The sequence below is a fragment of the Pelophylax lessonae genome (assembly GCF_965119305.1).
Source record: "Pelophylax lessonae genome assembly, chromosome: 13".
Taxonomy (NCBI): Eukaryota; Metazoa; Chordata; class Amphibia; order Anura; family Ranidae; genus Pelophylax; species Pelophylax lessonae.
Genome location: NC_138780.1, coordinates 53,470,936 through 53,543,024, shown reverse-complemented (window position 1 = coordinate 53,543,024; position 72,089 = coordinate 53,470,936). Strand labels below are relative to the sequence as shown.

Below are 72,089 nucleotides of genomic sequence, written 5' to 3'. Positions count from 1 at the left end.
TTATTACCCTGGCCTTACCTTTGCATCTTCAGTTTTAGCTGCCTGATTTTAGGAATGGCCAAACAGCTCCCTGCTGGGACCTTTTTGTCCTAGCTCTGTTTTAAGTTTGTCCTTTCCCCACCCCTCAGTGGTTACTGCTTTTGGACATCCCATCCGTCTATGATTTAAAGCAGCAGCTACTACGTCCTTCGGTGGACGAAAGAGAAAATGGGATTTTTTACTTACCGTAAAAATCCATTTCTCTGAGTCCACCGATGGATGTAGCTCCCACCCCTCTTTTCTCTGAAGAGTTGGGTTTTGGTTATTATTCACTGCTTGCGGCCAGGGGTAATAACCCAGGGACCCCGCCCCTCTGGGCGTGTCAAAACCTTTGGCTCTACCTGGTCACTCCTAGTGGGAAGGGCTTATTACACATCTGTCTATGATTTAAAGCAGCAGCTACATCCGTCGGTGGACTCAGAGAAATGGATTTTATGGTACGTAAAAAATCTAATTTTTAATCCCAGCCCCTATATCCTTTATAAATATATATATATATACATATATCTATATATATAGATATATATATATATATATTAAAAAAATAAGGGTCCCAACACTGAACCTTGTGGGTACACCACTAATAACCTTAGACCATTCAGAGTAAGAATCATTAACCACTACTCTCTGAATTATATCTTTAAGCCAGTTTTCTATCCATTTATAAACGGGTTTTTCCAAGCCTGTAGACTTTTTAAATTTTTTTTTTTTTTTGGTAATGTCATATAGCAGAATGTGAAAAATATTGTTTTTTTATTTTTTTCAAAATTGATGCTATTCTTTTGTTTATAGCGCAAAAAATAAAAATCGCAGAGGTGATCAAATACCACAAAAATAAAGCTCTATTAGTGAGGAAAAAAAAGGATGTACATTTCGTTTGGCTACAGCGTCGCAGGACCGTGCAATTGCCCCTTAAAATAACGCAGTGCTGAATCGCAAAATAGGGCCTGGTCAGGAAGGGGGCAAAATCCTTCCGGTCTTAAAGTGGTTAAAAAAATGAATGCACATCTTTTTGCAGGTAAAAAAATGTGCATTTATGTGCACATGTGCAGGACTTCTCAGTGTATCTGTGCAGACGGGCAGACAGATACACACTGACAAGAAGAATGAATGAACAACCAGAGCGCTCAACAGCTACAAGCTGACAGCCGCAAAGGCTGTCGGGACTTGTAGTTTCCCACTCAGGACTGAGAATAAATTACGTGGGCAGGCGGACCCTTGCACGGTCAAGTTTTTTTTTAAACAGTGATAGCGGACACCCAGAAAAGATACCTGCCTGCTGTCACTGGGGGGAGGGGGCATGGCTGCAGCTGCTGGGACATGTTACATGTTCCCCCCTATATACAGTTGTAACATATAACTTATTCCAAAAGGTGAACTTATCCTTTAAGCTTAATAACTATGTTAAATGGGTAGTATACAACCTTGTGTCCTGTTGGTTGTGTTATTTTATTATTTCATACTATTATTATAACTAACAGGCCCCTGTAGTGTTACATAAAAACAGTACATAGTTGGTAAAGTTAAATAAAGATACTGGTCCATCCAGTTTGATTGTGAGTGTGTGTGTCTTTGTCACTGCCATTTTCAATGTCCTTGTGCTTGTTAAGAATCCCATCTAATAGATTTTTGGAATTGATCTACACTCTGGACTGAAATCACCAACTCTGGAAGGGAGTTTCACATTCTTACCATTCTAACAGTAAAGAACTCCTAACACAGTTTAAAGTGGAACTAAACTCTAAGATTTAATGGTTTCCCATATCAATTGCATTCAAGGCATGTCATGAATAATAACTTTTAAATTTTCTTGTACTCTCAACCAAACTGTCAAACCATTAAATGGCTGAGGTCATAACTGATCACGTGCAGCACCATGGCAACTGCAGATCAACAGAGGCCAAGATGGCAGTTTCCTTGGCTGTAAAGGAGAGGAGGGTTTAGTTCCACTTTATGATTGAACCGCTTCTCTCATCCAACTTCATTGTGTGGCCAAGTATCCCCATTTGTGATGCAGGCCCCACTTAAACATTGATATGCTGTGATTGTATTTCCTCTTAAATTTGATTTTTGTAGTAGTTCCTCATAACTGAGGTCCTGCTGTGCCCTTATTTGTTTTGTTGCCCTTCTCTTGACTCACTCCATTTCAAGGACATCCTTACTAAGGATTGGTGACCAAAACTAGACAATATATTCAAGATGTGGCCGAACCAGTGTTTTGTAAATTTATAGAATTATAGTTTTACTACATCTCTTGAGAAAACACCATTTTGGATGAAAGATAATATTCCGCTGGCCTTGCTGCTGCATGACGTTGCCTATTCTGTCATTTATTAGGACCCCAGATCCTTTTTCATCCTTGATTCCCCCATAATTTCTCCCCCTAGAGAGTAATTTGCATGCAAATTTTTAGCCCCCAAGTGCATTTCAATACACTTTTCAATTTTAAACCTCATCTGCCATATAGCTGCCTTCTCCTCTATTTTAACTAAGTTTCCTTGTAGTTGCTCTATCCTGTTGTGAAGTTATTGCCCTGCTTATCTTTGTATCATCAGCAAACACTGAAATTGAACTATTTATCTCCACCTCCATATAATTTATGAACAAGTTAAACAGAATTAGGGCCCAGGACAGAGACCTAGGGCACACGGCTTACAAATCTAGACCGATTCTGCAAGGAATAAAGTATTTGATCCCCTGCTGATTTTGTACGTTTGCCCACTGACAAAGAAATTATCAATCTATATATATATATATATATATATATACACATGCTCAGTGCAGTGCTCCTTGCCTGAGCAACTTCACAGTTCTCTGAGCTCCCATTTGCATACCCCTTGGCTACTGTGTCTGATTAACTGTGTACCGACCCCGGCTTCATTTACTATCTGTGTTTGTTCGCTACCTGCCCTGACCTCGACTTGTCTCCTGGATATCCTTTTGTCTGCTGCTTGTACTCTACACACGCCAGTGGTCCCTGCATCCTCAGCTGGGCCTACCCGGGGGCCGCGACCTGGTTCCAGCTTGCTGCAAGTCCATCACCATCATCAGGGGCTCTGGTGAAGAAGCAGGCTGGGGCTTAGACTCCACGCCCTGGGGAATCCTGAGCTGGCAATCTACAAGGGTTCACTACCACAGACTCTTGACAGTTTGCTCAGGCCATGAGCTCCTCTGAGACACCGCAGCCCCTTCTGTATCAACTTCAGTGTTTGGCACAGAGAGTTTACGTCCAGCAGGCTTATTAAGAACAGATTATGCAGTGTCTGCAGGCACTTTCCTCCCGTCTGGATCAGCTGCAGCTTGTGCCTACTCGCTCACCTTCTGTTCAGACTCCTGTGTCGGCCCCTGTGTAACGCTCCTGCATTTTTATTGTAAGCTGGATTTGCAGCTGCAGAATCTCCACTCAGTAGTCATGTAGAGATGTGTTGGAATACCAGATCCAACTCTCCAGACTCATCACTGTGGGCCTGTCTGCTTCAGCATACAGATATACACACACTCAATAAGATGTTCCTGGAGTGATAGGATGTATATGATAGTATGGAGGTGATGTGCTGAAGGGACAGGTGTGAGCAGTGACAGTAATGGTAAGCACTTGATAGTAATGTTCAGGAGAGTAGTAGATGGTAATAGGTAGAATGCAGATAGGTTAGTAATCATGTATAGTAACAGGTGGTAAGGACAGCAGATGACATAGACAGGATAGACTAACCCAGTGCAAGGATAGATGGTAGTAGACTCAAGAGCTAGCAATCTATGTAACAGTGCAGATGGTAGAATTAGTATGCATAGATAGTAATAGTCCTTAATGTGCAGAAGATGATAGTGTAAGTTAGTTATGGAGGATTCCCCTGTGGGGTACTTATCACTAGTAAGGTTTAGTAAGTAGAGGGGTCCAGTAGTGAGGGAGTGTTCCGTTGCGAGATACGGGATCAGATGCGAGGTTCCGGTCTGTTCCAGGTAAAGGCGAATAGCTGGAGGTTCCGACAGCAAGACAAGGCTTGTGAGCATGTAGACACACATTGAACGAACAACGTGAGAGAGAATGCTGGCGATTGGGATAGCCGCTCAGCGGCGCTCAGCGATGACGTCATCTGTCTTAAAGGTGTATGCGTTCCACCTAGCTAGAAAGGTGGGACGCAATGTTTTGAAAGGAAAATGGTAAATAAGGGTACCAAAGGTACCAGAATCTTACACCCTGCCGCTTCAGCTCCTGCAGTCCCTCCAGCAGAGGGCAGTCCTTCAAAACTCCAGCTGCCTCCGCCACCTCGCTTCTCTGATGAAGCCCTGAAAGGCTTTGGGATCACCAATCAGTGCTCAATCCACTTTAAGCTAGCGGGCCATTATTTTCCTACTGATCGTTCCATGGTGGCGTACATGATTTCACTCCTTTCAGGACTAGCTCTGGTTTTGGCCTCGCTGCTGTTGGAGCGTCAAAAACCTATTGTTTCCAGTATCTTAGCTTTCCGTAACACCTTTGATGTGCCTGGCAGGGCCTCATCTGCTTCTGGAGATCTTCTTCCTCTTTGTCAAACAAACATGACTGTTGGTCAGTATGCAGTTCAGTTTCGCACCCTTGCTTCGGAACTGGCATGGAATAATGAGGCTCTTACTGCAACCTTTTGGCATTCGGTCTTGCAGATCATATAAAGAATGAACTAGAGAGATCTTTACTGCAGCGCTAATGGTCACATAATAAGTCCTGTCCTGTCCATCCAGGAAAACTCTCAGGTCTAGGTCCCTTGGAGGGTGGTAATTTAGACCAAAACCTGAATTCCGTCCCTTTCTCATAATCTGTCTTACCTGTCTCCATTCATTGGGCCCTGAACTCATATACGCCTGTGTTCTCTCTGCCAGCCACCTCACCAGACTCTTCATCTTGGTTACTAGTGTCTGCTCCAGCCCGAGCACCTGACTTAAACCTTTCCCATTCTTGCTCCTTCAGAGGTAGATGTTTCCAAGAACTTACATCTGACAGCTCCAAGTACAAAGCAGCTACAGATTGTCTGCACCGTGTAAGTTCCAAATTTCAACCACATGATGACAAAGTCTGCCTTTCTGCTAAGAATATCCATCTCCAAATACTCTCTGCGAAATGTATTACTCATGCTCCTGAGGGAAGATGTTGGACTCCTTCTACAGATGTTTCTGCCCCCTTTTTGGTGAAACTCTTTCTTTAAAAGTCTCCCCTCAAGCTTGGATTTAAACAGATGGGGAGGCCTTGTAAGAGGGAGGAGGGGGGGGGGGGTACTGTCACTGTCTACCTGCAGATTGTTTGTGAAATTCTTACCACCTTGCTGCAGGGTTCTGCTAGATCTGTGACTCCATTTCACGTGTGGTGTTTAGCTTCTCTGTTCACCTCTGGGCCTCGCCTGCTCCACTGTGGGTTTATATCAGCAGCCCAAGAACTACACGGGAGAATCTTGTCAATAATCTCAGGGCAGCTGAGACCATAGCTAACAAGAAAACAACTGGTAACACTAGGCCGTGAATAACTGAAATCCTGCAATCCTCTAGCGCCCGCAAGGTCCCCCTGCTTAAGCGTTGTGGTCAGATGAGACCAAAATCCAGCTGTTTGTCATCAACTCAATTTGCCGTGTTCAGAGGAGGAGGAATGCTGCCTATAACCCCAAGAACACCATCCCCACCATCAAACATGGTGGAAACATTATGCTTTGGGGGGGGGGGTTTCTGCTAAGGGTACGGGACAACTTTACTGCATCAAAGGGACAGTGGACGGGGCCATGTACTGTGAAAACTTGGGTGAGAACCTCCTTTCCTCAGCCAGGGCATTGAAAATGGGCCGTGGATGGGTATTCCAGCATGTCAATGAGTGTGTCAGTGAGTGTCCGTGTCAGTGAGTGCCTGTGAGTGTCAATGAGTGCCTGTGTGTGTCAGTGAGTGCCTGTGAGTGTCAGTGAATGTCGCGGAGTACCAGAGGGTAAGAAAGTAGAGTAGAGGAAGCTAAAAAACAGCCACACAGGACAGATTTAAATTACCAAATCCCCATCAGATTAGATTAGGGGGTACAATACCCGGCGGGTGTGTAGATGCGATTTGGTGTACATCTTGTGGCATGTATACATTCCTCGATCATGCAATCGAGGGCGAATACAGCTGCACAAAATGTAAGCATGTTGCTTCCCTGGAAGCTCAGGTCCTAAATCTAGGGAAGCAATTGGCAACACTGAGAAGAATGTCCATACTAAAGGAGAGCTGGGAACGTACCCGTCAGGTGCGGGCAGGGGCCTGCACAGAGGAGGGCGGAGATACAAGGGTGCAGGCATCAGAGCAGAGTAGATGGGTGACAGGAGGGGTAGAAGGGAACAAGGCAAGGAGGCTGGTCCTTGGCTGGAGCACCCCAATACATTTTCCCTGTTGCGTGATGTTGGGGAAACCAGTCAGGGACCAGCATTGCTGGAGCAGAGCTACGCCCCTAGTTGCCAGGGGAAGAACTCCTCCAGTGAGGGTGGGAGAAAGGGAAAGGATAGACAGGTTTTGGTGGTAGGGGACTCAATTATTAGAAGGACAGACAGGGCAATCTGTCACAAGGACCGTGAGCGCCGAACTGTCTGTTGTTTACCGGGCGCTCGGGTTCCGCACATCACGGATCAGGTGGAAAGATTACTGGGTGGATACAAATACCTATAAAAGTGCTACGCCAGAAATACTTAATATATAAGTGATATTGATGGTGTAATAAATATCAAAAGAGTCTAAAATAAAGTCCATAAGTGTCCAAGTGTCCCCTACTGAAGAAGTCAAAGGCTATTGGTTAGCTCTGATGTAACGCGTATAGGGGGCGGAGTCTGCGTACCTGACGTTGTACTTTCCCTTTGTCCCAGCTGCATGTGTATCTGTCTGCATTGCGTGCGGTTTAATGTTGAAAAATGTAAAGTAATGCACTCAGAAACACGAAAGCAAGCTACTATCTAGGGGGGAACCTCTGGGTAAATCTAAGATGGAAAACGACCTGGGGGTCCTAGTGGAGAACAGGCTTGGCAGTGGCATTCATTGCCAAGCCGCTGCAAGCAAAGCCCAAATATTTCGGCATGTATAAAAAAGGAGATTCACTCCAGAAATAAACAGATTATTCTCCCACTCTACAAGACTCTGGTCCAGCCACATCTGGAATATTCCGTCCAGTTCTGGGCACCGGGCCTCAGGAAGGATGTGCTGGAGCTAGAGAGAGTCCAGAGAAGGGCAACAAAAATAATTAGGGGAAAGGAGGACATCAGCTATGAGGAAAGTCTACAAGCATTGAATTTATTCTCTCTGGAGAAGAGACGCTTGAGGGGGGATATGATATCAATTAGAGCTGCACGATTAATCGTATGAAAATCGCGATCTCGATTCACCCCCCCTGACGATCTAAACCTGACATATTCTCGATTCTTTGCATAGCTGAGGGAGCAGAGAAAACAGCTGTGGAAAACTCCCAGTAACTATAAACAAAATGATTATTGTATCTTTCCTCCCACAAACGCCTATCAGCAGTCTCCCAGTAACTATAAACAAAAATGATTACATTTGTATCTTTTCCTTCCCTCTGCCAGGGAGAAAGGAAGTTTAACCTCTTAAAGACTGGATCTTTTTATGACACTTGTTGCTTGCAAGTTTAAAATCCTTTTTTTTTTTTTGCTAGAAAAGTACTTAGAACCCCCAAACATTTTATATATTTTTTTAGCAGAGACCCTACAGAATAAAATGGCGATTGTTGTAATATTTTATGTCACACTGTATTTGCGCAGCAGTCTTTCAAACGCAATTAATAAACTTTAATGAATAAAAAAAAAAAAACGTAACAGTAAAGTTATCCCAATTTTTTTTGTTACACAGAGAATCGTGAGAGAATCGTGATCTTTATTCCAAGCTAAAAAATCGTGATTCTCATTTTGGCCAGAATCGTGCAGCTCTAATATCAATGTACAAATACTGTACTGGTGATGACCCTAGCATAAGGAACAAACTTTTCAAAGGGAATACAATAAGACACGTGGCCACTCACTAAAACTAGAGGAAAAACGGTTTAACCTTAAAATACGTAAGGGGTTCTTTACTGTCAGAGCAGTAAGGATGTGGAATTCTCTTCCACAAGCAGTAGTATCAGCAGGGAGCATCGATAGCTTCAAAAAACTATTAGATGGGCACCTTAAAGACCACAACATAAAGGGGTATACAATGTACGGTTAACATCAAACACACACACACATCATGGGTTGAAGTGGATGGACTGATGTCTTTTTTCAAACTCACAAACTATGTAATAACCCAAAACACACAGCCAAGGCAACAAAGGAGTGGCTCAAGAAAAAGCACATTAAGGTCCTCGAGTGGCCCAGCCAGTCTCCAGACCTTAATCCCATAGAAAATATGGGGAGGGAGCTGAAGGTTCGAGTTACCAAATGTCAACCTTGAATCCTTAATGACTTGGAGACGATCTGCAAAGAAGAGTGAGACAAAATCTATCCAGAGATGTGTGCAGACCTGGTGGCCATCTACAAGAAACTTCTGACCTCTGTGATTACCAACAAGGGTTTTTGCAACCAAGTACTAAGTCCATGTTTTGTGAAGGGGTCAAATACTTATTTCAATTATTAAAGTGCAAATCAATTTACAACTTTTTTGAAATGCTCAAGGTTTCAATGTTCTATTTACTACATTGGCATCATTCATGATTATTATTGCTGCCATCATTATTCATCATCGGTGGGTTCATATAGCGCATATATGTGGTTAACCCTTGTGTGATTGATTAGGGAGCACGCATGCCCCGAATTTATATATATACATTGTAAAATCTCAGTTCATGTCAGTTGGCCTAAATCAGTTATAAATATATTTGGACACAACATGTATACTTGGTGTTATGTTCTTGTTGATATTTTTTTAACTTAAAAGTTGATAAACTTTATAACCAATAATATGGTATGTACTTTACAATGTTCCTGACATATATTTCAGCTTCCTGGATTTTATTTTTTCATCTGGCCTTCAGATATGAAAGGCAGAGTGATTTAACACCTGTTTCGATTTGTCATCTATGTGACGAAATTAAAAGTATGCCGTAATAAACTTTGGATAAAATAGTTCATTTGCATTTAATTTTAATGGTCCAAAGAATGTCAGGCAAAATGTTCAGCCCTCATGCATGTTCACTTTATCAAATCTGGCCCCCTTTGAAAAAAGTTTGGACACCCTTGCTATAATAGGAAAGGCAGTTTTGTTGAGTATAATAACTGGTGGAATATTAACATTGATTTTCTTCTTTTCTTTTTAACTCAGAAAAGTCCGAAAGATGCTCTCATCCTCTGAAACCAAGCGAGCTGCCCGTCGGCCTTACAGACATATAGCTATCTGTCAGTCTCAGGTGGGACTACCTATGCGTCACCCTGTCAATGATGAGCCAATTGTTATTGAGGACTAAGAGTCATCTGAAGAGATAATCTGCAAGAATCTCCATAGAAGATTCTTCTCATGATGATACTTGACTTTGAAAGTGTTCAGTTCATGAAAACTTTTTGCAGCTGTTTGCATCTTTTAAAAGATTCCATGCTTTGTAAAAGCATCAAAATCTTAAGACGTGTTAATGTTTTGGTTAATTTTTGTTAACCCAGTCATTTCCTCATAAACATGTACATTTTTTTTTTCTATTAGTACATTTCCTTTATTTTGGGATATTTTTGACTGGTGTTGGCTAACCGCAAAGAAAACGTAACTTGTTAAAAGGGACATTTTGACAGTTATGGTTTAGTGTTCATTTCATTGCAATTACAAAAAAGATTCTTAAACTCTGTACACTTGAAAATGTATTATTGCTGATGCCTTTCTTTTTACAAGGTGTATTGATTTTAATTTTTGGAAGTGCCATTTAATGTTTTTTTCCCATTTATAGACTGAATAAAAACAAATCTAACTTATGGAATATAATTTTGAGGAAAATGTCTGATAAAATATAATTGTGCTTCTTGTGCTATGGGATTAAAAATGAACATTAAAATGTTTCCATACATAATCGTTAATTTTGGGATAAAAATGAATGCATTCACATACAAACCATTATGCCAAGATTTTTTTACAATAAATTTTTCATATTTTAGTTTATATTTAAAAATAAATCTCCGTTTTCACCAACCACCTATTTATTCACCAGTATTTGGTCTGTTCTCTCCTTGTAACTCTCAGTGCCATTAATTCCTTTTTTTTTACTAATTACATCTAAAACATTTTTCTATGTACACCTAATATCTAGAGGTTTTAAATAGAGAAGTAAACAATATGCAGTAACAGGTACAGAAATGGTCACCATGAAGGACATGTAATATATGTAATATGGGTATGATGAGCATTTCAGTGCTAGATGAAAGATGGCTCAGGGCAGATATCAAAATTACGGTATGAGCCCAGCACTGCAGCACAAATCAGAGCAATGTCAACAGATACAGAATAGTGTGGAATGACTACAATGTCATATGCTACAGATGGTGTCAGGAGGATGTCACATTATCAGAGTGCTACGAGAATAATCTGCCTCTGGCAATATGACATCATCCAATAGAGTGATGCCAGAATGTCATTGCCTGGATTGCTCTGGAAATGCAAAAAAACTGTATCGCAGGTAGCAGATATATCATGATAAACAGCCCCCATTTTCTTGGAAATATTCATCCACCCATCACTTTTACCGTTTGCAGATAAGAGCTGTATGTCTCATCATCCCTTTCTTTAGCAGTGTAGCTTTATTGTCAGATTGCTTACTGTTACATCTGTCCCAGTTTGTGATTATCAGTAACGTGCAGTTATGCTTGAATTCATTCCTCACATGTTACATTTTACATCATTTGTAATCATTTCAAAAACTTTACCTTTTATTATTAAAAAGCAGTCCTTGATCTCCAAACATTAACTGTTCCTCAGTTGAAAGGATCAATATGGCAGAATTTTGTCATTGTTGGCCTTCTTGGTAGTAAGGAAGATGAGGGCACTGTCAGGGTCACAACATTACCACCATAAACCCAGTGAAGCAGGGCTTCTGTATAGGTATCAAATGGACATGCTGTGCTTGATAGGTAATGATTCCTAATTCCTTTGCATTTTTTAAATAAAGTACACTTATTCTTCTGGGTATTTTTGTGGACAATAAAAGCGCTTGTTAATTATACACATTTCTGATGCACCTTTTTTCCCCTCATTTAATGTATATTTACATATTTGATAGTTACGTTGATACTGGGAACACTTGGCAAAGCATAGTAATTAATATACTGTAAACCTCTATTAAACATGGCCCTGAGGGTTGACTTTATTTAGAACTATGTTGAATAGATTAGCTCCTGGGTATGATCTTTCATTGTGCCAAGGATCGATCACTCACTTTGCCAGTCAATGTATCTCAGTCTCTTCACGTGCCTCCAGTGATGGCTCTGATGCCATGGGGACTCCTCACAGAGCTTCTCCCTCTTACCTCTATTGGATGTCAGGTAGTCAGCTGACTTTGCCCTTCAGTTTCCTCCTCCCTACAGGCTACATGTCTTCTTTCTGGAGAGAATGGACAGTAATAGTTCTCAGCCTCCCCAGCGGCGAACAAGCATTCGGCGGCAGCCGCTCCTACATCCCACAGTGGCAAAACAGACAGCAGGCGCCCCCCCCCCCTCGACAGTGGCAGAACCAGAGGCACCCCTGACTGGTGTGCGCACTAGGCCGGCGCTGGCCCTGGGTGTCATCCCCCCATGGTGCCCCTGCACCCATCCCACCCCACCACCGCTGCCACCCATCCTCCCACCACTGCTGCCACTAATCTGGGGGAGGGGGGCTAAATTAGGTTTTGTCTAGGGTGTCAAAAATCCTTGCACCAGCCCTGGTGACACAAGGGGCGGACTTGGCCAGGGGACAGAATGACAATCGCCCCCCTGGGCCGATCTGATGCCCCCAGAAAAGGACATCGCAGCAGCAGCTCCGCTTTACTCACAGTACGTCAGTTATAATGTCCTGGCCGGCCAGGACCCGTTTGTTCCACCACTGCCCTTTACAGCTCGCACTGGTTGCTAGGATCGCCTGGCGTCTAGCAATCAGTGACATCACTTCACCTACAAAGCAAGGCCGAGGCCCCAGCATTCAGAGCGGAGGAGTATTTTACTTCCTCCTCCTTCGTGCTTAGTGCTCTTTTAACTCCACCCACCTCCTCTCTTTATCTTCTCCAGCGTGGCGCAGCAGTGGCATGTACAGAGGGAAGGGAACTGCAGGTTTAGATCTTTAAAGAGTCAACCTGAGGTGAGGCCGGGCACCGTGGATGAATAGTGTGTTATGAGGGAGCATTAGCTGGCAGCAGAGGACAGGATGGGAGCAGGAGGTCACATCCTTAGATTTCATGGCTTCACGCTGGGACTTGTAGTCCTTCACTTTTGGGGGATGTGACCCCCAAATTTAAAGGACTACAGGTGCCAGCAAGAACCGCTCAGAACTGAGGATGTGTCCGACCTACCTAGCCCCCCCAACCAGTGAAGGACTACATGAACCCATGACATCTAAGGAGTCACATGCATAGCTCTCCGAGGTTCATGAGGGACTTATAATCCTTCAATTTTGGGGGGGAGTGACACTTCCTTCGATCTAAGGGGTTAATGCTGGGACTTTTGGTCCTTTAATTGTTATGGGGCAGGGGTCACATCCTTAGATCTTAGGGGTTCATGCTGGGACTTCTAGTCCATCACTTTTGGGGGATGTGAACCTCCCAAAAGTTAAGGACTACAAGTCCAAGCATGAACCCCTCAGAGCTGAGGACATGACACCCCCCCCCCCCAAACAGCTAGTGGAGGACTACAAGTCCAAGTATTACCTCCTAAAATCTAAGAATGTGATCCCCATCCTTAGATCTCAGGAGGAAATGCTTGGACTTGTATTCCTCCACTAGCTGGGGGGGGTGTCATGTCCTCAGCTCTGAGGGGTTCATGCTGGGACTTGTAATCCCCCTGAGAGCTGAGGACATGACACCCTCCCCAACTAGTGATGGAACAAGTCCAAGCATTACCTCCTGAGATCTAAGGATATGACTCCCCCCCCCCCCAAAAAAAAAGTGAAGGACAACATTTTTTAGCATGAACCCCTGAGATCTAAGGATGTGACCCCTTAGATTTCAGGGATTCATGCTGGTACTTGTAGTCCTTCGCTAGTTGGGGAGGGGGTCAGGTAATCAGCTCTGAGGGGTTCATACAGGAACTTGCCTGCACAGCTTACACTTTATTTCCTGGAGGCCATGGTGGTACAAGTTCCCCAGGGGCCCTGGAGGGTCACATTGTCTTCCCCCCACCCTTGTGTTCATGAACCTCAGACTGTTTCCCCCGATTCATCACTCTGCCACCACCGGCTCTACACCCTTACCCCACCATCACTGCCCTGGTCCTGGCTAGTACAACAATTATGCAGTATTCCTGACCGCCCCACACAGATATACTGCTGTAGGGTGGCCACTCTGTGCTGGATCACGTATTTGTTACGTGATCAGTGCTTCTGGACAGTGCGTTAACATTATTAATGGGGTTGGGGTGACACCAACCCTAGTGACGCCACTGTGGGGAGTGGCTCATGGAAGGAGTTGTTGGCAGTTGTATTTGCACCTTACCCTGATAAGGGGCGCAGTCTGGCAATCTCCAGGGTGACAAAGTGCAGAGGTAGCTTAGTGACTGCACTCTGGTGGTATCTGTGTACCCTGCAGTTAGCAGGATTAAATCCTGGCTATATTCCTTGGTTAAAAAAAAAAAACATGCCCACAACAGGCTCCCTTAGTGGTCGGAGGGAGGATCTGCCACCCTTTGCATGCCAGGTCTACTGTTTGTGTCCTGCATATGACCTAAAGTACATACTGGCTCCTACATGCTATCCTGGTGCTGTTTTGGCCTCCTGCTGGCTGGGTTGCAGCTCTACCTTGTTCCAGGGCAGCATACATGGAGCAGCAAACGCATATCTGTATATTTGCATAGGTCTTCTGGCAGTTGTCCTTGTGGCAGAGGGTGCTTCCACTGGTGCCGTTCCCATGCAGCAATCAGCATTGGTGACCACTCCATTTAAGGCGGTGCTGGACCCATTACTGGTTGTTCCCTTTGGTATGCATCAACTGGCTGGGTTCCTTGAGTTTTTTTTTCTTTCCTTTTATCCTGCATATTTTCCTAATTTGTCTACAACCCTGGCAGCCCTTTGTGGCCCCGAAGAGCTTGGTGGTCCATTTCCCTTGTGACGGCACTTCTGAAGAAGTGGACCCCATCTCTAGTGGTGAATCCCACCATTCTAGCTTCAATACTGCAACCGTGATACTGGGTGAGGAATTTCTTTCCTTTTGGAAATCTGGGGACTACAAGGCAGGTTCACTTGCCGCTCTGCATTTACCATTGCGTGGTCGACGTTTTGCCCAGTGCTGACTCGGTCCTGGTGTCGCAGAAGCTTATCGAAGGGGCCTAGCTCCTTCAGCAAGTTTTGAACACCACGCATGGATCGGTTGTATGCAGACCTGGCAAACCAGTTGGTCTGGGGCCTGAAGTATGGATGTGATGCATCAGGCTCCCCATCTCAGCAGTGTTGTTCGGTGGATGCTTTAGCTCAAATGCTGGCCTGCTGACCAGACATCTGAAGCTGCCCTGTGAGGGGCCTACACGCAGACGTCATTGCTGCTATGTTCTCTTTGTAGAAATGGCGGCCATCTATGTAAGCCTTGTTTGACTTATGCTTGATTTTATGCTGCAGCACTTTTTTGTACCTTTTTAATATAATAAATACTACACTCTTGGACTTCCGGCGGTGAGCGTTATTTTTGAACAGTTTTCCCTTACTGGAGTCCACCTAGGTACCTTACAGATCTAAACAGGATGTTACCATGCTTATATTAACAGTTAAAAGCTTTTCTACTTTTGCCACCTGGTGAGTGTACAGATTGGTGGAGGTTCTTCACAAAAAAAGGCACCTGGTAACACTGTTGGTCCACTTGTGTATTTTTATAGGCTGGATATTATCTACTTTCTAGTGAGTGGTTTAGGCACACTGCACCAATATAGAGTTTTTTAGGAAGATTTCTTTGGTCACATCACTTACCTATCAATGGGACTTTATATGTTTGCATAATTTATGGACACTTTTTGTTTCACTATTTTTTTTATTGGAGAGCGCTGCACTATATTTGATTTTATATGATTTGGAAGTTGTATGTGCCAGCTGCTACATATTTGATTTAGCGCTCACTTCTACTTTTTTTATATTTCCTATTGACATTCAAATACGAGGTGTGTCTATTAAATAAGGAGACTGATTAAATAACTCACCTTTATTTATATGTATTACAAATTGAATGCTTGTCCCCTTCAATATATTCCACATTTGCACTAATCCATTGCTGCAGTCTTGTTTTCCACTTGTCAAAAGCATGGAGAAAATCAATTTCTGTCAGCTGTTTCAAGACATGCGCTGTTTTCTTCTTTACAGCATCAACTGACTCAAAACATGTCCATTTAAGCACTGATTTAACTTTTGGGAAAAGATAAAAGTCGTATGGTGCTAAATCAGGCTGTTCAAGTGTAGTAATGTGCTTGTCGGTCAAAAACTGCTTCACAAAAAGTGCTGTGAGAGCAGGCACGTTGTCCTGGTGAAGAATGAAACCATTTTCCCACAGTTGCGGCTGTTTTTTTTCTTACTCTTTCTCTCAGCTTTATCAAAACTTCTGTGTAATAATGCTGGTTAACTGTTGTGCCTTCTGGAACCCATTCTTTCAAAAGGAAACGCTTGATATCGAAACACACAATGAGCATGGCTTTGAATTTTGACTTGGTTTGACAAGCTTTTTTTCATTCTTGGTAATGACAGTGTTTTCCAACCAAACTTAGCATTTTTTCGGCACACTACAGAAAGCACAACCAAGCTAAATGGTGACTCACAATCAACTGAACGTCATAGAGTGTTGCTGCTTGTCATGCAGGTTCTAACATGTTCAAGGTCACCACGCATGCAATTATAACAGGTTCTGACTGCTTTGTTTAATAGGTGGAATCGCAGACTCGTTATTTACTATACCTCGTAGAATGTGATTTTTAGGAAAGGTTCTGAATTAAGGTAAGTGGTTGGCTCCTAACATCATTGATCCTCAACAGAGGGTTTTTGGATAGAGTGGTTTTTTTTTTGGTTTTTGTTTTTTTTTGTTTTTTTTACTGTAGGAGGTGTCCGATGAGTAGGAATTGTTTGGATCAAAGCAGCAAACCATATATTTTCAAGTCTGTTTATAAAGAACAGGAATATCAAAGTGATACATTTATTTTGTGAAATATGACCCACACTACTCAATTACTAAAATACCTTAATGGGTATCAATGGGTGGGCTGCACCACCTGGAAATTAGGGATTCACTTAGCAGAGCACCTCAATAATATAAGAAAAGTGCAAATAATGGGTATTAGTGTTGCGCTGCACTTAAAGTGCTATATAGCATATGATATCTTAATTAGTGCAAAATCACATAAAAATAAACATCATAATAACTAAAGTGCAAAAAACATCTACAAAGTGCATCGTGCAGTTGTGCAATCCCAGGTATAACAAACTCATATGAAAAATATAATCAAAGTGTAAATCATAATAATAGGCAAAATCAAGTGTTGCAAACAAGTCCTCAATGAACATTCAGGTGTATCTCTTCACCCATGTTGGTTTTCTTATATGGTGCACTTCTTCATCTACATACCACCACTGTGCTCTCTAGCCTCTTACCTCAATGATACTTGGAGTAGGCCTGTAGTATCAAATCTCCCTTGGAGTAGCCATGTAGCTTGTTCGCCACTATTTGTCCTCTGTCCTTTTATCTCCAATGCTATATTAGCCCTGTCGCTGGCTGGTACTCTCAGGGGTCGATCAAGTCACTTCCCACCATATGTTGCAGGATAGAAGTACAAAGGGATACTCTCATAGTGCAGTATATATAAAAATGTATTGAACAATTGCAGCAAAAACTCACATTTTAAGTTCAAAGCATCTGGCGGCTGCTCCCGAGCGTCCTGCTCGTAACAGTATCAACCTTACTTCCGGTAACCTCCGCTTACGCCCTGTCATGATCACTTGACTTATTCAGGGGATAACGGAGGAAATGTTTGGTTGCCTTATATAGTCAGTTCTAGTAATAAGTAGCAGCGGCCATTTTCTAGAAGCCTAATGCATGGATGGTAAAAAGAATAGAGACGCCATGCTCTAGCCCAGAGATAATGAGTTGGGAACATCGGTAATGCTCAATCAGCTGAATATCCGAGAGGCATAGGGATTCCGGTGTACATACAGCTGCAAGAAAAAGTATGTGAACCCTTTGATATATGATTTCAGCACAAATTGGTCATAAAATGTGATCTGATCATCATCTAAGTTACAACAATAGACAATCACAGTCTGCTTAAACTAATAACACACAAAGAATGAAATGTTGCCATGTTTTTATTGAATACACCATGTAAACATTCACAGTGCCAGTGGAAAAAGTATGTGAACCCCTAGACTAATGACATCTCCAATAGCTAATTGGAGTGAGGTGTCAGCCAACTGGAGTCCAATCAATTAGATGAGATTGGAGGTGTTAGTTACAGCTGCCCTGCCCTATAAAAAACACACCAATTCTGGGTTTGCTTTTCACAAGAAGCATTTGTCTGATGTGAATGATGCCTCGCACAAAAGAGCTCTCAGAAGACCTACGATTAAGAATTGTTGACTTGCATAAAGCTGAAGGGTTATAAAAGTATCTCCAAAAGCCTTGCTGTTCATCAGTCCACGGTAAGACAAATTGTCTATAAATGGAGAAAATTCAGCACTGCTGCTACTCTTCCTAGGAGTGGCTGTCCTGTAAAGATGACTGCAAGAGCACAGCGCAGACTGCTCAATGAGGTGAAGAAGAATCCTAGAGTGTCAGCTAAAGACTTACAAAAGTCACTGGCAAATGCTAACATCCCCGTTAGCGAATCTACAATACGTAAAACACTAAACAAGAATGGATTTCATGGGAGCATACCACAGAGGAAGCCACTGCTGGCCAAACAAAACATTGCTGCACGTTTACAGTTTGCACAAGAGCACCTGGATGTTCCACAGCAGTACTGGCAAAATATTCCGTGGACAGATGAAACCAAAGTTGAGTTGTTTGGAAGAAACACACAACACTATGTGTGGCAAAAAAGAGGCACAGCACACCAACATTAAAACCTCATGCCAACTGTGAAGTATGGTGGTGGGGCATCATAATTTGGGGCTGCTTTGCTGCGTCAGGGCCTGGACGAATTGCTATCATTGAAGGAAAAATGAATTCCCAAGTTTATCAAGACATTTTGCAGGAGAACTTAAGGCCATCGGTCTACCACCTGAAGCTCAACAGAAGATGGGTGTTGCAAAAGGACAATGACCCAAAGAATGGCTTAAACAGAAGAAAATACGCCTTCTGAAGTGGCCCAGTCAGAGTCCTGACCTCAACCCGATTGAGATGCTGTGGCATGACCTCAAGAAATTGATTCACACCAGACATCCCAAGAATATTGCTGAACTGAAACAGTTCTGTAAAGAGGAATGGTCAAGAATTACTCCTGACCGTTGTGCACGTCTGATCTGCAACTATAGGAAATGTTTGGTTGAAGTTATTGCTGCCAAAGGAGGTTCAACAAGTTATTAAATCCAAGGGTTCACATACTTTTTCCACCTGCACTGTGAATGTTTACATGGTGTATTCAATAAAAAACATGGCAACATTTAATTCTGTGTGTTATTAGTTTAAGCAGACTGTGATTGTCTATTGTTGTGACTTAGATGATGATCAGATCACATTTTATGACCAATTTGTGCAGAAATCCATATCATTCCAAAGGGTTCACATATTTTTTTCTTGCAGCTGTAGATAAAAGAGGAGTCATAGCGTAATCCAATACATAAAAATTGTTTTAATAAAAAATTAAGAGTGCACTCACAAACATCCTGGTAGTAACAGTATGTAACGATTCCAAAGAAATAAACGAGCTACAGCATACACAGTGTGAAAGACCGACCAGAGGAGCATGGTGACGTCACGTCTGGTCCCACCCAACGTGTTTCATCACAGGATTGACATTTTTTAGGGGTGTGGCTAACAGACGTGCACCACGCTACTTATGCATAGAAGTCAGGGTGGAAGGAAGCCAATCAGCTCTCTGTCCTGAACGGACGGAAGTGCCACATTCCGCAATGCAATCGTCCAAATTCAGATCAAGAAAATAGAAGAAGGGAAAACACCTAAAAATCGATAATTCCCGATAAAAAAACAAATGAGGTCTGAAGCATTCCACTAAGGCTCCATCTAGTGGCAAAAAAAGGATAAATACACTTGTTAATGTCCAAAGGAATAAAAACAATTGCTACATATGCGGAAAGATGAGACCTCCCCCACAATGTAGAAAACAATAAATACACATGACCATTGTAACCAGGAATAAAAAATATTAAAATTACAAATGTGATAAATGTATTAAAATAAAAGTAAACAACACTAATCTCAGCTGTTATTTATAAAATAATGTCCCACTCTATATTCAATCCATGTGTGACGTAAGATTTTAAACTGTGGATCCATCGCGTTTCCATATGGGGAATCTCTTTTTTAATATTAGACCCTCTCCAATGTGGAGTTAATTTGTCAATGGCAACAAATAAAGTGTCCTTAGGATTTCTCAGATGGCATTGGTCATAGTGTTTAGAAACACTGCGACCAGGAAAACCCTTTTTAATGTTTCCAATATGTTCCCCCAGTCTAACCTGTAGGGCTCTGATGGTACGGCCCACATATTATTTCCTGCATTTACATTGTAACAGGTAAACAACATTTTTGGTAGAACAGGTGATGAAGGAATTAATAGAATATTCGTGACCCTATTTGTTAAAACCTGAACCTTTATATCCTTCTCCCTTTAAGAGAATTCAATGTGCAGATGTTGCATCTGTGACACTGAAAAAATCCTTTTAGATCTTGAAAAAAGGTAGGTTTAATGGGGCGATCGATTACATTATTGGCAATTTTCTGTCTTAATGAGGGAACCCCTCTGAAAATCACACAAGGTTGTTCCGGAAGTGTTGGCCTAATATATTATAATTTTTCAGAATTGACCAATGCTTTTGAAATATTCTCTTGATTCCGTAGTGCTTTGTGGAATATGAGGTGATGAAAGAATTCCCGTACGATTCATTACTACATACATTCTGCCTCTTCGGTCTAAGTAAGTCTGCCCTTTTAGTAAGGGCCACTTCCTTAATAGTGGAATTGAGTACATTTTCATCATAACCTACTTGTGTAAAAAAATCTTCAAGTTGGGAGGAATTTCTTCTCAAACACATGAATTGACCTTTTGGCACTGCTTTTAGCCATGATGTATGGTGGCAACTATCAGATGGAATGAAGCCTTTTCGATTTTTTTTTTAAATGAGTCGTAGTCAAGATTCACTCATCTTGAATGATCACATTCAAATCAAGGAAGGCCAATTCAGTAGTACTCATAGCATAATCCAACTTAACCCCTGTATAAATGAATCAAGGGAAATCTGATCCCCATCACTGGGGCAGAGGTACATTGATGACATCCTCCTCCCATAGGGCCATAAATAAGTTTGCCAAACTGGGGGCAAATTTGGCCCCCATAGCAACACCACACCAACACCAGAGAATTATCGATATACAAATAGTGTTTAACTACTTCTAAGCCACGCTGATGTGATATAATTGTATACAAAGATGCCACATCAGCAGTGGCCATAATGTAGCTTCCCTTCCATGGGATGCCTTGAATAATATTCAAAACATGGGTGGTATCTTTCAAATAAGAAGGCATTTTGGATGCCAGTCGTTGAAGAAATAGATCTATATATTTTCCTACCCGAGAGCACAAGGAATCAATGCCACTAATTATAACGCGTCCTGGCGGTTTGAAAGGATCCTTATGCACTTTAGGGAGGAAATAGATGACAGGTATCCTAGGGGCTGATGAAATAAGAAATGCTTTCTCTTTTTTGTTTACAATACCTTCACTATAAGCTTTATCAATCAAACATTGAAGTGTTTTCTTATATTTAGTGGTAGGATTGAAATTCAGGATATGGTAAGTATCTCTGTCTGACAAAATGTTTATCATTTCAGTTATGTAATCCCCTTTATCCAATACTGCAATGTCTCCCCCCCCCCCTTATCGGCGGGGCGGATAACAATATCTTTCCTGTCGCATATTTGTTGTAGGCCTGTTTGCAGAGTTCCATTGCTGGGACGCTTGTTAATTCTGATTGATTCTAGGTCTTTGAGCACCAGGTCCTTGAAAACCTGTACTGAAGGGGATGGCTTAACAGGAGATGACTAGATGAATAGATAAATAGAGAGGCATTAGAAAGAGTAGTATGTGAATATCTACTATTTCCCAAGATGGTATTACGAACTGGGTTAGAAATCAAATATCTTTTCACATTTAGTTTCCTAATGTATTTTTGTATGTCCATAAAATTTATTTAATGCTTTTGGAGGGGCAAATTTCCGCCCTCGATTTAGAACTGACTCTTCTTCTGCGGAAAAAGAAGCGTTGGAGAGATTCAAGATATCTGTATCCTTTATACCAGCCTTCTTATTTGACCTTGTACGCCTTCGCCCTCGGGTTCCTCTCTTTGTTCTATACCTTTTTTTTGGCCTAGGTTGTCCCTGTGAAAACCCCCTGGATAATAATCTCTCTCCCGTTTGGATTCCTGATGCTGGATTTGAGGTCTAGAATGATCATAAGACTCATGTGAAGAGCGATGGGGTGCCTGATAAAAGTCTCTGCTATGATTCTATGATGTATTCATCAGATGGTGGGTAATAATTCTGTTATACTAGGGAGAATCCATATAATCCTCTTCTGAAGGGGCATACCTATTATGAGTGGGAATTCCCATGTTGCGATTTGGTGTTCGAAGGTAGCCCCTATATATAGTGCTTAATTATCAAATATCATCCTTTTTGTTGATAGAATACTTCATCTCTTAGACGATGAGGAATGAATATACATCAATTTTGAGTAAACTAAAGCAGGAGGAAGTCGTTTATTTCTTGCAGATTGGGTCCCTTGCCTGACACCGGAAAGTTAATTTACTCTCAGCTGTATAAGGAGTGTCTGTGATGGTTGGGGTTGTACTCCATTTCCAGCTGATGCCTGCTTAGGGGAAACGCGTTGGAGGGAGATAGCCCAACCATCACTCCACGTGGTCCGTTCTGCAGGCGGACGTTTTTTAATTTTTGTCTACATTCACTATGATCCTTTTTGTCCAATATAAGTTTTATCCTAAGGATAACGCACCATCCAGTACCTCCCCCCCCCCCACTACATGGATAACATCCAACCCTCTAGGATGTTAATATTCGAGAGGAAGTAGGAGACACAACCGTTCATCAATAAGATTGCAGCAGTCAGGGAGTGTTGAATTTGTGTTCAGCCGTACAGTCCGGAGTTCTGACAGCTGGTTCCAGGAGACACAAAGGAGCAATCAGCAGGTTTTTAGCTGACCATGTGAGACCAGCGTGGATTGTTACAAGCTATCCCGATGATACTATCTGGTAAGCGGCTAATTTACATTCTTCTTGCTGGGTGGGATTGTCATGAAGCTCCTCAGTGAATTGCTATAGCAGGTGTCACTATTAAGTTGGATAGGAAGAATTTTTTTCCCTTGGATTCAAAATCAGACTTTGGGTTATTTACCAGTCTGAGGAACATTTTTTATTCACCATTATTTTTCAGATTCATTTTTTTTAATTTTTTTTATGAACAGCTGTGGGGGTTTTCTTCACCCCTACAACATTAGCGTACTTGTTTTTTTAATTAGATGTCATTTTGTTTTTTCAACTTTCATTCACTGCTTGAAGAGTTCGTTTTTTTACATATATATCCATCTGAAGAGAATATATTAGCACATTACCTTGTGTTACTTGTTTTTGAATGTTTTGGGTTATGTAGCCACTTACATAGTTTGTGAGGTTGAAAAAAGACATCAGTCCATCCAGTTCAACCTATGGTGTGTGTGTGTGTGTGTGTGTGTGTGTGTGTGTGTGTGTTTGCTGTTAACCGTACATTGTATACCCCTGTATGTTGTGGTCTTTAAAAGGTGCCCATCTAATAGTTTTTTGAAACTATCAATGCTCCCTGCTGATACGACTGCTTGTGGAAGAGAATTCCACATCCTTACTGCTCTTACAGTGAAGAACCCCTTACACACTTTAAGGTTAAACCGCCTTTCCTCTAGTTTTAGTGAGTGGCCACTTGTCTTCTTGTATTCCCTTTCTCTGAATAGTTTGTTCCTTATGCTAGGGTCGCCAGTACAGTATTTGTACATTGATATATCCCCCCTCAATCGTCTCTTCTCCAGAGAGAATAAGTTCAGTGCTTGTAGTCTTTCCTCATAGCTGATGTCCTCCATTCCCCTAATTATTTTTGTTACCCTTCTCTGGACACACTCCAGTTCCAGCACATCCTTCCTGAGGACCGGTGCCCAGAACTGGACAGCATACTCCAGATGTGGCCGGACCAGAGTCTTGTAGAGTGGGAAAATAATCTCTATTTCTGGAGTGAATCCCCTTTTTTATACATGCCAGTATTCTGTTGGCTTTGCTTGCAGCGGCTTGGCATTGCATGCCACTGCCAAGCCGGTTGTCTACCAGTACCCCCAGGTCCTTTTCCATCCTAGACTCACCCAGAGGGTTCCGCCCCTAGTGAGTAGCTTGCTTTCTGGTTTTTGTTCACACAGGTGAAGACTTTATGTTCATTTTTTTGACAGCACACTTATTTATTTCATACACACATTGATCAGAATGGGACAAATGTGTTGTGTTATAGAGTCCCCACTGGAATGCTCATAATTTGGGCTTTAGCCTAGGGTGGCGTTGACAGCCAGCAAAAACAAAAAAAATTAATTTTACAGCACAATATGGCCACCAATTAGAACAGAACCAAGTGCTCCATTGTGGGATTTCATTTAAAAAGATATGTATTAAATAATGTTTCAGTCCTCAAACTTATAAATATATTTAAAATCCCCTTAGTTTTAAAAACATACAATTAATATGCAAATAATAAATACTAAACAAACGTAATATGCTATGAAAAAAAGTCTAGGTGGAATTAAGAAATCAGGAAACATAGCCATATGTTCGTGCATATTTATAGCAAAACAGAGTCTATTGCATACTCCAAACAGATGGAGAAAATATACAAAACACATTTTATACTTTTTCAGCACATTAGATATTGTTTTGAAACTAATTTAAAATCAGAAGCAGATAATCAAAACATGGTTGATGAAAACAGAAAAGTGAGAACCATTCTGAAATAAACCATTGCTACTGTTTCTAAGACAACTTTCAAAATAGAAATATAAGAATTGCAATAGGGAAAGGAACCCCCCACCCTTACTCTCAGAGGGGGGGGCAAGGGTAGGAGAAAAAAGGGGATTTTTTTGGGCCAGGCATAAACACACAGGTATAAAATTTAGAACAAAATTGTATTATTAGTGTACCAAATGTTAGTAACACCACTACATTTAACAATATATTAATCCAAGCGGTGTATCGGATATAGCACAATGAGACAGTGTGGGTAATCCTGGATCTACGCCTTTCGCCAAACGCAAGGGCTTCTTCAGGATCCAAGTAATCGAATTAGCACCACTTCAGTAGTCAGCATGAGTAACTTGGGCTTGCTGATCACGGCTGCAGATGTGGATGGTGGGATTCATTGAGCGGATATACGAGCGCCTTGATGGTGCTCTGATCTAGGCTTATCCTTCATGTAGGGATCACCTATTTTTAGTGTTGCCTGTATGGGAGCAGCTTACTTGGGTACTTATTTGGACCTTTTCTATATTAGCCGATTGATCACTTTGGAAGTTATATCACTTTGGAAGTTATAACATTTGTCTTCACTGTTTTTTCTATATCTTCCTCTCTTGGAAACATATCACTAGTCCTTCATGATTGTTTGCTGTATTGTTTTTAAACTATCCCTGGTGGTTCTGATTTTGGACAATTACATCTGATGGTGACCCCACCCTCCAGATTGTGTTTTCTCATGCCGATTACTGAAGTGGTGCTAATTCGATTACTTGGATCCTGAAGAAGCCCTTGCGTTTGGGCGAAACACGTAGATCCGGAATTACCCACACTTTCTATACCCGATTGTGCTATATCAGATACACCATTTGGATTAATGTATTGTTAAATGTGGTGTTTTTAACATTTGGTAGACTAATAAAATGTGTTTTAAATCTTATACCTGCCACAAAAAAATCCCCTTTTTTCTCCTACCCTTGCCCCCCCCCCCCCTTCTGGGAGTCAGTGTGTGGGTTCCTCTCCCCATTGTTTATATATTGGGAGATAGACTTATTATTAAATTACATGCCATGGCACTATTTCACAGAATCTACTCCCACCTTCACTTATTAGATAAGAATTGCAATCGCTAACATTTTTCACGTACATATACACACACACACGCGCTAAAAAAAAAAAAAAGGAAATTGGGAGAATTAGGGGAACTTATCAAGACCAAAAGCAACCAAAATCTGGACCTGCCGTGCGCACAGCAACCAGTCAGCTGCTAGCTTTTATGTTCAAACCTAACTAAAGAAGCTGAAATTAGAGGCCAACTGGAAGCTGGATGAACTGCTCCAAACCTACTAAATTCCCCTTAAAGAGGAAGTAAACCCTCCTCTGACACTTTTACCTATAGGTAAGCCTATGATAAGGCTTACCTATTAGGTACTGTAAATATCTCCTAAACATGCACCATTTAGGAGATATTTACCTTACATGCAGCCAGTGACGTCACTGGCACATGTGCTCTGAAGGAACGGCCGCTGGTGTCGTTCCTTCAAAGCCCCGTGCCGTGACCGTCGGCTCCCGTGAGCGTGCACGGGAGTGACGTCACCGCGGCGTTGGCCAATCAGATGGCCGGATGACACGATCCTGGAAGACTGGCGACTGGACATGTCGCCCATCATAGAGGTAAGCGGGCGGCACGGCGGGGGCTCGTTCTAAGGTAAGTATTTCATAATGAGCTGAGCTAAACTAGCTCATTATGGGATTCTCTTTCAGCTTGTAAAAAAAAAAAAAAAAATCTGAGTTTACAACCTCTTTAATGTGTCAGTGTACCAAAGTTACCAGTTCTAAGAGTGCAGAAAAGAGTAATTCAAATTAACATTAATAACTTCTTTAAAGGATACATCTACCTTTTGTAACATGTTAATTATACCCATATTTAGGGTTCAACATTTTACAGATGCACTTCTAATCTTTCCAACCCCCAATGTCACAATGTTAAAAAAAAAAAAAAAAAAAAAAAAAAAAACCACGACCATGCAGAGTTGCGCCTGCCTGCTTCATTCATTCACAGTGTTCTGTGAATGTAAAAACTTCAAGTACTAGTAACCTTTGCGCCTGTGGGCTTGCAGTTCTCGAACTACCAATTTGCTGTTGAGCACTCTGGTAGTTTGAGTCTCTCTGTCAGAGAGTAACTGCCTGCCCATATCAGGCGTACAGCTACACAGACAGTTTGTAGGACCGTGGCATTACACCCACAATCTGCTAATTGTGGGTGCAATACTCTACAGGCTCCTAACCTGCAAAAAATAAAAAATGAGCATTAATAATTTGTTTTGAAATTGTGAACTGGTCCTTTAAAGAATAATGAGACTGACATTCATTATCTCCCATTTTCAGTAAAATCCATATAAACTAGGATTCGAGTATTCTTGCTTTCCTTGTACATGAAAAAGGGATTATTGAGAAGCATAAAATAAGTAGCATGATTCAATAAACATTTACAACTATGCTGTTGGTTCAAGTTTATTTGAAATCTTTACCTGGAGATAAATAAGTTAAACCTATACATTTTTTAATTTAACATGGGTGCCTTTGAGTTTTTCTTCTTGTTTGTCTTGAAGAACTTGAAGATCTTATTTTGACTACTTTTTTCTAAGCAATGGAAAATGTGTTCATAAAGAAAATGACTGAACTTCACGTGAACTCCCAACAGATCCATGTAAAAGATTGATCCAGCATATCACTACCTCCTCTTGCCTACTCCACTCTTGCTAACTTTTCCCCCAATGCTAGTTTTGCTGGAGGACTTTGAAGTAAAAAGTCTTGTCATGAATTCAGACACATCAGGCAGCTCTGGGTTGGAGTTCAGCATGTTCATTGACTGTTCCATTTCCTTAGGAAGAGAAATGTATTTACAAATGTTAAATAATGCTATAGATTTTACACCTTAAACTACACAGACCAAAATCATACAAACCACCATCTCCACACTAAATAGTGAAAAAAGCCCAAAGATAAAATTTGCTTTGTATGCGCTGTAATTTTCTTTTCCCCCCAATAGTTTAAGAACAGTGAGGTTGATTTACTAAAACTGGAGAGTGCAAAACCTAGTACAGCTCTGCATAGAGGCAAATCAGCTTCCAGTTTTTTTTCTTGTGAAAGCTTAAAGCGGAGTTCCAACCTGGAATTTTTTTTTTTTTTTTTTTTTAAATACCCCCGGGACAGTCAGGGCTAGTGCATTCCACAATGGCTAGCCTCTGATCTGTCCCGGGTTGCACTTACCTGTTAGGACAAATACTTACCTTGAAAACATCTTGTCCAGCACTGCCATCTCAGATGTGGGCAGCTTGAAGCCAGCGAGATCCTCTTCGGCGTCCTCTTCCGCCTTCTTCGGTCCCTCGATGCCCTGCGCCGGCCCCGCCGTCACTTCCGGTCACTGACGTCGGGGCCGATGCAGGCGCAATGATTCCTGGGAGCTATGACGTTCAGCTCCCAGGAATCATTGCAGAGCCAGGAAGTGACGACGGGCCGCGGCCGAGGAAGAAGGAAGTAAGGTAAGTATATTTTCTTCGCTACGAGGTAAGTAAAAAAAAAAATGCGATTATCCATTTCTTTTTCAGGTGACCCGGAGCGAGAAGATGGAGGTAAGTATAAAATTAGGGTGGAACTCCACTTTAAATTGAACAAGCTGAAGTTAGAAGCTGATTGGATACCGTGTACCAGATTTTGTACTCTGAAGTTTTAGTAAATCAACCTCACTGTTCTTCATAAACTATTGAGGAAAAAGAAAATTGCGAGTACAAAAAAAACAGAAGTGCCCTCCCTGATAAACTTATTTATCATATCTTTAATGCCATGTTGGCATCAGGAAAACATAAAATGGTCTCAAATACTTACTGTAATTTACTTTTCCTGACTAAAATCCATGGCAGCATACGAACCCTCACTTTTTTTTTTTATCTTATTCTTTATATGCAGAATAGGGGAGGTTGCTCTCAGTCAGACTTTCATTATTTTAAACAGGTCCTGTGGGTGGTGATAGGGATGGAGCGATATCATATGTACACTGCCATTAATTGGAGTCGGGAAAGGAAAATTACGGCATTTGCTACAATTTTCCGTTATTTAGGGTGTAACCTGTTCAGCACCCCCCTTTCATGTGACAGTGGACAGGAGTTCATCTCTCCCACAGCCACTGTCACATTTTAAAATCCTCTTCATTCTCACAGTGACGTCATTCATTTGCAAGGATCTGTGACTGAATAAACTACAAGTCCCGTTTGCAACCGCGGCAGACGGGATTGTAGTTTCAATGGACTGAGTATGTTGATCAACGAGCTCACAGTCTATCCGAACTACCTCTAGCTTTCAAACTAAAGCCCATACAAAACTACAAGCAGAAAGGCATCTACATGATCTGAAAAAGAACACATTTAAAATTAATGGATCAAAACATTTTGGATTTTGACAAGCACGATCGATAATTGATGGTATCTATGGGGTGATGATCCCGACATGTTTCACCAATAAATTTGGCTTCCTCAGGGGATATTTATTATAAACACCTAAGGAAATTCAAAAATAGGAAAAAGAGGAAAATCACAAGCAGTCACAACATAGGGTGGAAAGCCATCCCACCCTATGTTGGGTAAGGTAGTAACGATAAAGGTTACATCAGACTTTTTGTTTAAGACAACATATTGGTGGGCTCAAAGATGGTGCTGGTGTTCACTCCCTTACAAGTTTTTTAGAGAAATGAATAAGTAGAGAGGTGTTTTAAAGTGGAGAACACTTGATCATGCTGTATCCACACCCTCTAGTAAAAATCTTGATCCAGCTGTATACACCCTCTAGTAAAAATTGGATTGCTGATTGGAAAAGACTTTAGCAGGGCATGGCGTCTGAAAACCCTGCTGTCTCTCTGCACTCTTGACAGACACTGGGAACTGGCAGTCTGAGGATACAACCTCTTTGTGGCAAGAGTTTGTATCCCCTTGGCAATTACCTTAACTTAGGAAAGAGAATCTTTAATAGAACCATGTGCAGCTAAGCAAGGCGCACGCAACCTCGGGCAATAAAGCTTTAATAAAGGACAATAACAGTACATTGGAATTGCACTCACACTTTTTCTTTAAGGCAATCGCTTTACAGCATTCCAACAGGAGCTACTCGCTCCTCCCGTCCCTCCAGATGGTGACTCTGCGGTCTCCTCATCCGCGGCTGCCGCCGCTGTATCCCCGCTCTCCTTCACTGCCTGTGTTGCCTAGTCACCGGATGCCGGTTCTGGTGCGCCTGCGCACTATACCGATGTGATCTAGGGCGCCTCAGGAGAGCCTCAGCCAAAGTCGGAGCCACAAGTTGTACGTAGCAACAGCAGAGGCAGTGCACCCGTGTCTTGAATCCCCCACCTTGCAGCTCCGTACAACTTGTGGCTCCGGCTTTGGCTGAGGCTCTCCTGAGGCGCCGTAGATCACGTCGGTATAGTGCGCAGGCGCACCAGAACCCGCATCCGGTGACCAGGCAACACAGGCAGTGAAGGAGGGCGGGGATACAGCGGCGGCAGCCGCGGATGAGGAGACCGCAGAGTCACCATCTGGAGGGACGGGAGGAGCGAGTAGCTCCTGTTGGAATGCTGTAAAGCGATTGCCTTAAAAAAAAGTGTGAGTGCAATTCCAATGTACTGTGTTATTGTCCTTTATTAAAGCTTCATTGCCTGAGGTTGCGTGCGCTTTTCTTTACAGATATGAATTGTTTTGATCAGCCCCCCCCCCCCCAGTGGAGTGAGAGAGGAGCAGCAGCAACCGGGACATTTCAGCTAAAACACATACAAACAAAGGAGGTGAATACATGGACAGCGCCATGGGCTGGTGAAGTACTCCTCTTTGTACTTGTATATCAGCATGTGCAGGATCTGTCCTTTATGATTGGCAGCCAAGCAAGGGAAGGCAAGTTGAGGCCACATGCTCTGAAATGGATTAGGAGACCAATTTAGGAGAGGAAAGGATTTACTTACTGGAGTGTCCATAAGCTCGCCACCTAAGTCCCTGCAGCAGCAGAGGTGCTAACACAGACCCTGATTTCCTTAGGAAAAAGTACACTGCCAGGCTGTACCAAGAGCTAACTCACAGAGGCGTGAGGGCCTAGAAATTCCCCAACAGTGTGGTTCCACAGTCTGCTGTGCCTCAGGAAAAGGCAAAGACGGTCTTGGGACAGTTTCAGTCCCAAGTGATTGAGAAAAAATACATTTAGATATGGAGTACCGAGTCTTGAAGTCTGGTATGACACATGGCTGTTGATAAACCTTCACCTTTTGAAATTTTGATACCCCTGGGCTAATTTATGCAGAAAAATAACCACTAGATGTGGTGTGCCTTCTATTTTTGTCTAGGATTCAACTTCTGTAATGCAGCTATGAAGCAGGTCAACCCTTTTTTTATCCCCCGAACGACTTACGATATACTCCTACGTCCCTGGACTTAGGGTGGTATAGTTTTTAGAGCCAGCAACCAGATTGGCTAACTAGCTTATTAAGTGCCATTACAAGCAGCGGCTCTCTTGGGCTTTCCTGTCCCACCCGGAGACCTGAGGGACTAATCCGCACGTCCGCTGGCTTTGAATGACTGTTTGTGATAGTAACAAGGAAAGCAATGACAGGACATCACTTCTGGTTTACAAAAAAAACAGAAGTATTCAAAAACATACATTTTGGTGTTTTGAATGCTTTCAATGACAGAAGAAAGGATTTGGGGTCTTTAAAACCCCAGATCCCTTCATAAAAAGGAGTACCTGTCACGTGCCTATTGTGGTCATAAAAGAGGATTACATTCCTTGTAAGTTAAAAAAATAAATAAATAAAACAACAGTGTAAAAATAAAATCAAAGAAAAAAATAATTTAACCTGCCCCTGTTCCCACCCATGCTAGCGTGTAAAGGCAAACGTGCGCAACGATCCTGCACGCACACAGCGATTGTCCCACACATGTGAGGTATCGCAGATCATGGCCAATTCTACCACTGGACCTCTTGTGTAAAATCTAAAGTGGTAACCTGTAAAGGCTTTTAAATGGATAGTAAAATTTACATCCTTTATCGATGTTACATGGGCGAGCGCAACTTTAAAGCGTGACATCTTTGGTATCTATTTACTCTGCGTAACATCATCTTTCATACTTTACAAAAAAAAATAGGGTTATGTATTGTGTCTTTTTGGATTACAATTTCCAAAAAAACTGAGTTTGAAGAACCACTGCGCAAATACCGTGTGACACACAAAAAAAAAAAAAAAACCCACCAATTTATTCTCTAAGGTCTTTGCTTTTAAAAAAAAATATATATATATGTTTTAGGGTTCTAACTAGTTTTCCAGCAAAAAATACTGACTTTTACATGTAAACAAAAGTGCCAAAAAAAAGGCCTGGAGTTGAAGTGGTTATAGTTTAAAGATAAAAGCAGTACCAGAGAACAGACAATGAATGGTGCATTTTAAAGACACATGAAGTTAAGAGTTCAACATGCCAGCATCTAACATCAAAATGAATTACATCACAAATGGTAATTACCCGTCTCATTTCAGGGTCACTGGTATTTACAACTTTAGGAAGCAGCACAAAGATCAGTAGCGGCAGAACCATCATCATTACCTGCACAATAAAACAAACATTTAAGAGAAAGATTAGAAAAGGAATAAAAGTAACATTTTTCCCTTCTTTCACATTAGAAGATACTGGTATTGAAGGTAAAAAAAAAGCCCAACTACCTTTCCTCCCCCTTGTCCCTAAACACTTTCCTGGCTTGTTTCATCACACCAGCATTTTCCAGCACTTCTCAATTTCCTGGTTTCATAGAAAACACAGGCAGCAGGGGGAGCCATAGGCTGAACTCCTGTGAGGAGGTGGGGCTTACCTGTGCAATATCCATTCACAGAGCAACATCTTTATTTTAATTAAAAAAAAAAAAAAAAAAAAAAACATTTTTTACAATCACTTAACTAGATTTAGATTTCTTAACTTTTCTCAGTCACAGCACCCTTTAAAAAGTATGCAAAATTTCGACACACCCCAGTCTAAAATGGGGGTCTCCCATTACATCAGTGCTTAGACCCCTCGTTTCTTTCACATCCGCGTCCTTAACCCTCCGCCCACAATTTTGTATCAGGGTCCTTGGTTTTTGCCTCAAACCTTTGAGAGTCCTTAACCACTTAACCCCCGCAGGATTTGGCTGCTAAAAGACCAGGGGGTATTTTGCGATTCGGCACTGCACTTTAATGGACAATTGCGCGGTCGTGCGACGCTGTACCTAAACGAATTTGACGTCCTTTTTTTCCCACAAACAGAGCTTTCTTTTGGTGGTATTTGATCACCTGTGCGATTTTTTGATCACGCGCTATAAACAAAAAAAAAAGAGCGTCAATTTTGCAAAAATAACAATATTTTTCACATTTTTTTATATGAAATTCCCCCCCAAAAAAAAGTAAAAATCTAAATTTTTTAAAATTTTCGGCCAATTTGTTTTATGCTACATATGTTTGGGGGGGGGGGGAAAAAAAAAAAAAAAAAAAAAAAAAAAAACCCGCAAAAAGCGTATTTTGATTGGTTTGCGCAAAAGTTATCGCGTTTACTAACAAAGGGAAAGATTTCTGTCATTTTTGTTGTTTTTTTTAACACGTAATGGCGGCGATCTGCGATTTTTTGCGATACTGCAACATTGCGGCGGACAGATCGGACCCTTGACTGACATTTTTGACACTTTTGGGGTTACCAGTGACATTTCTACAGTAATCAGTGCTATATATATGCACTGTTACTGTAAAAATACACTGGCAGTGAAGGGGTTAACTTTATTTGAGAGGGAGGGGCTGCATGTGTCCCCAGGGGCGTGATTCTAACTGTGATTGGCTGTGGCTTGAGGTGTAGTTACACTGATCAACGGTTCTACATAGTAGAACCGTATGATCAGTGTCTCTACACAGGGAGAACTGACAGGCAGCTTGTTTACACTAGCTGCCTGCCTTTCTCCCTCTCCCCCGACGATCGCAGAAGGTGACCGGCTGGCATCGGGTCCGCCGGTCACACGCGCGGGGGGGGGGGGGTGCGTGACCGCTCGCTCCCCAGACCCTCCCAGGCTAGTGACGTACCGATACGTCACTCTGCCTGTGAGGGGCTGACCGCCGCAGTATATGTTCGTGCGGCGGTCGGCAAGCGGTTAACTTCAGCGGTTACTGAAGTACTTTGTTCTTCACCAGAGCACAGCTGTGGAAGCACGTCATTGGGTGCGGACTTCTGACCTCTTGCAAATGCTGCCTGCCTTGAATTCATGTCAAGCATTTCCATGGAGCTGGAGGCTTGCCCCCTTTGCACCATGGAAACACATGACACTGTACAAAGATACCAGAGGCAGCGTGGCATCCTTGACACCCAGGAATGGCACATCAATGCACACAGTGGCACCCTGATTGAGGAATGCCAATTTGAATTGTAACTAAAAGCAAAAACTTTTTTTTTTGGAGTTTTGAATAGATTTGAAAGGGATGAGAAGACCGTCAGGTTTTTATCGCCATCTCTAACCCTTTCTAAATCTGGAATCTTGGCCAGTTCAGAAGGAACTAAAGAAGTCACATTAACCACTTCCCCACCGGCGCATTGTAAAATGATGCTGGCAGGAATGCATTCTCCCTGTGGGCAGACGTCATATGACGTCCACCAATTCTCGCTGCTCTCCCGCACCCCCGGGGGGGTGCACAGTGTGGCGATAGTGGATGAGGCGGGACACAGCCCATCTCAGATCAGTGTAGAGAGCCAATAAAAAAAAATTTCTACATTTTTTCCAAGAATTATAGGAAAAAATACAACTTCAAAAAAACTCACCATGCCTCTTACTTAATACCCTGAAATGTCTACTTTCCAAAAAGGGGTAATTTGGGGGTATTTGTACTGTCCTGACATTTCAGGGCCTCAAGAACTGAGATAGGCCGTCGGTACATCAGGTGTGATCAATTTTCATTGATTGGCACCATAGCTTCTAGACTCAATAACTTTCACACAGACTAAATAATAACCACTAATTTAGGTTCATTTTTACCAAAGATTATGTAGCAGTATAAAATTTTGGACCAAATTATTGAAAAAAAAAAAAATTACTTATTTGCAAAAATTTTATAATAGAAACTAAAAATGTATTTTTTCCCCCCACATTTTTCGCTAATTTTTTCACTTCTATCACAAAAAATAAAAACCCAGAGGTGATTAAATACCACCAAAAGAAAGCTCCATTTATGTTAAAAAAAAAAAAAATATATATATATAAAAAATGTGATTGAGTAATTGTCATTCAAAGTGCGACAGAGCTGAAAGCTGAAAATTGGTCTGGGCAGGAAGGGGATAAAAGTGCCCGGTATTGAAGTGGCTGAAGAAGCCATGCGGTGGCATGTTTGTTGAAGCGAACACTGGAGATAGTGCCAATTATAAAAATGACTCATAGGCAGGGAATTTTTAGGCATGGCAGTTATTCTTAGATTACATTAGCCTGCCCTATAGCGGGTCTGCCACCATATGTTATTTTTTGTAATAAAATGAAGACTTTACCTATAAAGTAAGAGCATTTCTTTGTTGTCTTTGTTCTATTACTTGAGACATCCAAAGTTTTGTACGTTATTTCCCAGAAACATGGACTGCAAACACATGCAAGACAGCATCTATCTTGTAATCTAAGACAAGGCAGATTACAAAATGGATGCTAAAACAAGACATTACAAAATAGATGATGTCTTGTCTTAGATTAGAAGATAGATGCTAAGACAAGACAGCATCTATCTTGTCATAATCTTAAGCCCCGTACACACGTACCGATCGTCGGCCGAACGATCGTCCGTCTTTTGTCCAGGGCTGTCCTGTCCGCTGAAAAGTGCAAAAGACTGCACACGAATTTCGTCGGCCAACAACAGCCGACTGCAGAAGTGATGTCATGTGATGGTTTACTTTCCGTGTCTTTTTTTCTTCTCTGAGCATGCCCAGTCTTGCAAATCTGCTGATTGTCCGCCTAAATCTGTACTGACTGACGCACAATCGGCCGTTCTGTTGTCGGCCTACAAAAATTTTAATGCCTGCACGACAGATTCTGTTCGGCCGAAAATGCGCTGTCGGCTGTCAGAAGAATCATACTAACAAGCCGGTACGTGTGTACGGGGCTTAAGTCTAACACTGTTAAGACATAATCTAGTCTTGTACTGTTCCTAGTGTGTATTCGTTTAGGTAGCAATTATGTCTGCTAAATGTCAATCATTTTTGGGTAGGTGTTACTGCAGTGATGCGCTGGCTCACTGTGACTCCTCCCACAGGTCTGTGTTTCAATGTGCTAATAAACCTATACATAAGCCCACTAAAGTGACTAGCGTCAGGAGATACACAGTGAAGAAAATCCTTCCACATAAGCTGTACCAGTGTATCTGCAGCCCTCTCTCCTTAAAAGTACATAGAACAGATGGTATTTCTCAGTTTTCTTGTAACAGGGGGGAAGGGATATGATGCCACACACTGAATGGAGGTAACGGACACATTCCCCTCTACACAGTCTGAGGCTGTCAATCACCTGCTGTGTGAAGGACTATCACAATGGATTGCCTAGTGTTGGAAAATAACTGCCATAAAAGACACATACAGATTGCAGGGGGAAGGAGAGCCATGCTAGGGTGCTATGGATCGAGGAAAGTACATTCTTTTGTTCATTTTTCTTTTCAAAGGTTTACAACCCCTTTAAAGCGGAGTTCCACCCAAAAGTGGAACTTCCGCTTTAGGTGGTCCTAACCCCCTGACATGCCACATTTGGCATGTCATTTTTTGGGGGAGGAGCAGGTACCTAGTTTTGACAGGTACCCGCTCCCACTTCCGCTCAGAGCGCTGCGGCGCCCTGAGCGGAAGTTCACCTCTCCCCCTCCCTCCCTGCAATCTTCTGGGACAGGTCAGAGGTCCCAGAAGATTGCCGGCCAATCACGGCGCGCAGCGCGACTCGCGCATGCGCAGTGGGTACCCGGCTGTGAAGCCACAAACTGTCACAGCCGGGTGCCCACACCAGTGCTGCCGGCGCCGAGGATCGAGGCTTCGGGCGGCCGCATCGCTGGACCGTTGGGACAGGTGAGTGAAACGGCTGGAACTCCGCTTTAAGGTAGAAAACTTCAGATAAATGTTATAAAAGGGAGAAAAAAAATGAATCATGTGGTGGCTAAAGTAAAAAAATACAGGATTGCTACAGACTGGAGTTCTGTTTTAATACACTGAAATCAATTAAAGACAAGCCGATTCAACACAAAATAACCTACCATTGGGTTCATAAGAAAGTCTGTCCACCCCCAGGTCTCTCGCTTAATGAAATAGGATGGAGGACCTGAAGATTTCATCTGGAGAGGATATGGTAACCGGACTACTTCTGTGGTTTTGATGTGATTTACATATCTGGCCCTTGAGAGAGTTACAGACAGAGTTACATATTCAGTATACACATTTACAGTAATGAAACACAAATTTGCAGGGCACACAGCTTTCCCAATAATTCTTAAAGTGATATTTAAAAGGCACGTTTTTTTTTTTTTTTTTAAATAACTAAGATGTTATACTAACCTGCTCTGTGGAGTGGTTTTGCACAGAATAGCCCCGATCCTCCTCTTCTCAGGTCCCCCACTGGTGCTCCTGGCTCCAACCTTCTGCCAAGAGCCCCCAGAGCAAGCTGCTTGCAGTGGGGGCACCCAAGCGGTCTCGCTCCCATGCCGCTGCTCTGCGTGTCAATTCACGGGGCTTGGCCTAGCCCCCTATCCTCATTAGCTCACTGCCTGTGATTAACATTGGCTTAAGCTGCTATCTCAACTAATGAGGAGGGAGAGACCCGAAAGAGCCGAGGCTCTAATGCACATTGCTGGATTCCGAAGAGGGGGGGCTGCTGCACATAGGATTTTACCTTTACGCATAGAATGCATGAAGGTAAAAAACCTTAAGTCTTTGGAACCACATTAATGATACCCCAACTCAACTTGCTTTCGCGCACACCAAAAACAAATGGCAACAAAGTGGTGCAGCTCGATTTTAAAAGGTCATGTGCTTCTTATGTGCCATTTGTGTGCATAGGGCAGCTCATTGGCACAGCACATTCAGGGTTTTACATGGAAATTAATGGACTGCCCTAATTGCAACATGCAAAATCGAGCAAAAAACATGCGTGTCCCTGCAACACACAGAAAGGCACATCGTTTTTGCAGGTGTGTGACAGTGCCATTAAATCTTAAAGGCGCCCCAACACACATTGCTTTTCAGGTATTTTAACCATTCCCTTCTTTAGCTCTTGCCAAAAATATTATAATAGCTTTAAAAAAGAAAAAAAAATAAATAAAAGTGATCACAGAATACAGTGTGTTCTTAGTTGCAAAAGGGTATGGGAATAATAAATATCAGAAATATGAAATGTTTAAGTAACATACTCTTAAAAACGCCCAAAATATTATATTATATATTTTCTAAAACTAGAGACCCTGTAAAAAAAAAAAAAAAAAAAAAAAAAAAAAAAAAAACTGGTGGCAGTTGCACTTTAATGCCAAAAAGATATTTGTTCAAATGTAAATCAAACCTATATTTTGAGTAAAAAAATACACTCAAGGTAATTTTATGCACACAAACAATACCAAAGTTTGGTAAAATATATATAATATAAGGTTGCGTTGATAAAAAAAAGATACCACACATTCCCATGAAACAGTGAAAACCTATAGTAACCAAAACTGTCCATAGGTGTTGTAGTAAAAAAAATATTAATAGTGTAACATGAAACATGTTTTATACCCAATCACCAAAACACATATCCTCTCCTTTACATGAGAAAGCTTGTTATTGTTTTTAAACTTTTTGCAGCTGTGCTACACCTCTGTTATTGATTACATTAATTTACGATATGTCCCATCTGCCACCACAGCAGATGGGACATATAAATGAACAGTGATGGACTGTCTACTACTATTTTTCAAAAGGTTGGCTTAGCCTTTAAATATCAAGCCCTTGCTGGGTTAGGGGGGTCTCTTAACAAGCAAACCAAAACTTCCTGGCTAGGACTAGAAGTGTAAGATTTATGTAAGACTTAAGCCCCGTACACACGTACCGATCGGCCGTCTTTTGTCCAGGGCTGTCGTGTCTGTTGAAAACTGCAAAAGACTGCACACGAATTTTGTCGGCCAACAACAGCCGAACTATCGGCCGTTCTGGTGTGGGCCAACAAAAATTTTAATGCCTGCACGACAGATTCTGTTTGGCCGAAAATGCGCTGTCGGCTGTCGGAAGCATCATACTAACAAGCCTACAATCGGCCGATTGGACGTCGGCCGAATATTTACGGCCGACAATCGGTACGTATGTACGGGGCTTAACTGACTGTTCAGCAACAGATCCTGTGTACCAAGTACAAGTACCTAGCACAGTTAAGTCCTCAACCTCCACTGCAGCACAGCACGGCTCATTCAAGAACACACCTCCAGCTTAAAGCATAACTTTAGACCGCTCTTCTGGACAGGCTCCATTTTGCCTCTGGTACCACCATTCTTGCACATGTGCAGATTCACCCATGAGGCTCTGCTAGGCGTTTGGGTCCTGGCAGAGCCGATCTGTGCATCTGTGAACGCAGGGACAACTGTGCACTTAAAAAGACAGGAGAGGTTTCAGACTTTCCCGTTACCAGTCTTTGCACGTGGGTAGGAAAGCGCACATGTTCGCAGATGTATGGGGAAACCGACGCAGAACATTAGTGCATGTGCGAATGTGCCGCTGGGCTCTCAGGACCTTGCTGATGGAGAGGGAGGAGGCAGGGCAGCTAAGGATGTTATTGAGAGTGAAGGCCTGCTTTAATAAAAAAGTACTGTATTTTCTGGCGTATAAGACTACTTTTGAACCTCAAAAAAATCCCCCAAGAATGGGGGATCGTCTTATACGCCGAGTATAATATCTCCAAGGTAACCTAAGTATTACCGGTAGATGAAAATTAGGGGGGTCGTCTTATACACCCAGTCGTCTTATACGCTGGAAAATACGGTAACACCACAAAGATGAGACACCATTCAGCTTTAAATCACAAATTTATGCATCAGTCCCTGTCATAATTTGGCATCCTCAAAGACTATTACAGAAAGGGATACAGAAGGCCTTCCATTAGAAGTGGATTTACACGACGTTCATTTTTTTTTAAATGGGCTTCCAGTATGCACATCATATTAGCACATTACCACTCTGCTGTCAGCGCTTCTGCTTGTAACAACTGATGCCATCTTTACCAATCTTTCTTTTGGGTTCCGACTGTTCGGCCATTCAAATGCTGCACATGCACAATGGAGTCAGAGCATCACAGACTGGTGGTGTAAATGTACGCTGAGCTGCGCATGCGCTGCTTAGAGTATGTTGCCGTAAACAGGCAGAGAGCAGTTATGACAGAAGGGACTAATAGGGACTCCTCTCTCATAAAGTCGTTTTTGATTTTTTACTTTCAACTCCACTTTAAAAACGATTGTGTAAAAAGTTTACTCTGTGATGCCATTTGTACTGTTGCTTGCATTTACCACCACTGTGTATTGGATAGAATTACGTTTTGTGAACCACTAGTGAATGATATGTTGATTTATAATCTTTTGTGGATCTGCCTTTTACTTTGAAAACTAATAAAAATATATTGAATAAAAAAAAAAGGAATGCAATTGCATCACGATACTAAAATCAAAAACCTGTGTGCATAAACACTAATATAACTCATGTTAGCATTAAGGAGGCTGTAGGGGCTTAAAGCGGAGTTCCGGGGACAAAATCGACCTAATCGATTTTGTGTCCATCCGCTTGCTCTCCTTCACCTGAAAAAGGAATAGTTAGGATTATTTTTTTTTTTACTCACCTTGTATTTGAAGAAAGAAATACTCACCTATTTTCCACTTCCTCCCTCTGTGGCCGCGGCCCGCGCCGTCACTTCCGGTTTGCAATGATTCCTGGGAGCTGAACGTCATCGCTCCCAGGAATCAATGCGACGGCACCGGCCCCGCTCGTCACTTCCGGTGCGAAGCCGCATTCCCTGCTAAACAGCTTCTGGGCACGCCCAGAAGCTGTAGAGGAATGCGGCGCTGCACCAGAAGTGAGGAGAGGGGCTGGTGAAGGTGCATTCTGGGAGAAGAAGACACGGAAGAGGACGCAGAAGAGGATCGCGCTGGCTTCAGGTGCCCACAACAGAGATGGCAACGCTGTAGAAGAAATTTTATAAGTGAGTATTTCTTCTTGCAGGTAAGTGCGAACCGGGACAGATCAGAGGCTAGCCATTGTGGAATGTACTAGCCCTGACTGTCCCGGGGGTATGTTCATGGAAAAAATGTTTTTGTGCCCGGAACTCCGCTTTAAGATTTATTATCTTTATGCATCCTATTAAAGTTACATTACAGTAAAAAAAAATCCCCCCCCCCATACCTACCTAAGCCCGATCTCGATCCAGTGCTGTGCACGAGAACAGAGGCTCTCTCCCTCATTGGCTCCCGCTGCTGTCAATCACAGCCAAATTTGAGGGAGCTGGGGGCAGGGCAGAGTTGCTCTCTGTGTGTTTATGGACACACAGAATCAGCTCAGAAGCGAGCCTGAATGAGTGCCCCCATAGCAAGCGACTCAGCAGTGGGGAGAAGCACCGGCGGGAGACCCGAGAAGGAAGATCAGGATGCTCTGTGCAAAACCATTGCATAGAGCAGGTAAGAGGTTTGTTATTTAAAAAAAAAAGAAGGATTCTTGAGCTAGCCCAAGCTAAAGGTTTTAATCACAAATACACCCAATTACCTCATTTTACCCTTTGATGTGATATCCACTCTGACTGGCTCAAATCGATATGCTGGGGAGACGACTTCTACTACATAGGAACCCGGAGGAACATCATGGACCACAAAGCTTCCATCCATCCTAAAAAGGAACAAGCAATCTTGTAAACATAAAATATATATTGTTTTTTTATTTTGGACAAAGTAGGCAAGGGTTCGAACCTCCCTGACATTTTTTTGTAAATAAATACAGCAGATGGTGCTGGGTACCAAATGGAAAATACACTGCTCAAAAAAAATTAACCACTTCTGGACCGGAAGATTTCCCCCCTAATGACCAGGCCATTCTTTGTGATTCAGAACTGCGGTACTTTAACAGACAATTGCGCAGTCGTGCAACGCTGTACCCAAATAAAATTGATGTCCCTTTTCCCCCCCACAAATAGAGCTTTCTTTTGGTGGTATTTGATCACCTGTGTGCCCTATAAACAAAAAAGTGCAACAATTCCGAAAGAAAAAACATTTTTTTTTTCACTTTCTGCTATATAACATTCGCAATAAAAAAAAAAAAAAAAAAAAATGTAAAAATCCAGTTTTTCATCATTTTAGGCCAATTTGTATTCTGCTACATATTTTAGGCCAAAAAAAAAATCACAATAAGTGTATTTTGATTGGTTTGCGCAAAAGTTGTCACTTCTACAAACTAGGGGAAAGATTTATGTCATTTTTATTTATTTTTACTAGTAATGGTGGCGATCAGCGTTTTTTAGCGGGACTGTGACATTGCAGGGACAGTTCAGACACCTGACTTTTTTGAAACTTTTTTTTTGGGGGGGGGGGGGGGAACCAGTGACATTACTACAGTAATTAATGCTAAAAGTACGTACGCACTGTTGCTGTACTGACACTACTGTCAGGGAAGAGGTTAGCCCAGTGGCATTTAAAGTTAAATGTATGCCTAGCTTGGGGGTGTTTTCTAACTGTGGAGGGGATGGGCTTATGGAATTACAGGGACCTGTGTTCCTAAATAGAGGGAACACAGGAGCCCTGTGATGGTTACTGAGAAAACAGTCTGCTGTGTTTACAACAGCAGACTGCCATTCGCTCTCCACGGGGAGCGATCGCGGGATCCCGTGCCTCAACTTCCCCACTGGCGAATAGGCCTGCGCCCCCAGGATCGCTCCCGCGAGCTGCCAAACAGGCATGGCCATTCGCAGGAACTGCTGCCGTATATAGGCGGCAGCTGCTTGGCAAATGCTTAAAGGAACATTTTGAAAACACATTAGATCTCAATAGAGAAAAGTATGCTGGATATTTATACCGATATGGCCTGGGTAATGTGTTGGGATCTATACTGAAATGGAATGGACAATGTGTTAGGATCTATATTGGTATGGACTGGGTAATGTGTTAGGATCTATATTGGTATGGACTGGGTAATGTGTTAGGATCTATACTGGTATGGACTGGGTAATGTGTTAGGATCTATACTGGTATGGACTGGGTAATGTGTTAGGATCTATACTGGTATGGACTGGGTAATGTGTTAGGATCTATACTGGTATGGACTGGGTAATGTGTTAGGATCTATACTGGTATGGACTCTGTAATGTGTTAGGATCTATACTGGTATGGACTGGGTAATGTGTTAGAATCTATACTGGTATGGACTGGGTAATGTGTTAGGATCTATACTGGTATGGACTGGGTAATGTGTTAGGATCTATACTGGTATGGACTGGGTAATGTGTTAGGATGGTGTGGACTGGGTAATGTGTTAGAATCTATACTGGTATGGACTGGGTAATGTGTTAGGATCTATACTGGTATGGACTGGGTAATGTGTTAGGATCTATACTGGTATGGACTGGGTAATGTGTTAGGATCTATACTGGTATGGACTGGGTAATGTGTTAGGATGGTGTGGACTGGGTAATGTGTTAGAATCTATACTGGTATGGACTGGGTAATGTGTTAGGATCTATACTGGTATGGACTGGGTAATGTGTTAGGATCTATACTGGTATGGACTGGGTAATGTGTTAGGATGGTATGGACTGGGTAATGTGTTAGGATCTATACTGCTATGGACTGGGTAATGTGTTAGGATCTATACTGGTATGGACTGGGTAATGTGTTAGGATGGTGTGGACTGGGTAATGTGTTAGAATCTATACTGGTAATGTGTTAGAATCTATACTGGTATGGACTGGGTAATGTGTTAGGATCTATACTGGTATGGACTGGGTAATGTGTTAGGATCTATACTGGTATGGACTGGGTAATGTGTTAGGATGGTATGGACTGGGTAATGTGTTAGGATCTATACTGCTATGGACTGGGTAATGTGTTAGGATCTATACTGGTATGGACTGGGTAATGTGTTAGGATGGTGTGGACTGGGTAATGTGTTAGAATCTATACTGGTATGGACTGGGTAATGTGATAGGATCTATACTGGTATGGACTGGGTAATGTGTTAGGATCTATACTGGTATGGACTGGGTAATGTGTTAGGATCTATACTGGTATGGACTGGGTAATGTGTTAGGATGGTATGGACTGGGTAATGTGTTAGGATCTATACTGCTATGGACTGGGTAATGTGTTAGGATCTATACTGGTATGGACTGGGTAATGTGTTAGGATGGTGTGCACTGGGTAATGTGTTAGAATCTATACTGGTATGGACTGGGTAATGTGTTAGGATCTATACTGGTATGGACTGGGTAATGTGTTAGGATCTATACTGGTATGGACTGGGTAATGTGTTAGGATCTATACTGGTATGGACTGGGTAATGTGTTAGGATCTATACCGGTATGGACTGGGTAATGTGTTAGGATCTATACCGGTATGGACTGGGTAATGTGTTAGAATCTATACTGGTATGGACTGGGTAATGTGATAGGATCTATACTGGTATGGACTGGGTAATGTGTTAGGATCTATACTGGTATGGACTGGGTAATGTGTTAGGATCTATACTGGTATGGACTGGGTAATGTGTTAGGATCTATACTGGTATGGACTGGGTAATGTGTTAGGATGGTATGGACTGGGTAATGTGTTAGGATCTATACTGCTATGGACTGGGTAATGTGTTAGGATCTATACTGGTATGGACTGGGTAATGTGTTAGGATGGTGTGCACTGGGTAATGTGTTAGAATCTATACTGGTATGGACTGGGTAATGTGTTAGGATCTATACTGGTATGGACTGGGTAATGTGTTAGGATCTATACTGGTATGGACTGGGTAATGTGTTAGGATCTATACCGGTATGGACTGGGTAATGTGTTAGGATCTATACCGGTATGGACTGGGTAATGTGTTAGGATCTATACCGGTATGGACTGGGTAATGTGTTAGGATCTATACCGGTATGGACTGGGTAATGTGTTAGGATCTATACCGGTATGGACTGGGTAATGTGTTAGGATCTATACCGGTATGGACTGGGTAATGTGTTAGGATCTATACTGGTATGGACTGGGTAATGTGTTAGGATCTATACTGGTATGGCCTGGGTAATGTGTTAGGATCTATACTGGTATGGACTGGGTAATGTGTTAGGATCTATACTGGTATGGACTGGGTAATGTGTTAGGATCTATACTGGTATGGACTGGGTAATGTGTTAGGATCTATACTGGTATGGACTGGGTAATGTGTTAGGATCTATACTGGTATGGACTGGGTAATGTGTTAGGATCTATACTGGTATGGCCTGGGTAATGTGTTAGGATCTATACTGGTATGGACTGGGTAATGTGTTAGGATGGTGTGGACTGGGTAATGTGTTAGAATCTATACTGGTATGGACTGGGTAATGTGTTAGGATCTATACTGGTATGGACTGGGTAATGTGTTAGGATCTATACTGGTATGGACTGGGTAATGTGTTAGGATGGTATGGACTGGGTAATGTGTTAGGATCTATACTGCTATGGACTGGGTAATGTGTTAGGATCTATACTGGTATGGACTGGGTAATGTGTTAGGATGGTGTGGACTGGGTAATGTGTTAGAATCTATACTGGTATGGACTGGGTAATGTGATAGGATCTATACTGGTATGGACTGGGTAATGTGATAGGATCTATACCGGTATGGACTGGGTAATGTGATAGGATCTATACCGGTATGGACTGGGTAATGTGTTAGGATCTATACCGGTATGGACTGGGTAATGTGTTAGGATCTATACCGGTATGGACTGGGTAATGTGTTAGGATCTATACCGGTATGGACTGGGTAATGTGTTAGGATCTATACTGGTATGGCCTGGGTAATGTGTTAGGATCTATACTGGTATGAACTGGGTAATGTGTTAGGATCTATACTGGTATGGACTGGGTAATGTGTTAGGATCTATACTGGTATGGACTGGGTAATGTGTTAGGATCTATACTGGTATGGACTGGGTAATGTGTTAGGATCTATACTGGTATGGACAGGGTAATGTGTTAGGATCTATACTGGTATGGACTGGGTAATGTGTTAGGATCTATACCGGTATGGACTGGGTAATGTGTTAGGATCTATACCGGTATGGACTGGGTAATGTGTTAGGATCTATACTGGTATGGACTGGGTAATGTGTTAGGATCTATACTGGTATGGACTGGGTAATGTGTTAGGATCTATACTGGTATGGCCTGGGTAATGTGTTCAGAATGAAAGGATGCCACATCATTTGATGGAAATGAAAATTATCAACCTACAGAGGGCTGAATTCAAGAAAAAAAAACAAAAAATCAAAGTGAAAAAATTATGCAGCAGGCTGGTCCATTTTGTCATTTAGGGGTCTGATGTCCGCTGCAATGTCGCAGTCCCGCAAATAACCGCAGATTGACGCCATTACTAGTAAAAAAAAAAAAAAAAAACCCCAATAAAAATGACAAATTTTTCCCGTAGTTAGTAGACGTGATAACTAGAGCCAATGTGATCCTTCTATATGGGATCACAGGTCTCTATGGTCATTTCACAAGCCCCGCCACCCACAGTTAGAATCACTCCCCTAGGCTCACATTTAACCCCTTGATCCCCCACAGGGTTAACCCCTTCCCTGTCAGTGTCATTATTACAGTAACAGTGCATATTTTTAGCACTGATTACTGTAGTAATGTCTCTGGTACCCCCAAAAGTGTCAAAAATGTCAGAAAGGGGTCCGATCTGTCCGCCGCAATGTCAGTCCCACAAAAAAAAAAAAAAAAAAAAAAAAAAAAAAAAATCACAGATCGCCGCCATTACTAGTAAAAAAAAAAAAAAAACGACATAAATCTTTCCCGTAGTTAGTAGACGCGATAACTTTTGCGCAAACCAATCAAAATACGCTTATTGCTGTTTTATTTACCAAAAAATATGTAGCAGAAAACAAGTTAGCCTAAAATGTTGAAAAATTTTGATTTTTAAATTTTTGTTTTGGGAATGTTTTATAGCAGAATGTGAAAAATATTGTTTTTATTTTTGTTTATGGCGCAAAAAATAAATAAACAGCAGAGGTGATCAAATACCACTAAAAGAAAGCTCGATTTGTAGGGGAAAAAGGACATCGATTTTATTTAGGTACAGCGTCACATGACCGCGCAATTGTCCGTTAAAGTAACGCAGTGCCGAATCACAAAATATGACCTGGTAATTAAGGGGTAAATCCTCCCGGTCCAGAAAAAGGTTAAAGCAACCTTCCACCATTCAGCTAAATGGAAGTCATGGCCCTGTACACTTACCGCAGGAAGCCGATATAGTCTTCTCCGTCTACTAACACCCGGGCCCGGCTCACCCACTCCTGGGGCCTCACTCCAGGCACCACAGCTCGGCCTTCCACCTTAAACTTATCTCCCCCGAACCCCGGGCTCAGCGTCTCCAAATCAGCCGTGCACAGCGACGATAAACCGCACAGTAACAACAACCCTCCCCAGCTGAGATCCATCGCCATCAACCTGCTTCTTCCGGACATGGACTGCAGACCTGGTCACCGGAAGACGCTATGTTATGGCGGAAATGACGTCATTTCCTTACTATGGTCTCCGGGAAAATGGCCGCCGTCTATGGACTCTGCATTGTCGTAGCTTGTTGGTTATTTTTACAATACTCTCACAGGAAACAAAAAAAAAAAAAAAACAATCTCTGAAGTAAAACACAGCTTTGTCATTTCTAAACCCTTTGTTTCACTTGACTTCAGTGGCTTTAACCCTTTCCCTGCCAGAGCAGTTTTGTTTATGCTTTTTGTATGCACGCAAAAAAAAAAAAAAAAAAGACCACATTTAACCACTTCAGCCCCGAAAGGTTTTAACCCCAGGCCATTTTTTGCAATTCGGCACTGCGTTACTTTAACGGATAATTGCGCAGTTGTGCGACGCTGTACCCAAATGCAATTGATGTCATTTTTCCTCCCACAAACAGAGCTTTCTTTTGGTGCTATTTGATCACCTCTGTGGTTTTTAGATTTTGCGCTATAAACAAAAAAAGAGCGACAATTTAAAAAAAAAAAAAAAAACATCGTATTTTTTACTTTTTGCTATTAAAAAACATTCCCAATAAAAAAAAAAAAAATTTAAAAATGTAATTTTTTTTTATCAGTTTAGGCCAATTTGTATTCTGCTACGTCTTTTTGTAAAAAAAGAAAAAAATCCCAAAAAGCCAATTTTAATTGGTTTGCGCAAAAGTTATAGCATTTATAAACTTTGGACTTTTTATTTATTTATTATTATTAATGGCGGCGATCTGCGATTTTTAGTGGGACTGCGACAATGCGGCGGACAGATCGGACCCCTGACTGACATTTTTGACACTTTTTGGGGACCAGTGACACTAATACTGTATAAATGACACTGGCGGGGAAGGGGTTAATACCGGGGGTTATCAAAGGGGTTAAATGTATGAAACTGCTGATCTGTCCCTGCGTGTCTGACAGAAGATTCGCCTGCTTTGTTTACATAAGCAGGCGGGTCTTCTCTCGGTTTTTCGGATGATCGCGGGAGGGCAGCGGCAATCGCCACCGCTCCTCCCACGGCCTGCGCGCCGCGGAAACCACATGCACCCCAGTCATGTAGTACTACGTGGCTGGACGCAGCCGAGCTGCCCTGCTGCAGTAAAAAGGCGGCGGACGGTCGGCAAGTGGTTAAAAAAAATGATACACTTAAGTGAATTTTAACCACTTCTGGATCAGGCCTATTTCTGACTCTCGTTGTTTACAAGTTAAAATCCGTTTTTTTTTTTTTTGCTAGAAAACTACTTAGAACTCCCAAACATTATATATATATATATATATATATTTTTTTTTTTTTTTTTTTTTAGCAGAGGCCCTAGAGAATAAAATGGAGATCGTTACAATATTTTTTATCACAACGTATTTGCGCAGCGGTCTTACAAACGCATTTTTTTTGGAAAAAATTCACTTTTTTGAATTACAAAATAATAAAACAGAGTAAATAGATACCCAACATGTCATGCTTTTAAATTGCGCACGCTCGTGGAATGGCGATAAACATTGGTACGTAAAAATCCCCATAGGCGACATTTTGAAAATTTCTGCAGGTTACCAGCTGGTTGCAGAGGAGGTCTAGGGCTCAAACTATTGCTCTCAATAACGATTGCGGCGATACCTCACCTATGTGGTTTGAACGCCGTTTACATATGTGGGCTTCTGCGCGTGAGCGAACGGGGACGGGGCACTTTAATTTTTTTTTCCTATTTATTTTATTATTATTATTATTATTATTATTATTATTATTTCTGGTACTTATATAGCGCTGTCAATTTACACAGTGCTTTACATACACATTGTACATTCACATCAGTCCCTACCCTCAAGGATCTTACAATCTAAGGTCCCTAACTCACATACATTCACAGTAGGGCCAATTTTTTTTTTTTTTTATACAGGATCCAATTAACCTACCAGCATGTCTTTGGAGTGTGGGAGGAAACCGGAGTACCCGGAGGAAACCCACGCAGGCACAAACTCCAGGCAGGTAGTGTCATGGTTGGGATTCGAACCAGCGACCCTCCTACTGCTAGGTGAAAGTGCTAACCACTACACCACTGTTCTATTATTTTTTATTTTTACACAGTTTTAAAAAAAAAAATGTTTTGATCACTTTTATTCCTATTACAAGGAATGTAAACATCCCTTGTGATAGAAATAAGTATCCTCGGTAGGTCAACGGAGCCGTACGCTCTGACGTAACGCGTATAGGGGGCGGAGCCTGCGTGCCTGACGCCGATCATCTCTCGGGTTGAACTAGACACTGAATGCCATACTAGCAGGCACGGCTGAGTGCCTGACAAATGTGAGATACCTTCCTATTTTCAATAAAGCTTACTTACATTTAAGCAGAGAGCACTAGATTTTTGCCTTATATTTTTACTGCATGTCCCGGCGACCTCCGGAGGTGAAAGGCTGGAGAGTCATCCCTGGAGTCCATTATCCTCATACAGGCTAATGCTGGCCCGTTTGGGTCGTATATTGAGGTGAGAGGCCAATCTTTCTGGTGGAGGGATTCAACACACTGGTCTTTATTATCATCTCTCACGGGATCGAGGCTTCCTTTATGATATATGGACACTTGAGCAAACTAATAATTGCTTTTGAGCACGGCATCATTCTTGAACTGTATATTTGGACACTTTTATTGTTTATACGGTCACTTTAGCAATAATTTGGCTAGTGTATGGCCAGCTTAAGACCGGGCTTTTTTCTGACACTTTTTACATTTTTACAAGTTAATATATATATATATATATATATTTTTTTTAGCAGAGACCCTAGCCTAGAGAATAAAAAGGAGATGGTTGCAATATTTTTTATCACACCGTATTTGCGCAGTGGTCTTACAAACACAATTTGTTTGGAAAAAAAATCAGTTTTGAATAATAATTGTGAAAGATAATGTTAGGCTGAGTAAATAGATCCCCAACATGTCATGGTTCAAAATTGCGCACGCTTGTGGAATGGCGACAAACATTGGTACTTAAAAATTCCCATAGGCGACACTTTAAAAATTTCTACAGGTTACCACTTTGGAGTTACAGAGGAGGTCTAGGGCTCAAATTATTATCTAACGATCGCAATGATACCTCACATGTGTGGTTTGAACACCGTTTACATATGCACATACGCGACTTGCGTATGCATTTGCTTCTGTGCACGAGCTAACAGGGACGGCGCGCTTAAATTTTTTTTCCTATTTATTATATCTTTTATTTTTTATTTTTACAGTTTAAAAAAAAAATAATAACAATTTGATCACTTTTATTCCTATTACAAGGAATGTAAACATCCCTTGTAATATAAATAAGCATGACAGGACCTCTTTAATGTGAGATCTGGGGTCAAAAAGACCTCACACCTCACAACTACACTAAAAAAAAAGTCATTTTTTTTCATCATGAAAAAAATGGCCTCTTTAAATCAGTTGCCAGGAAGCGACGTATGACGTATGGCCATCTTTCCCTCACTCGACTTCCTGCCTGAGGGGACAGCAGACCGGATCGTTTTCCCCACTACCTGCGGGTCTGGTAAGCGGGGAAAATGACCGGGAAGTGGCGGGAGGGGAGATAAAAAAAGATAAAAATAGGAAAGTTAGATGTAAAATCTTGGGAACCTTTGGCTGTCGCACAGGCCTGGACTGGGACAAAAAATAGGCCCGGGCATTTTGGACTGAGCAGCCATGGGAGGGGGGGGGGGGGGTGACGGGGGCGTGGCGGGGTGCGGCGTTCGTTGGGATGGTTGATGACAGGATTTAATGTTCCAGGATGTGTGGATTCGATTACGATACCTTTTTTAGTTTAATCTGACAGACTGCGTCCAATTTAGATCAGTGCGGCTATATGATGCTGTTTTTTTTGTCTTACTTTAAATCCTGTTTTGATGGTTGAGTACTAAAAATAGTATGAAGCAGCACAAGATGAGGCTTACTCTAATCAAGGGGTAGACAACCTTTTTGGGCACAGTGTGCCGAAAAATGTTTTCAAAGAAATTGGGAGTGCCAGATACATAAAAAAACAACTGTCAGCTTCATATAAAGTAACTGCTGTAAACCGCTTGAATAATAGTAAGAAATCAAGTGAGCTTTGCACCTTCACAAATCAGATCAGCCCCAATTCCTGCACCTTCACACCTCAGATCACCCCAATTCCTGCACTATCACACCTCAGATCACCCCAATTCCTGCACCTTCACACATCAGATCAGCCCCAATTCCTGCACTATCACACCTCAGATCACCCCAATTCCTGCACTATCACACCTCAGATCACCCCAATTCCTGCACCATCACACCTCAGATCACCCCAATTCCTGCACCTTCACACCTCAGATCACCCCAATTCCTGCACTATCACACCTCAGATTACCCCAATTCCTGCACTATAACACCTCAGATCACCCCAATTCCTGCACTATCACACTCAGATCAGCCCCAATTCCTGCACCTTCACACATCAGATCACCCCAATTCCTGCACCATCACACCTCAGATCAGCCCCAATTCCTGCACCTTCACACCTCAGATCAGCCCCAATTCCTGCACTATCACACTCAGATCACCCCAATTCCTGCACTATCACACCTCAGATCACCCCAATTCCTGCACTATCACACCTCAGATCACCCCAATTCCTGCACCTTCACACCTCAGATCACCCCAATTCCTGCACCTTCACACATCAAATCAGCCCAATTCCTGCACTATCACACCTCAGATCACCCCAATTCCTGCACTATAACACCTTCAGATCACCCCAATTCCTGCACCATCACACCTCAGATCACCCCAATTCCTGCAGCTTCACACCTCAGATCACCCCAATTCCTGCACCTTCAAACCTCAGATCAGCCCCTGGTAGGCTGGCATTGGCAGCAACATTTTTATTCAAATCAGGATTTCTTCTGCAAATAGGCTGGCATCAGAGTCAGACAATTACCAAAACCAATGTCATCATGACATCCCTTTATCGCAGAGATAGAGAAGGTAAAAAAGGGGAGGGGTATGTCTGTATATTAAGAACAGTATACAGGTAAATATGAGGGATGATATTAATAATGGAGCTATGGACGAGGCAGAATCCCTATGGGTAGAACTTCAAAGGGAAGGCACGGTGGGGAAGGTAATATTGGGTGTATGCTATAGGCCGCCTACCAGAGGGAGGAGGGGGAGGCGGACCTCCTTTTACAAATAGGATTGGCAGCAAGGATGGGAAATGTCATTATAATGGGGGACTTTAATTATCCAGATATAGACTGGACAGAAGGAACTGCGCAATCAGCCAAGGCTCGGCAGTTCCTAAATGTTTTGCAGGACAATTTCATGGGTCAGATAGTGAATGCACCGACAGCAAACAATGCGGTACTTGACCTACTGATTACCAGCAATACAGACCTGCTCACGGATATAGAAATACGGGACAACTTAGGAAACAGTGACCATAGGTCAATTAGTTTCAGTATTAATTACTGTAATAGGAAACACAAGGGCAATATAAGGACACTGAATTTCAAACGAGCCAATTTCCAAAAACTGCGCTCTCTGCTAGAAAATATCAAATGGGATAGAACCCTGGGAACAAAGAACATGGAGGAAAAATGGGAGTGCTTCAAAAGTACACTTTAGAAAAGGGGGGTTTGGTTCCTCAGGCCAGAAAAAAGGTGGGATTTTATAGGCAAAAGTGAATTTATATCAATTTTATTAAAATAATTTTACACATAGATAAAGCAAAGCAAAAAAGAATATAAATTGTGCTGATAATGTCATATACAGGTTTGGACAATCAACTGTAAACCATTTTACTTATGAAATTGAAGTGGTGATTCCCTGTTGTAGAACTGGGGTTCCGACGCGTTTCAGCATTTATAGCCTTTATCAAGGAAAAATCACCACCATATTCTACAAAATGAAAAGTGAAGAAATGCAAAAAATTAGTGACTTATCGTGCAAAGTTTATATCAAAAAACAAAGTAACATCGTTTTTTCTGGTTGTGTACCTAGATTCCAGAAGTGGTTATCCCCATAAAGATGTGGGAGGGTTCTTGGGCCCAGTGCCCCCCAGGCTTGTTACTAGATCCTGGGCTTTTGGGTCTAGAAGGATAAAGGAATGATTAGGGCAGGCGAGTGTTTGCCAGATCCCTGTTTGGGGTAAGTAAAGTAGTCTGATTACCTCAGGTTAATAAGTAACGCCTCTTGGGGATAGATGAGTCCTGGGATATATAGAAACTCCAAACTCCTATGTATGGCCAAAGCATCCAGTTTCCCTGGGGAAGGACAGAGTTTTGTACATAAGGAGGGGGGAGTGGTGAACATTGTGTACGATAGGATTGGTGTGAATGACACTCACGTTTGTAAGGAGGTGAGACACTTGTGATCCTCCAGTGGTCCCGATGGCATAAGCCGGTGACCCTATATTGAGATAATGATTTTTACATTTGTGGGGTCATGTTATTCCCAATGTAATGATGATACAGATTTCATTGGAAAATTGCTTACTTTAATTGTGGAGTCCCCAAGATAGTGGATTCCTGGGTCAGAAGTAAGGCAAGCCCTGATCCAGGGATACGGTGTCCTTAACTCCATGTCTAGCAAGTAAAAGTAAATATAAATATATAAGTGTTGCAAAGGTGTATGGTAGTATCGAGATTTGGCCAGCAGGTGGCGCTGAATCATGACTTACTTTGTTGTATTGAAGCTTGAGGCTAGGGGTCCCGTGGGATGCTGGAGGCTGGAGGTGTCTGCAGGGGGTGTGTAGACCGCTGGCTCCCGGATGTTCACTCCTCGCTGGTTAGAGCGGAGTGTCATCCTCTGGATCCCCGGCGTCCTTATATGTCAGGTCGCGCATGCGCGTTACCGCGCTGGGTGACGCCGATGTTGAGCGTCACGTACTGCCGCCGCACGTAGTGTGTGCGTGCTGGGAGGCTGCGCGCGCAGCCTGTCAGTGCCGTGACGCGGCTGGGCATACTTGGAAGCCGCCGACACGGACATTGGAGTCAGTGTGTCCCCGCATAATGCTGGGTGGCTGCGAGAGCGCTAGATGTTGGACTGGCTCCTAGTGGGGCCCCCCTTGGGGGCTTTCCGTGCCGGGTACAAGGACTAGGTGGGCATGTGGGTACGCGATCCCCCCCACACACAGGGGGTCCAAGAACTCCTGGAATACTGGACACAATCACATTAAATAATCACATTGTTGAATATGAAGAACTTGTTTGCTATTTTTTGAAACGTAGTCAACAAAACAAAGTAAACTTATTGTATGAAGGAAAATCCTCCTAATAATCAGCAATCAGGCACTAAAAGACAAGGGGGGAACCATAAGGCGGAGCAAGTTGGGGATAGGTGTTGAGCCTAAAGATAGAATGGTTCAGATAACCCGCAATTTGTGGAATGCGGGAAAAGGAAGATGATGATAAAAATGATAATAAAAAAGATAATGGAAGGAGATGATGAGTGAGGGGGGGGGGGGTTTGAGGGGGGTTTTTTAAATTTAGTCAGTTTTGCCCGATGAGAAACCCTCCAGGAATGCCCGGTAACTCTCATTTTCATTGAGTCCAGGAAAAGAGGTAGCTTGCAGGCGTTTAATCCAACGCATTTCTCGCTGCAGTAAGATTTTGTTCCAGTCACCCCCCCCCCCCGAGGGGGGATATGGACTCTATCTAATACACAAAAGGTGACTTTTGGCATTTTGTTGCCATGCGTTTGGGTCATATGTCTCCCCAGGGGGAGATGAAAATTACCCATGGACATGGTTTGCACATGTTTGTTGACCCGACGGCCAAACTCTTGCTTTGTTTTGCCTATATAAAAGGCTCCGCACTGGCAATTCATCATATATACCACCCCTCTGGTTCGGCAGTTTGCGAAGTGCCTGGGCTCAAAGATTTCCCCATTGGGGAGTATTTTTGAAACACTTCTGGGGATCACTTGACATTGCATGCAGCTTCCACAAGGATAGGTACCTTTTTGTTTGCAAGGGTCTTTGTTGTAGCAATCTTTAAATTCACTGTGTACCAGTGAGTTGTGGATGGATCCTGCTTTTCTATAAGTAATAAGTGGTTTGGGTGACACCAAAGTTTTAAGCAGGTCATCATTTGTCAATATAGACCAATTTTTCTCAAGTATTCTTCTTACTTGTTGGTGTTGATTTGAAAAGGTGAGAATTACCCTTGTCTCGTCTGCACTCTGTGATTGGCGTTGGTTTTGGGGTTTATATAACAGGTCCTGTCGATCCAGTGTTCTTACACGGTTGAATGCCCGTTTTAGGCAAGATTTTGTATAGCCTCTTTCTAGTAGGCGTGTCGTGAGAGCATCTGCATCTCTTTGGAAATCATCATAGTTCGTGCTGTTTCGCTTGATGCGTAGAAACTGGCTATAGGGAATGGACTGTTTTAGGGATGTTGGATGGAAGCTCTCAGCATGGAGTATAGTATTGCCGGCGGTTCTTTTCCCGAAAAGTTTGGTGTAAAGTTTGCCCGCTGGGTCGTTCATTATGGTGGCGTCCAGAAAAAGTCCAGAGAAAGTGACCTCTTGGGTGCTGTGTGCGCTTGTAAAATATAGGTTGTAGGTATTGTTATTCATCTTACTTATGCATTCCTCAATGAGGATTTCGGGGCCGTTCCAAACAATGAACAAGTCATCTATATATCTCTGCCAAAGTAATATATGTTTGCAGAGATGTGCATTGTCTTCTGATGCCAAAAACTCCTGCTCCCACACACCCAGATAGAGATTTGCGTACGATGGGGCACAGCTTGTCCCCATCGCAACGCCGCAGATCTGTAAATAATACGAACCGTCAAAAGAAAAATAGTTATGGGTGAGAATGTATTCCAGCATTGTGGTTATGAAATTGTTAAATGGTATGTCACAAAGACTTTCTTGGCAAAGAACATGTTGGACTGCAGTTATTCCCTTATTATGCGGTATATTGTTGTACAGCGATTCAACATCTACAGTTAGGAGATGCGCGTTGATGGGGACCTCCATCCCTTCCAGAATTTGTAGGAGGTGGATGGTGTCCTTGGTGTATGATGACAAGTTTTGAACATGCGGTTTAAGGTACGCATCAATTACTTGGCTGATTGCCTCAGTGATGTTGCCGTTCCCTGACACAATTGGTCTTCCGGGGGGGTCTTCCAGGTTTTTGTGTACCTTCGGGAGTGCGTGCAGGGTGGGTGTGCGAGGATGAGCTATGCGGATAAATTCCCATAGTGTTTTAGAAATTACTCCTTCATTCAGGGCTCTGTCTACCTTGAGATAAAATTCTTCGTTGTATTTGTGTATTAAAACTGGTGAGATTTTTTTGTAGCATGCTGTGTTGTTTAATATTTTTTGACACATGGTTTTGTATTGTTGTTTGTCCATGACTACCACGTTACCACCTTTATCTGATGGTTTCATTACGATCTCATTGTTTTGTTTGAGGTTTTTAAGAGCTTTCCGTTGTTCCATGGATAAATTACTCATGCGCTGATCATCCTTCATTTTTTCAATATCTTTGCTGGTCTGTCTGATGAAAAGTGCTATGGCTGGATTTTGGTTCAAGGAGGGAAACTTTTGTGATTTCTTTATAAAGATTCTGGGTTGAATTTGTGTAGGTTCTGGGGGGTCTTCGTCCTCTGAAGAGTTTTCCTCCCAGGGGTTGTCTGTGTCATCTTGTCCTCCCCATCTTTAACGGTTTCAAATTTATCTATATTTTGATTTGGGCAGAAGGATAAGCCCAAGGAGAGGACCTCTATTTCTTCTTTGGTTAGAATGCGCTGAGAAAGATTGATGATGGACATCCCAGATGTTTCTTCTTCAGTATTTAGTTGTCTGGTGGTTGTTTCTGAGGTGCTTTGCCCTTGACTAAAAAAGGTTTGCCTTTTGTTGAAGATTCTTGCTCTCTCCTTCTTAGTCTTGTGAAGATGTCGTGATTTCTAACTGCAGTACTGGTGTCTTCCGCTTCTTCCTGACTTGTGGCATCTAAGGTGCCTTCTTGCGGGTTATCAGGATTTGGATCCTTGCTCTTTTTGGATTTATTTTGGGTCGGTGGATCTCTATGCTGTTCTCTCTGGAAAGGTCCTTGTCTCCTTGCACCTGATTCCTCAGTCCCTGAGGCATTCGAGAAGGATGACGAATCAGATGAGTAAGGGTTAAGGTTTTTGTTCCCCCGGATTTTGTTTGGGTCTTGTTTTTCTATTGTTGTTCCACCTGTACGCTCTGCCTTGTATGAAGGCGTTCTTGTCTCTCCAGTATTTTTTCTCTTTGTTCCGTAGTATATTGTTGCTTTAGTCCTCCAAGTGTTGTTTTAATTTGGTCTCTTGATCACTGTAGAGTGGACCTGTTTTTAGTGGTGTGAGTCGGGTATATAATATTTTGGTGTCATCCTCTAATGATTTAATTTGTCGTCTGTACTCCTCTTGGAGAAGACGCATACGGTTGGCAGAACATTCGTTTAGAATGTTTTCCCATTCTGTTTTGAGTGTAGTAGAGATATTGTCTATCGATGGAAAAATTTGTACCCGTAATCCAATGGGATTAATTTTTTCATCGATGTACCTCTGGAATGTTTTGACGTGCCAGTATAGTGCAGACTTTTTTTCTAAGGTTCTTCTGAGTGATGCAAACAGTGCTAGAGTGTCAGACTCTAGTTGTTCGTTGGTTTGAAACTTGGTATGGATTCCTATCATTAAGTCATCCCATTCTGTTCCGACTAGATCCCCCATTGTAGTGTCGGTGATTGCCGTGTAGTAGTTTCCTCTATTGATTAAAAAGTAGAGGAGGAAGTGCCCCTTTGTTAGTGGGTTTTACCCAGACAATGGAGCCACAAGGTATGATACTCCAATATGTGGAGAATGAGTAAAATAGAATAAGTGGGTCAACTTATATCTCTAACAGATGAGGAGTGGATGATTCACCATCCTGGTAAAGTTTGGGGGTGGTTTTTAGAGATATAAAGGTAAAATTCGTTGTATAGCCTTCATCCCTATGATAGATTAGAAAAGGGGGGTTTGGTTCCTCAGGCCAGAAAAAAGGTGGGATTTTATAGGCAAAAGTGAATTTATATCAATTTTATTAAAATAATTTTACACATAGATAAAGCAAAGCAAAAAAGAATATAAATTGTGCTGATAATGTCATATACAGGTTTGGACAATCAACAGTAAACCATTTTACTTATGAAATTGAAGTGGTGATTCCCGGTTGTAGAACTGGGGTTCCGACGCGTTTCGGCATTTATAGCCTTTATCAAGGAAAAATCACCACCATATTCTACAAAGTGAAAAGTGAAGAAATGCAAAAAATTAGTGACTTATCGTGCAAAGTTTATATCAAAAAACAAAGTAACATCGTTTTTTCTGGTTGTGTACCTAGATTCCAGAAGTGGTTATCCCCATAAAGATGTGGGAGGGTTCTTGGGCCCAGTGCCCCCCAGGCTTGTTACTAGATCCTGGGCTTTTGGGTCTAGAAGGATAAGGGAATGATTAGGGCAGGCGAGTGTTTGCCAGATCCCTGTTTGGGGTAAGTAAAGTAGTCTGATTACCTCAGGTTAATAAGTAACGCCTCTTGGGGATAGATGAGTCCTGGGATATATAGAAACTCCAAACTCTAGCGCTCTCGCAGCCACCCAGCATTATGCGGGGACACACTGGCTCCAATGTCCGTGTCGGCGGCTTCCAAGTATGCCCAGCCGCGTCACGGCACTGACAGGCTGCGCGCGCAGCCTCCCGGCATGCACACACTACGTGCAGCCGCAGTCCGTGACACTCAGCATCGGCGTCGCCCAGCGCCGGGGATCCAGAGGATGACACTCCGCTCTAACCAGCGAGGAGTGAACATCCGGGAGCCAGCGGTCTACACACCCCCTGCAGACACCTCCAGCATCCCACGGGACCCCTAGCCTCTAGCTTCAATACAACAAAGTAAGTCATGATTCAGCGCCACCTGCTGGCCAAATCTCAATACTACCATACACCTTTGCAACACTTATATATTTATATTTACTTTTACTTGCTAGACACGGATTTAAGGACACCATACCCTGGATCAAGGCTTGCCTTACTTCTGACCCAGGAATCCACTATCTTGGGGACTCCACAATTAAAGTAAGCAATTTTCCAATGAAATCTGTATCATCATTACATTGGGAATAACATGACCCCACAAATGTAAAAATCATTATCTCAATATAGGGTCACCGGCTTATGCCATCGGGACCACTGGAGGATCACAAGTGTCTCACCTCCTTACAAACGTGAGTGTCATTCACACCAATCCTATCATACACAATATTCACCACTCCCCCCTCCTTATGTACAAAACTCTGTCCTTCCCCAGGGAAACCGGATGCTTTGGCCATACATAGGAGTTTGGAGTTTCTATATATCCCAGGACTCATCTATCCCCAAGAGGCGTTACTTATTAACCTGAGGTAATCAGACTACTTTACTTACCCCAAACAGGGATCTGGCAAACACTCGCCTGCCCTAATCATTCCCTTATCCTTCTAGACCCAAAAGCCCAGGATCCAGTAACAAGCCTGGGGGGCACTGGGCCCAAGAACCCTCCCACATCTTTATGGGGATAACCACTTCTGGAATCTAGGTACACAACCAGAAAAAACGATGTTACTTTGTTTTTTGATATAAACTTTGCACGATAAGTCACTAATTTTTTGCATTTCTTCACTTTTCACTTTGTAGAATATGGTGGTGATTTTTCCTTGATAAAGGCTATAAATGCCGAAACGTGTCGGAACCCCAGTTCTACAACCGGAAATCACCACTTCAATTTCATAAGTAAAATGGTTTACAGTTGATTGTCCAAACCTGTATATGACATTATCAGCACAATTTATATTCTTTTTTGCTTTGCTTTATCTATGTGTAAAATTATTTTAATAAAATTGTTATAAATTCACTTTTGCCTATAAAATCCCACCTTTTTTCTGGCCTGAGGAACCAAACCCCCCTTTTCTAATCTATCATAGGGATGAAGGCTACACAACGAATTTTACCTTTATATCTCTAAAAACCACCCCCAATCAAAAGTATACTTAACAAAGGGATTGACCAGTGCATTCCAAAGGGAAATACATTTAAAAGAGCAAAACTAAACCCTGGGTGGCTAAACTCCAACATAAAAATGCATATTAATGCTAAAGGCCTTTAAAAATACAAGACTGAGGGGTCATTGGCAGCATTCAAGCATTACAAAGAGTGTAATAAGAAATGTAAAGACAAAAATCAGGGCGGCTAAAATAGAACACGAGAGAGGTAGGAGGTAGAGAGGTAGGAGTCCAGAACAACCTGGGCTCTAGCGATCACAGGATGATCACTTTTAGAGTAAATAACAATATAACAAGGCAAGAGGGGAACATAAGAACACTAAACTTCAGAAGGGCAAACTTTCCAAAATTGTACTCATTGATGGAAAGGGTAAACTGGGACCAAACCCTGGGATCACTGACCACGGAGGAAAAATGGGAATGCTTTAGGAACATATTAAGCAAATGCATCTTGCAGTGCATTCCTATGGGAAATAAATTTAGAAGAGACAAAGCCAAACCTGGCTAGCTAAACCGTAGCGTTAAAAAACTTATTAGGGGGAAAAAAAATGGCCTTCAAGAAATATAAATCAGAGGGCACAGTATCGGCTTTTGAGCAATACAAGGAGGCAAATAAGAAAAGTAAACACGAAATCAAAATGGCTAAAATCAACTTTGAGAGACAAATAGCGGAGGATAGTAAAAAAACCCAAAGAAATTCTTTAAATATATCAACAGCAAAAAAACTAGGGCAGAACATATTGCACACATAATTAATGATGATGGGAGGATGGTTACAGAGGACACTGAAAAAGCAACCGTGCTGAATTCTTTTTTCTCGTCAGTCTTTACACAGGAAAAGGAGGGGTACACTGACCATGACTGTATGGTTAGTAGTAATACACAGGACTTGCCACTATGGCTAACAGAGGGTGAAATCAGGGAAAGGCTGGATAAACTTAACACAAACAAATCACCTGGCCCGGATGGCGTACATCCGAGAGTACTCAAGGAACTCAGTAAGGTTATATCTAGACCACTGTTCCTGATCTTTGCTGAACGTATTAGGACAGGAGATGTACCAGGGGATTGGAGGAAAGCTAACGTGATTCCGATATTCAAAAAGGGTCAGATCATATACCGGGAAATTATAGGCCTGTCAGTTTGACATCGATAGTATGTAAACTTCTGGAGGGGGTGATAAGGGACTATATCGTAGAGTTTGCTAAAGACAACAACATCATCAGCAGTAATCAGTACGGGTTTACAAATAGGCGTTCTTGTCAAACCAATCTCTTAACATTCTACGAGGAGGTGAGCTGTGAGCTAGACAGGGGCAGACCAGTGGATGTGGTGTACCTGGATTTCACTAAGGCGTTTGATACAGTTCCCCACAAGCGCTTAATCTACAAAATAAGGTCTGCAGGTATAGACAGCAGGGTTTGCTCTTGGATACGGAACTGGCTAAAAGGGCGTGTCCAAAGGGTGGTAATAAACAGCGCATACTCAGACTGGTCTGAGGTGGTAAGCGGGGTCCCCCAAGGCTCAGTCCTGGGACCAACCTTGTTCAATTTATTCATAAACAGCATTGAGGACGGGATCAGTAGTTCGATATCAATTTTTTCAGATGACACAAAATTGGGCAGGGCAATAACTGCACAGCATGAAGCAGATATCCTACAGAATGACCTGGACAAAATAACGGAGTGGGCAACGACATGGCAAATGAGGTTTAATGTGGAGAAGTGTAAGGTTTTGCACTTGGGGACTAAAAACATAAAAGCACAATACACGTTAGGGGGGGAACCCTTGGGGGAATCAAAAATGGAGAAAGATCTGGGAGTCTTGGTTGATGATAGATTAGGCAAAAGCATGCAATGTCAAGCGGCAGCTGCCAAAGCCAGCAGAATATTAGCATGCATAAAGAAAAGGATGTATTCCAGAGATAAGACTATAATCCTTCCACTTTATAAAACTCTGGTCCGACCGCATCTGGAGTATTCTGTCCAGTTCTGGTCGCCAGTCCTCAGGAGGGATGTGTTGGAGCTGGAGAGAGTCCAGGGAAGGGCAACTAAACTGATTAGGGGATTGGAGGACCTTAATTATAAAGAGCGTCTGGCAATCGCTTGATTTATTCTCCCTGGAGAAGAGACGCCTGAGGGGGGACATGATAGCAATTTAGAAATATCTCAATGGGGATCTCGGCATAGAAAAACAGCTATTCAGTCAAAGGGTTTGCATGAGGACTCGAGGGCATACAATGCGATTAGAGGAGAAGTGTTTTAACCTCAGGCAACGTGGGGGGTTCTTTACTGTTAGGGCTGCAAGATTGTGGAATTCTCTACCACAAGAGGTGGTTTCTGCGAGAAGTATGGTGGCTTTTCAAAAGACTCTTATAGAGAATGTTTTAGGCGCTCACAGGAGGTGCTAGTCACTTGAATGGCTGCAAGTGGGAACAGGTGGTACAATTAATCAAATAGAGACACTAGCACATCAGAAGTATAGCATGAGTGGAAACATGGATAACCTATGCACAAGGTTGGGATTAAGAGTCCGTGTGCCAGTTCAATGCAAAACTGTGGTGGTGTGCTCTCTTAGTTCAGGGGGAGAGGGGAGAGAGAGAGAGGTGTGTATCCAAGGTTCTTGGGATGGATGAGAGGATGGACTGGTTGACACTCAGGGCAGCTGTCCGGAGGAGCGAAGCGGCTCTGTATCAGGAATATAGAGAAAGGGGAAAGCGCCTCTTGAGTGCGGTATACAATTTATTGACAAAAATTATAATAGTGACTCACATCTAAGTACTCATATGCGTGTGTGGCGTGGTGTTGTTGTCCGGTGGCTGGAGGCCTGCTCTTGTTCTTGGTACGGTCTGATGGTCCGGGAGAGGTCTGGAGGCTTTCTCTGACGACTTCCGGGTCGACTCGATGGAAGAACTGCGTGTAGCTTGAGCGACGGCCGGCAGCGTCTGACGTCACATGCAATGAGGGCAGTGTGGGCGATCAGGCTTCACTACGCGTTTCGGAGCATGCGCTAAGTGCCAGGTTCGGGCATGCGCACTCCTTTTTCAAGTGTCTTGGGGATCAGTAGAAGACCTCTGAAGACGTCATCACGCTCTGACGAAATGCGCGTCAGGTGGAACGCACGCTGGTTACCTGGAAGTCAGCTGGAATGCAGCTCGGTAGCTACCACTCTCCACGCTACAGACTTCATGCTAGCGGGCGCGGTTTATATTTTAATTCACTATAGGTGTGTACTTTACTTTTAAACTCCAATAAAACCATTTTTAAGCGGTACTACACCATCTGGAGCAATTTTTATTTTTCCCTAACCGGACCTGGAGGATATCGCTTGCCCAGGAAGGGACCTCGGTCGGTGGGGGATAAGCCCAGCAGGTACCGGATCTGAGGCCAGGAGGGCCATTAAGCACTATTGGTCTTTTTACCGTAAGGTAACTTAGACCCACTACTTCTGGTAAGCTCACATCTCATTTACCTTAAAGTCACTTCACTCAACTGGTTAACGGACCATTGGAGGATCCAGCACTGAGCACTTTGCACTTTATTTTGCACTGAAGTGCAATCTACTTTCACCAAGTCACATATGAACTTTTATTGGACTATTTTTTCGGCACTATTATGCACCTTTATAACACCTATTTGATTTAATACTGTATGTTATTTATTGGGTATACTATTTAAGAATTCATATATTTTTTATGTAATTTTTAGTGAATTTTTAGTGACATTTTAACCTTTATGAATATTCATTGTTTATTTAATATCCCCATTTCCTACTAGCAAGCGCTATTGAATCCCAATTTCCCCTTGGGATTTATTTATTCATTCATCCACACATACTTTAGCTGCTGCTCCCCCTTAGAATTTAACCCCATCCCACCCTTTAGCTGCTCCTAGGCGCGAAGAATACACTTCTACTGAGTGTATATACTATATGCACTGAAATAGTACTTAGTGTTACATTGTAGCGACCCGAAGAGTTTAAAATTGGTGCACACATATAGGGTAGTGGTCACCAGAAGGAAAAAATGTCCCTGTGTTGACGGTATGACTGGGAGCAAATGATACTGCTACAGTAGGTTGTTTTTGTCAATCTGAGGAGAACTGATTGGCCTCTAGGTCAGTGGGATGAGGGAGGGTAGGTGGACTCTGAAGGGTGCATAGACCTAAAGGGCTCTAGGAGGGCTCTGAGGGAGGAAGGGGGGTGAAAGGTTTCTAAGGGCTCATTCAAACATGCTGCTATCATTGCTGTTGTTTGACAGGTGGTGAGGGGGCTATAAGTTGCTACCATCTGTTTTATGCCTAAAAATGCTGACCTACTGAGCCTCTAACCTGTGTGAATAAGCCCTATGGCCTTGCTCACATGTGCTGGTGGGGGGAGGGTCATAAGATCAGTGTGTGGAATGCTGAGCTGAGACCAGAGGCTGAAGGACAAGTGTTGTAGAGATTTATAGACAGAACAGATAAGAGAAGGACAAAAAATCAACAGGGCAGAGAAGCAAGGAGGATCGGTGTAGCTTCACTGGCTTACATTCACTGCATGTCAGACAGTCTTATCTTTGTGACTGAAGAGTGAGAGCCGTGGCCCACCGGGAATATGCCCGGTCTGCTCTATGGCCAGTCCGGGCCCGAGTGGACCTATCGTATGTCATGGTGAATTTTAGGTTAAAGGTGTTATGATGATTTATGTGGTTCAAAAAATCATGGAGTAGTTCTTCAGAACCATCCCATATCATGAGGATATCATTGATGCATTGATACCACGCAGTAGCGTGGTCTGTATACACCGATGCATCGGCATCCGCAAATAATGAGTGTTCCTACTCCCTCAGGTACAGGTTAGCATAGGAGGGGGCACAGCAAGTGCCCATAGCTACATCCTGTACCTAGAGGTAGTGGGAATCAAGGAATGAGACGAAATTTTGTTTGAGAATAAATTCTAAAGAGAGAATGATGAACTCATTGAGCGACCTCTCATAGTGACTTTTTTGAGAAAGAACGTGTTGGATAGCGGATAGGCCCTTGTCATGGGGTATAGAACTATACACAGCCTCCATGTGAATGACCACCAAAAAGGTCTGGCCAGTGACATGTTGGCCCTCCAAGACCCTAAGCAGGTGAATGGTATTTCAAAAGAATGAGGGTAAACTCTCAACGAAGGTTCTGAGTTTGCTATCCACAAAATAGCTCAGGTTTTCCATAAGACTACCTCGCCCTGACACCATCAGCCTACCAGAGGGATCTGAAGGATTCTTGTAAATCTTAGGGAGGGCACAAAATGTTTCCTCCCTAGAATATATGGTTCTTACATATTCCCTGGTGTTTTTGGGAATGATGTTGTGAAAGTAAGCTTGATCTAGGAAAAGATAAAGCTCTTGAGTAAATTTGTCAATTAGTGATCTAGGAATGGGGCGATGCCATTCTACATTTTGTAGAATTTTGTAGATTTATTTTTAAACCACCACCCATCGGAGCAGAAAATGTTGCAACCGATGTGGCCCCATTGATTTCCGCTAGAATGGTGTTCTTCCGCTCCTATGCCAACCTGTACCTGGGGGAATAGGAACACTCGTTATTTGCGGGCGAGGATGCATCGGTGTATACAGACCACACTGTCGCGAGGTATCGATACATCAATGATATCCTCATATGGTTCTGAAGAACTACTCCATGATTTTTTGAACCACGTAAATCATCATAACACATTTAACCTAAAGTTCACCATGACATAAGATAGGTCCACTATAACATTTTTAGACACATCCATACATACAAATCTGGACAGTCAATTCTATACTGGACTCTACAGAAAACCAACGGCGGGTAATACAATTTTAGAGGCATCTAGTTTCCATCCCAAACTCAATATCAGGTCAATTCTATATGGACAACACATCAGAGTGAGACGCAATTGCTGAACAGAGTTTCTAAAATAATATAAATGCAGCACTAATAAAATCATAAGTCTACAGTATGTGATGAGTCCACAATCATAGACACCTCGATGTGTGAAGATGGAACAACAGTGGATAAAGACAGAAAACAGCCTGCACCTCCACCACACAGAACGATTGGTCTCTTACCAGATCACATTGATCACTGCTCTCACAGTGATCAAAAATGCCTTGAGATCCTAAGATAGATCCTACTCCAGGAAAAGTTGCATACTAATCCCTGTCGGCTCTCATGGGGTTAATGATACCCAAAAAAAGAGAGATAAAAGAGGACCAATGGTGCAGTATGTTTCAAAAAGGTTGGATATTTATTAAAGAGTTACACTCACAATATACATGATAAAAGGGCACAGATAACAAATGACAAACATCCGATCATAAGCTGCTATGCAGCGGCGGACTCCTTCCGGCTTGTGACGTCAGATTGTGGGCAAACTCCAGATTTTCTGTTTGAGCTAGAGCAAGAAAATTGCAATCTAGGGTATTAGAAAGAGGATATTCGAGAAACATTCTGAAAAAAAGCATACAAAAATTACAAAAGCGGATCTCAAACCGATCTATTATTCACGAAATATACTCCCAAAAAAGAACAAATTACTCCCATTATCACACAGTATTCTACACAACATGAACAAATTAGAAGTATATTTGGTAAAAACTGGAACCTTCTGCGTATGGATCCCTCCTTGTCTGCCTTTGTACCTAAACAGCCAATGATCACCTATAGATGAGCCCCTTGGTTGAAAGACAATTTGGTCCATAGTAAATTCAAAACAGAAAAAGATAGATGTAAAATCTTGGGAACCTTTGGGTGTGGCAGATGTAGCTATTGCATATACATGGACACTAGATCACAGGTGATCCTACCAAATGGTACAACATTTAGACCTAAACATTATGTAAACTGTAGGACTCCAGGTGTGGTGTACCTAGTGACTTGTGAATGCGGGTGCTACTACATTGGGAAAACCAAATTAGAATTTTGGTGAATAATTTACCGCCACCTGATGAGCATTACCAAAAAGGACCTAGATTTACCTCTGGGAAGACATAGTGCCTTAGCCCATGGAGACTCTACCCAGAAAGTAAAAGTTCTAGCTTTAGATCATATTCACTCTGATCCGAGGGGAGGTGACCTTAACAAAACTTTGCTACAGAGTGGGCTGAGATGGATTTTGCATCTCAAAGCCACCTCACCTCCAGGCCTCAATGAAGCCTTTAACTTTAAACCATACTTGGTGGGTTTCCAATCAGGGCCTTGCGAGTTGGATTTATAGGAACGATCACTTTTTTGCAATTACTATTTCACTACCTATTTGTATCACACGATGTGTGGATCCTATGTGATTCATTTTATTTATGTGTTCATTGTATGTAATGGTTGTCATCTGGTATCCCCCCCCCCCCATATCTCTTTATTTTTACCAATGTCTTTTACTTTTTTCTTTTTTTTTCCTCACTGTATCTGCTGATACCCCCTGAGTGTGAGTGGACCTGACTCTCCAGTGTGAGAGCTGTCTCACCCGTGCACAAAGAGCTCTCCTCTGTGTTCCCGATGGAGGCAGGCCCTTGTATAGCAGAGTGTATAGGGGCTCCACTGTTGGCTCCCTTCCTGTTTGAACTCCATCTGAAATGCAAACACTCTTCCTGTAGTGCGTCGGTGGCGGTGTGGCCCCTCCTGGGGTCGGCTGGGGCTGCACGTCATCCTGTCAGAGGACCCAACACAGTCGCTGCTCGTCACCTTGGTGACAAGCACGTTTAATCTTTCAACCGATCAGCCGATGGCCCTGATTAGGCAGCATGGATTCGACATTGACACTGCTCGTCATCATGATGACAAGCACGTCCAATCTTTCAACTGGCCAGCTGATGGCCCTGATGAGGCAGGATGGACACCTGTAAGCAGGGTATATTACCACTGCCTCTCTGTGTGAGTTTTCTATAGCATAGAGAAGGCAGTGGTTGCCTGGTGGCCTGCACTAAATGAAAATACTTTGACTCATAGGTAAGACTTTACTGCAATTTATTCCATGGGTTCCTAAATACCTCAAACATTACTGTTTGTGAGGTTTTACCAATATTTATTTTTCACCTTTTACACTGATACGTATTTGAATACTACTATAATATATATTATTGTTTTGGGACTCCTTTGTTAAGACCCTTAGGAGGTTCCCTCGGGTATATATTATTGCATAGATGGAATCCACATTTTCATCTATTTTTAGACATCCCTCCTGGCGGTTGATTACAGAGGTGATTTTTCACTCTCTTGGGTCCTTGTGATCCAGCCCCCACTTCTGGATAAGTGTTCGGTCTGTCTCGCTCACATAGGGATATCCTGATTTTGCGCAATTCTGTGCTACTCCTGCTCTTCAGTTCAGTTTTATGTGCCCAATGGCTGTTCAATGTTGTGAGTGTATACATTGTATTTACTATATTACTGTATTACTATGTCATTCTTGTTATAGAATTATATATTTTCTATGATATTAATGTATGATTATTAATAGCAAACACATTCCAGAAAGCAATCAGTACCCTTTGAAAGATCTCTGAAGAAGGACTCGACAATTTTTCAGTCCGAAACATGTTTGATAACAGGATATCTACCTATTTTAGTCCACCCATGTGATTCACCAGGCGGCACAATTTGGATAATTTTGTATGATATCCAAGGAGTACCTCTCTGATTTTAACATAGTACCGTATGGGACATGTGTATTGTATTTGTATAATTGTATTTTTTGCTCTTTATATAACATTTATATTATGCCTATTTAATAAAATGTTTTTTTTTATATATCTATTATCTTGGTCTGTCTCCTATAGTCCATGAGGGGTACCAGCGCAGTTGTTTTTCGCACAATTTGTTATAAACAAAAAAAGAGCGACAATTCTGAAAAACAAAAACAATATATTTCACTTTCTGCTATATTACATTCCAAAAAAAAAAAAATTAAAAATCGAATTTTTTCATCCTTTTAGGCCAATTTGTATTCTGCGACATATTTTTGGTAAAAAAAAAATCCCGTGCAGTTGTTATGCGCACAATTTGCAATTCGATTTTCTTTTTTTTTTTTAAACTTTACATTTTTATTGAATTTAGGCAGATACAATAAAAATATTCCACAAACATGTTAACACAAAAGCTTACAGATGGAATGGAATGTTATGCTAATGAACGCCAATTATCTGAAAGCAAAGATCCATTGCACCAGGCCTGGTATACCCATCAGGCTAAAAAGAAAAAAGACCATGCTTTCACAATATTGTATCTTACCGAGAATGACTATATGTTTAAGCTTATGACATATACCATGGAGATATGGACAAATCACCTCCACTACTGCTAATAATATGTAAGCAACAAAAACAAAATGTTATAAAACAACAGTAAAGAACAACAGTAAAGCCTCATTTTGCCAATAGCTAAGTAACTTTGCTACCCCTAGTATAAGCAGGCTGAACCCATCAGTGTATTATGGACAATTGGTAATTTGTGATCCAAGGACCCCAAGTGTATTGAAAGGAGTTTTTTTTCCCTTTTGCTAATGCATATGAGTATTCAGAAGAGCATTATACATGAACCCGAGACACAACCTCCGCAATTGCGGGGGCCACGTCTGTCTTCCATTGGTTTAGAATAGTCAACCTTGCTGCAGTCAAGATGTGGAGTGTAATGGTCCTAAATTGTTTTGGTACCCTTTCTTTCATAAGCCACAAAAGAGCAAGAGCTGGTGATGGCATTAGAATACATCCTGTAGCAGAATCAATCAGTTAAAAAATTGAGTTCCTGAAACTCGTTATGGATTTTTAGTGCCACAGTATGTGTAGTAAATTACCAGAATGTCCACAGTTCTGCCAGCATTCCTTAGAAGCATCAGGATACATTGTCACTAACCGAACCAGAGTCATGTACCATCTATATGCAATCTTAAAAGCGTTTTCCCAATGCAATACACAGTAAGGTTATATATGAATTAGAGATCGACCGATTATCGGCAAATCCGATATATCAAGGGCCGATATGCACTTTCCCCGATATATCAGAATCGACTTTTAATTTACCGATATTGCCAATATTTCAGGGAAAGTGCTTGTACCGGGGTGATGTCTGCAGCTAGAGGCATTACCCCGGTATCGGTGTCCATAGCTGACAGTCGGCTGTCCTGTAATGACAACCGATTCGGCTGACAAGCCGCTCAGCTGTCATTCCATGGAGCAGGAGGGGAGGTCCCCCCCTCCCACCGCCTTCCACGGCTCGCCCGGGTCTCCCGTCCCACAGGGAGACCCGGGAATCCTACCTTCACCGCCCTCTCACCCGTTTCTTTGAATTCGGCGCCGCCACATACCCGGAAGTGATGTCATGAAATTACATCACTTCTGGGTACTGGCTGCGCCGAATTTAAAAACTTACAGCATTCAAAACAAACTTGGCGTTTTGAATGCTTTTAAGTGCAGTGGAGGGGTTTGGGGTCTTTTAGACCCCCAGATCCCTCCACCACAGTACCTGTAGACATTAAAAAAAAAAAAAAAATTTAATGTCTGAAAATATCGACAGATATCGGCTGATACCGATGTCCGATGAACAAGATATCGGTATCGGTAGTAAAAAAACGATATCGGTCGATCACTAATTTAAATGCCTGACTCCAATTCTGCTCCAAGAATGTTTGACCTAATTCCTGTTCCCATTTGGACAATGCAGGTGAGCATAGTGATTGTTTCCCCAAAGTAAGGAGATTATAGAATTTAGAGATTCCCCCTTTCTGGTAAGTATTTTTATGATATAAGGTCCATGCCAGTTTGTCTACCGATATCTGTTCTGATGGCAACGACGGGATGAAGTGTCCAATATGTTGAACCCTATGGGGATCTGCGACAGTGAAGAATAACCCTTGTCAATCCATGTTTCAACATTTAAATTGGGTATTAGGTATTCAAAAGTTTGCAAGGGGACGTTCTGGGTATGGATTGTCACCAGGTCATTTTCACTGCCAAGAGATTTCTCCATGCTTTGATGAAGGCAGTTATAAATGGATGATCCTCTATAAGTAGATGGTTATTAGTCCCCACCTTTACCATAGTTAGTTCCAAAGTCACCCATTGTTTAGTGTGGTTTAGATTGATCCAGGCTTGCATTTGGTCCAGGAGTGCCGCATCATAATAATTTTTAATTATTGGTAGTCCCATCCCTCCCTTGGATTTATGTTTGCAGAGTATTTGAAATGAAATTCTAAGTTTGGATCCCTTCCAGATAAAAGTACGGATGGTCTCATCTAGTTTCTTAAAAAAAAATGTGGTAAGTGGATAGGTAGTGTCCGGAACAGAGAATCTTAGGTAAAACCACCATATTAAAGGTTGCTATGCGACCTAACCAAGAAATTTAGAGTTTGCTAAGGGAATTATATTCGGACTGAAGAGATTTTAATAAACATTTTTGGTTAATGTTGTAGCAATGTCTGCCATTGTTACCGGTGACACTTCCAACACATTTAAGTTGTGAACCCAGGTGTGAGAACTGAGACAATGACCATTCCGGCAGCTTTGGTTTGTTTTGTTTTTTGCATATTGGGGATGGGAGAAGGGAATGCGTGGGATACTCCTCTGGCTGAACTAGGTTTCACTGGGACTTTATACAGAAAAATGCCCATTGGCGCCGTCTTGACGCCGTCTGAATGCCGACCAGCGCTTCCTGGCGTTTAGAGATACTGTTATGCTGAACTTGTGCTAGAACTTTGATTTTAACTTGATTGTTAATTCAGAAGAACCAGGACTGTAGAACACTTGACTCATGACACTCAATTTAGCTCAAAAGTCACTGAACAGCTCCCTTCAGCCCTTCACTGACTGAGGTAGCTCCTTGTCACTGCTTGTGCTGCTGCAACTCCTAACTCTGTACACTGTACACTGA

General features: G+C 42.2%; 2 protein-coding genes across 3 annotated transcripts in view; one reads left to right on the top strand and one right to left on the bottom strand.

Annotated features, from left to right (window-relative positions):
• Positions 1-9,950, top strand: part of MTA1 (metastasis associated 1) — a 427,965-nt gene extending 418,015 nt beyond the window's left edge. For both annotated transcript variants that reach the window (XM_082242913.1, XM_082242912.1), the window contains exon 20: positions 9,325-9,950. In XM_082242913.1, coding sequence (XP_082099039.1) covers positions 9,325-9,466 — 142 coding nt within the window. In that variant the 3' untranslated portion in view covers positions 9,467-9,950. The remainder of the gene's footprint in view (positions 1-9,324) is intronic.
• Positions 9,951-27,082: 17,132 nt separating this feature from the next.
• EMC7 (ER membrane protein complex subunit 7) lies at positions 27,083-47,121 on the bottom strand. Its single transcript, XM_082242891.1, has 5 exons — positions 46,914-47,121; positions 41,203-41,322; positions 36,696-36,834; positions 31,945-32,025; positions 27,083-27,278 (listed from the first exon to the last, which is right to left on the bottom strand). The coding sequence occupies exons 1-5, from the start codon at positions 47,114-47,116 to the stop codon at positions 27,129-27,131; spliced, it is 693 nt and encodes a 230-aa protein (XP_082099017.1). The 5' UTR covers positions 47,117-47,121; the 3' UTR covers positions 27,083-27,128.
• Positions 47,122-72,089: the final 24,968 nt, after the last annotated feature.

Coding starts and splice junctions, on each gene's coding strand:
- EMC7 (XM_082242891.1), bottom strand. CDS start 47,116: ATGGATCTCAGCTGGGGAGGGTTGTTGTTACTGTGCGGTTTATCGTCG. Junction 41,323..46,913: donor GACTATATCGGCTTCCTGCG/GTAAGTGTACAG, acceptor GTTCCTTTTTAG/GATGGATGGAAGCTTTGTGG. Junction 32,026..36,695: donor ACTTTCTTATGAACCCAATG/GTAGGTTATTTT, acceptor TTTATTGTGCAG/GTAATGATGATGGTTCTGCC.